Source organism: Bos javanicus, chromosome 14 (assembly GCF_032452875.1).
Source record: "Bos javanicus breed banteng chromosome 14, ARS-OSU_banteng_1.0, whole genome shotgun sequence".
Lineage (NCBI taxonomy): Eukaryota > Metazoa > Chordata > Mammalia > Artiodactyla > Bovidae > Bos > Bos javanicus.
Window position 1 is genome coordinate 42,364,488 of NC_083881.1, and position 72,089 is coordinate 42,436,576.

The window sequence follows — 72,089 nt, forward strand, 5'->3', positions numbered from 1 at the left end:
TTCAACTATGTGCAGTGGTGAAAATCCAACTCTATATGCTATTATGCTACTTGAGAGTCCCTTGGACTGCAAGGAGATCCAACCAGTCCATCCTCAAGGAAATCAGTCCTGAATATTCATTGGAAGGACTGATGCTAAAGCTGAAACTCCAATACTACCTGATGAGAAGAACTGACTCATTGGGAAAGACCCTGATGCTGGGAAAGACTGAAGGCAGGAGAAGGGGACAACAGAGGGTGAGATGGTTGGATGGCATCATCGACTTGATGGACATGAGTCTGAATAAGCTCTGGGAGTTGGTGATGGCCAGGGAAGCCTGGTGTGCTACAGTCCATGGGGTCACAAAGAGTTGGACATGACTGAGCGACTGAACTGATATTGATACTGATATGCTATTATGCTACAGTTGTATATTTAGCTATAGCCATTCTCCACTCTCAAATGGAGCTTTGCTTGAAGTACATTCCCGGGGATTGTGGTTTGTAAATTTTTTCTCAAGACCGGAGTCTACCATGGAATATCCTTGCCTCCTAATCTGGTCAAGATTCTTTGATATGCTACAAACTATAAAGCAAATGGAAATTTAACACTCTCAATACTCCACAATAAAATATTATAGTGTAAGTATGGAGTGGAGACAAAACTAGTTATACTACAGAGCAAGCTAAGAAACATAGGTAAAGGTTACAGTTTTCATTTCTCCCAGTAGTTATTTCTCCCACTAGATATGCTGGTTTATTTATGACTTCCTTCATTACGATACTCATTCATTTTCCCTTAGCTTTAGGCTACTATCTTGATTGATTAAGGTTCTTTGTCCTATGTGGGGATTCAATTTTTCATTTTGGACAAATCTATACCCTTAGTGCTGCTTCTTGAATAAAATTACGCCTTTGGTAAGACTCCTTCACTAATCAAAGCAATGAAAGTGGTGTCCAGGGGACCCAAGTTTCCCTCTTATGCTTTCCTGCTCCATCCTTGAAGGTCAGGTTTAAGTGTCTCAGCCAGTACAATTTATGCCAGTCTCTTAGTCATACACTGGACATGGCTAGGTTTCCATTCAGTGAAACCAAAGCAAAATCAACCTCTTGTAGGAATGGTTCTTTCCTTGGATTTTTAAATCTCCATAATAAAAGAAATAGCCTCAGCATAATAAAGGCCATACATAAAAATTCTACAGCTAAGATACTTAATTGGTAAATAAGGAAAGCTTTTCACTAAGGTCAAGAGCATGACAAGGGTGCCCACTTTTACCGCTTCTTTGGGTAAGACTTCGACACTACTGGAAGTCCTACCCAAAACAATTGGGAAAGTAAAAAGTAAATCCATAAAGGCATTCCAAGCAGAAAAGAAGAAGTGATCTCTTATATGCTCACAGATGAGAACTCTTATATGTAGAAAATCCTAAAGCACACACACACCAAAAAAATTAGAACTATTAAATAAATCCAAGTTTCAGAATACAAAATCAATGTGAAAGAATCAATTGCACTTTTAAACACTAACAGTGAATGATCAGAAAAGGAAATTAAGAAAACAATTCCGTTTACAATATCATGAAAAAGATAAAAAATACTGAGGAATAAACTTAACCTAGGAGGCAAAAGATTTATATACTGAAAACTAGAAAATATTGCTGAAAGAAATTAAAGAAGACAGCAATAAATGGAAAGACACTTTGTGTTCATGGATTAAAAAAGTAATAATATTATTAAGATGGCAAAAATACTTGAAGAAATCTTCAGATTCAATGTCATCCCTATGAAAACACTGGTTTTACAGAAACAGAAATATCCATCCTAAAATTCTGTGGAAGTTTGAGGAAACCCAAATAGCCATGACAGTCTTAAAAAGGGGGGAGCAAATTTGGAGATTTCATATTCATTAATTTTGAAATTTACTACAAACTACAGTGATTAAAACAGTGTGGTGCCATCATAAAGGTAGAAATATAGATCAATGGAATAGAAGAATAAAGAGCCCAGATACAAACCGCACATATATGGTCAAATGACCTTTGACAAGGATACAGTCAGGGAAAGGACAGCTTCTTCAACAAATGTTGTTGGGAAAGCTGGCTATTCAAATGCAAAACAACAAAGATGGATTCTTTATACCATATTGAAAATTGACTGAAAATAGATCAAAAGATCATATAAGAACTATAAAATTTTATGAAGAAAACATAGGGCAAATGTTCATGATCTTGGACTTGGCAATGGTTCCCTGGAAAGATGCCATAAGCATGGGTAGCAAAAAAAAAAAAAAAAAGATAGACAAATTAGACTACATCAAAAATGACATTCTCAGCAGAGTGAGAAAGAAATCCATGGAATGAGACAAGATATTTGCAAGTCATATGTCTGATAAGGGGTTAATATCCAGAATATACAGAGAACTCTTAGGTCTCAACAATAAAGAAAAGCAACTTAAAAATGGGCAAATATTTGAATAAACATTTCTCCAAAGAGTGTATATAAATGGCCAATATGCACATGAACACACTTAATATCACTAATCATTAGGAAAATGTAAGTCACAGCCAAAATGAGATATAATTTTATACCCATTAAAATGACTATTTTTTTTTTAAACCCACCAAAACAGAAGTTGCAACTGTAGGAGAGGCTGTAGGTAAGAGAAAAATTGGACCTTTTACACTCATGGAGGGAATGCAAAATTGTTCAACTGCTGTGGAAAACAGTGTGGTTTTTCCTCAAAAATTTAAAAATAGAATTGCCAAATGATGTAGCAATTCCACTTCTGGGTATACACCCAAAGTAATTAAAATCAGATGCTCAAAGAGTTATTTGTACAGTCATGCTCACAGCAGCATTATTCAAGATAACCAAAAAGTATAAACAAAATGTAGTACATACATGGGCTTCCCTGGTAGCTCAGCTGGTAAAGACTCTGCTTGCAAAGCAGGAGACATGGGTTCAATTCCTGGGTTGGGAAGATTCCCTGAAGAAGGGATAGGCTAACCATTCCAGTATTCTTGGGCTTCCCTGGTGGCTCAGATGGTAAAGAATCCACCTGCAGTGCAGGAGACGTGGGTTTGACCCCTGGATTGGGAAGATCCCCTGGAGGAGGGCATGGCAACCCACTCCAGTCTTCTCGCCTGGAGAATCTCATGGACAGAGGAGCCTGGCGGGCTACGGTTCACAGGGTAGCAAAGAGTCTGACACGACTGAGTGACTAAGCTCAGCATAGTACATACATACTATTGATGTGAAATATTATTCAGTCCTAAAAAGAAAGCAAATTCTGACCCATGGTGCAATGTGGATGAACCTTGAAGACACGAACAAATCATATATGATTCTTTTATGTGGTACCTAGAATAGCCAAATTCATAGAAAGAGAAGGTAGAACAGTAGTTGCCAGAGACTGAGCGGAGGAGATAATGGAAAGTTATTGTTTAATGGGCACAGAGTTTCAATTTGGGGAAAAAAAAAATCCCTGAGGAAGGATAATGGTGACAGTTACAATGTAAATGTATTAATTCCATTGAACTATACACTTAAAAATGGTTAAAATGCTGAATTTTATGTTATGTATATTTACCACAATAAAAAATAAAAGATGAATTCTGTAAGTTATGGAGAGATATGAAGCCATTAAGAGTAACTATGAATATAGGAGAGATTTTTTTAATAGTGGATCCTATATCCTTCAAAACAGCACCCAGTTCTGAAGAATTTTGACTTTCAGTATGCTGCAGCTGGAGTTTCCCAGGTGGCTCCATGGTAAAGAATATGCCTGCAATGCAGGAGTTTCAGGAAATGTAGGTTTAATTCCTGGTTTGGGAAGATCTCCTGGAGGAGAGCATGGCAACCTCTCTAGTATTCTTGCCTAGAGAATCCCATGGACAGAGGAGCCTGGCAGGCTACAGTCCATAGGGTTGCAGAGAGTTGGACACAACTGAAGCAACTTAAGCACTCACGCATGCTGCGGCTGGGTCTTCAATTATTATTTTTCTTGTTAACCAAAGTTAGTGATTTCAGATAATGGGGGAATAAGATAAGATCAGGGAATCCAACTAACATCTTTTCATTGCTTTACTTTTTGCAATGTGAAAGTTGTGAGTGATAAGATGCATATAGCATAATATTAAGACATGATGGATCTGCTGCAGAATTACAAATGGAGAAGTCTACTTAAAATCAGATTGCTTGAAGGAAAAGACAAATTGTTGCCCAGTCCTCATCTAAAGACGCTTCAGTTAATCTGCTTTCCACTAACAGCTGACACATCTGCTGGGGGCAGATGCCACCTTGGGAACCTGGAATTGCTAGCTGCAGTTAACATTCAACTCCCAGCAGAGGCAGTAGCCATCATAGCTTATCTCTAAGCTTGGTGGAGTGTGTGTTAAAACCCCCTGAAAAAAACCAGAAAGACCCCTGGAGTCAGAGTCAACAGTATGACAAGTATTACAACTCTGCCACTAAAGGCTATTGGGACCATCAGGAAATCATTCACTTTCTCTCAGTTGAATTTCATCATTAACAAATGAAGGTTGTTTTTGCCCATCCCTTTCATTTCTAAAAGCTCATGACCTACTACTGATCCACCCATGTGTATTAGGAACCTCAAAGTTCTTCATGGAATAATAGTAGTGAGTCAGCCAAGCCAATCCACAGTCTTTGTGTGTGTATGTGTGGAAATAATGAATCCATCCAAAATATTTTAAACTCTTTAAGAGAAAGATATACCTGAAACATTTTACTAAAAAAGTGAGTGCTGGGGATGACTCTGTTTTGACTGAGGAACTTGAATACATGTACAAAAGTAACTGTTATTAACATTATGCTCTGTACTTGATTTTCTTATTACCTGTAAACAATGCTTTCTTCCTTTTTGGGGCAGTGATTGAACAGATCTCATGGAGGAGAGTGAGAATTTATTCTCTTTTTTTGTCCAAATGGGTTGAAGAGTAGCAACACATTTCTTTCCATCTAATGCTGTTTTTGACTCTTGCTCTTGTTTAGTCCAACTCTTTTGTGACTCTGTGGACCATAGCCAACTCTTTTGTGACCCCATGGACTGTAGGCAACCAGGTTCCTCTGTCCATGGGACTTCCCAGGGAAGAATACTAGAGTGGGTTTCCATTTCCTCTCCAGGGGATCTTCCCTACCCAGGGATCGAACCCATGTCTCCTATATTGGCAGGCCAATGATTTACCACTGAGACACAAGAGAAAAACCTCTTTGACTTCTTCTTTTCCATAAAAGACTTCCCATTGCCTACTCATCTTCAGGGTCTCCTAATCCTTCTAGTTTGGCTTTTCACTCTATGCCCTGAATGCACTTTTCATTTTGACACCTGTCCATATTTGCGGTCAAATCCAACCTACACCCACATCCAAATAATACTTTTAGGAAAACCAAACTGGCTTATAGTTCACTCTACCTTCACATGCCACAGTGGAGAGGGAGGAAGACTGTCTATGCATTTTGATTTCTGGAATTTTCTTCTCTTTTTGGGGATGGCTACAGAACAAAGGCATCTCCCTTTGTTCTTTCTCTTTGCTTTGGGCCTTTGCTTTCTATAATACCAATGATGTTTGTATCAACAGTAGAGATAGTAGCATAGTGAAAACTTTTCTTTCTGTCCATATAATTCTAAATAATGGGGAATGCCATCAGTGATATCATATCCAGCAAAATTTGCAATCATGAGACCTGATTTTACATGCATTGAGTTTGCTATTTATTAATTTCAAGCCCTTAGGAAGTATTTAACCTCAATTAGCTTCCATTTGTTCATCTTTTAATGGGGAATTAACTGCCTATGACTAGAAAGAATCTATCAAGTTTCTAGCATGATGTCTGGAGCTGGATAAATATCGAAAAATATCAGTTCTTATTATCCCATAGGTAATAGAAATCATCCTCCTTTGAGTTTGTAGTTTACTAGTTGTTCATCTTTTCCTTATAATGTTTTATTAGATAGGCTGCTTCAAAACCTGGTATTTATTATAGCTGCTACGTAGGTGGGTAAATGGTTCTTTGCAAAGACTTAAAGTCTCACTTCCCATCATCAGTTCAGTTCAGTTCAGTTGCTCATTCATGTCTGACTCTTTGTTACCCTTTAGACTGCAGCACACCAGGCCTCCCTGTCCATCACCAAATCCCAGAGTTAGTAAAACTCATGTCCATTAAGTCGGTGACGCCATCCAACCATCTCATCCTCTGTCGTCCCCTTCTCCTCCTGTCTTCAGTCTTTCCCAGCATCAGGGTCTTTTCCAATGAGTCAGTTCTTTGCATCAGGTGGCCAAAATATTGCAATTTCAGCTTCAGCATCAGTACTTCCAATGAATATTCAGGACTGAGCTCCTTTAGGATTGATTGATTGGATCTCCTTGCAGTCCAAGGAACTCTCAAGAGCCTTCTCCAACACCACAGTTCAAAAGCATCAATTCTTTGGCTCTCAGTTTTCTTTATAGTCCAACTCTCACATCTGTGCATGACTACTGGAAAAACCATAGCCTTGACTAGATGGACCTTTGTTGGCAAAGTAATGTCTCTGCTTTTTAATATGCTTTTTAATATTCTGTCTAGGTTGGTCATAACTTTTATTCCGATCATAGTCATTGCTATTTTGTACAGTTAGTATGGAAAATTTCTGACAAATGGCAATGAAGAGTCGTAGACTGCTCTTTGGGGATATTAACATTTTTATTGTTAAAAATTTCTTGATTCTGTTCTCTCCTTTTTTTTTTTTAATCCATTGCAGATTATATCTGGAAGCTGAGTTTCATTAAATCAGTGTTTCCATCCTTGGATCACCCAACACAATCCATATACCAGAGACACACCCTGAGAAATTCTGATTTAGTGGCCCTGGGTGGGGATTGGTAATACATAATTTGGAAATACTCCAGAAGCTATTATGATGCACATTCTGATAAATAAGAGTTAATTAAATCAGTGCAGCAGAGTATGGACTGTTACAAAGCTCAGCAGGTTTCTCAGTATCATTCTTGATTTTTGGATTCTTCTGCACAGTTTCATAAAGATGAGAATAGAATTTTAATTGAGGTTATATCTCCATGGGAACAAGAAACCCAATGCTCCTTCAGGTTCCCGGTTATATCCGTGAAAAGGCATTGTATTGTTCACTGCAAACTGCTGCAATGCAGTGAACATTACTGAAGTGAATTTTCTGCTTTATGTTACCCATAATAGAATACAGCTTGCAGGTTTGTAATTGTAGATAATGATGTATTTGTAAAAGGTTTTCCATCTCCTTGGATTATCCTCACAGAAAAGAATTTTAGAGCTGATGTCCACCACTCTGATTTGCAAATAAAGTGATTGAAACCTGTAATGAATAATGATTTTGCCTAAGGTCACATAGCTGGGTGAAGCTTTTATCTGTTTTTGGAATACTACATGTAATTAGCTCCTATTTTTCTTACAGGGTGGAAAAACAAATACATTTATAAAAAAGAGCACAAAGAAAATTGTCAAAGCACAAGAGAACTGTCAGCAAACTTCAAAGGCTCCAAGATATTTTTTATACTCCACAGTTCATAATACTTTTCTGATTCTTTTCTTTTTCTACAAATCCTCTAATTAAAATAAAACCTATTGGCACTGTGTAAACTATAAAGCAAAATATAATACTGTTCTCTCTTCCTCCACTCATAAAGAAGACAACATCTTGTCAATCACCCTTTAATCACAACAGAGAAGACAGAGAAACTTAGATTTTTAGTATTTTGCTTCTAACCACTATGTTAAATCTGTAAAACATAAAGTAATGAATGAGATACTTGGCTTTAGAATCCAATTTGTTCTTATATAGTTTTTCATAAACATTCTTGCAAGATGCTTGCTGGAGAGTGAGTTGTGTACAGAATAGATAAAAGATATAAATACCTTGTTTTCGTTTCATTTTTCCCCTCTTTACTTGACATTGAGTATACTCAAGAAAGTTTATACCTACTTTGTGTAGGTATAAAAGATAGTGACAAACATCTATGAAACCACCACCAGCTTAAAAAGCAGAAATTTATGATTATCTTTGAACTTTCGTATTTGTCCTCAGTTCAGTTCAGTTCAGTCGCTCAGTCGTGTCCGACTCTTTGCGACCCCATGAATCGCAGCATGCCAGGCCTCCCTGTCCATCACCAACTCCCGGAGTTCACTCAGATTCATGTCCATCCATCCCCTTCTCCTCCTGCCCCCAATCCCTCCCAGCATCAGAGTCTTTTCCAATCAGTAAACTCTTCGCATGAGGTGGCCAAAGTACTGGAGTTTCAGCTTCAGCATCATTCCTTCCAAAGAAATCCCAGGGCTGATCTCCTTCAGAATGGACTGGTTGGATCTCCTTGCAGTCCAAGGGACTCTCAAGAGTCTTCTCCAACACCACAGTTCAAAAGCATCAATTCTTCGGCACTCAGCTTTCTTCACAGTCCAACTCTCACATCCATACATGACCACAGGAAAAACCATAGCCTTGACTAGATGGACCTTTGTTGGCAAAGTAATGTCTCTGCTTATTGTCCTAAACTTCTTCTATTCTCACTCCTTCATTGGGAATAATGAGTAATACTGAATTTGGGGTTTATCATTTCCTTGTTTTTTTAATAGTTTTGCTATATACAGACACACCTTGAGATATTGTGGGTTCAGTTCCAGACCATCCACAGTAAAATGACTATTACAATAAAGTGAGTCCCATGAATTTTTTGTTTTCACAGTGCATGTAAAAGTTAAGTTTTGATCATACTGTAGTCTATTAAAGTATGCAGAGCTCCCCTGGTGGCACAGCAGTAAACAGTCCACCTGAAATGTTTGATCCCTGAGTCGGAAAAATTCTGGAGAAGGCAATGGCAAGCCACTCCAGTGCTGTTGTCTGGGAAATCTCATGGACAGGGGAGACTGGCTGGCTATGGTCCAGGGGTTGCAGTACTTGGACACGGCTGAGCACACATCAATTTAATTTTAAAATACTTTATTACTAGGAAATTTTAACCATTATTTGAGCCTTTAGTGAATCATAATCTTTTTGCTGGTAGAGAGTCTTGCCTGGATGATGATGGTTGCTGACTGATCAGGGGTGGTATTGTTGAAGGTTGGGATAGTTGTGACAATTTCTTAAAATAAGACAGAATGAGGATTTACAGGGATACTTGTTAATATTGACAATTTGACTTTTCATAAATCATGAATGTTCTTAATGGCATCTAGAATGGCAGTCCTTTCCAGAAAGTTTCCAATAGGCTTTGCCAGATCTATCAGAGGAATTGCTATCAATGGCAGCTCTAGCTTTACAAAATGTATTTCTTAAATAATAAGACTTGAAAGTCAAAATTACTCCTTGATCCACGGGCTGCAGAATGGAGACTGTGTTAGCAGGCATGAAAACAATGTTAATCTCATTGTCCATCGCCATCAAAATTCTTGGGTTACCAAGTGCATTGTCAAGGAGCAATAATATTTTGAAAGGAATCATTTTTTGCTTGATCATCAATTTTGGAAGTATATCAGTGAATAAAAATTCTCAATTTTATTATAGAAGTGTTTATCAATCTTGATCCATTTTGCTACTTACCATAAAAATATTCTTTTAAGTTTTCTTCTAAAATTGTTATAACTGTCTTTCACATATGATTCAAATTCATATGGATTTGCTTTTTTCCATATATTTCTCTTTATTTTTTGCCCTATACAATTACCCTTCTAACATTTATTGAAAATTTCATCATTCCTTCACTGAATTCTCATAACAGTCCTACTAATCAATAAATATTCATTTATGTGTGAATTTGCACTGGGCAACAGAATTTAAAGCCAAAGGCAGGGTTCAGGGGATGGAAAAATAAGAGAAAACATCAGGGATTATTATTAGATTCTGGCTAAACTGACCTAACAGAATTCTTACTAAAAACAAACTGGAGTAATAAGGCATTATCTGGGAGAGGATGAGGAATCTGATCACCAGGGTAACCAGATATTGAAATGGGAAGATCTTGCTAAACTCACATGCAGAATTTTTATTAAAACTGGATTTTATAAGAAAATGCCCAGGTGAACCTAAGAGATGTTCAAGAATCTGACTAAAGTTTGATCTAGCAAAGAATCTTTAAGTCTATGCTTTCTGACTGCTGTTCATGTTTCTTCTTCATCGTATCCCTAGGATTTGGGGGTTTTGATATATTTTATGTGTGGGTACAATTTTATCAGTTTTGTGTGTTTGGAATCTCCATATTGTTTGAGAACCCTATAGCCAATCTGATGCTCATGGTTGTTCAAGTTGAGCTTTTGCATGAACTCAAGGGGTGCCTCTCCCGTAGTGATTATCAGTTCAGTTCAGCCGCTCAGTCGTGTCCAACTCTTTGCGACCCCATGAATTGCAGCATGCCAGGCCTCCCTGTCCATTACCAACTCCCGGGGTTTACCCAAACTCATGTCCATCGAGTCGGTGTAGTGATTATAGAGCTACCGTAAAATAGGATTTTCTTAAGATGGTGGAAAAGTTTTTGAAAAAAGAGAAACTTTTGCTAATTTGTTCCAAATCACCTTTGGATTCACTGTGTAGCCAGAAAGTTATGTGTTTATTTCTGCAACATGCCTGGGAGCAACAGTATGCCAGATCACTTTCAACTAATTTTATCTTTTTTCATTTTCTTTGTCAAAAACTAGGTAACATGAACCTATGCTGCAAACTCCTGGAAAGGGACTTGTGGTTTCAGCATCTCCAAAGGAATCTCGCCCCCCGCCCCCCCCACCCAGGCTTGGAGATACACAAATTTCTTTTTAAGAATTGAGGTTGGTGGGGGGTGGGTTTATTTCTATATCATTTTTATACTGATTTGTCCAGTCATTTCAGTGAGATTTCTAGTTAGACTTCCCCACTTGGGCTGACCCTGTGTTTGTTTTCCATTTGATTATCTCAGTACTCTGAAAAAATTAAGCAGAATTCACAGGGATACACTGCCTGCTATGACTAAAGACTACTGTCTCCATGATTCCTACTTCCTAATCAGCCTATGCATGCATTTACATTTTTCTAATTAAATTTTTTCTAATTGGAGCCATCATTTGTAGTGGTTTTAGGGGGAAATGTTTCTGGGAAATGGAAATCAAGAGTTTATGTATAGAAAATAAGATATCTGATATTTTCAGTGAAATAAATAGAAAGACGTGCTTCTGAAAAGACATTTTGTTAATAGGATTTAGGCTTCAACTAGCTGACATGAAGTTTTTAGGATTAGACTGTTGCTTTTTTAAAAAGGACAATTTTGGAAGACAAAAATGGTCAAAAGCATTTATAAGAATTTATGCTAACACAGAGCTGAATATTCATTGATTGACTTTTTTCAGCAAGATTGTTCCACATCCCAAATGACTATCATATACTGAAGTGAAATACAATATTATAAAGTGAATACATAAGAAAAGACTAAATATGTCCTTGACTATAATAGATGTTTCTTAAATATATATCAATTGACTGATTTAGGACGGAAAAATCATAAACTTTGGAGATCTAGAAAGAACCTTAGAGAATGACTCCACTTTTTGATTGTTCAGGAGAGCAAAACAGGACCAGAGAAGTTAAACAAATTGGCCACAGTAGTACAACTTAGTGACAGAACTGAAGCCTAAGCCCAGGTTTTCTGCTTCTAAATGTGTTAAGTGGAAGAATTTCTCTACAGCCCTATCATCATGAGTTGCCAAGCCCTACCATCATGAGGTGTCTAAATGTTCATTAAGAAATTTTTCTACCAGTATTTTCTCTGGAACTTTGGAATATGTGTCAATCCCAGACACTATTCTCAAGTATAAATTGGCACTTGCTATGGGTGCTTGCCATCTAACTGTATAAGAAATATACCACGTGTTGCTGCAGCTGCTGACCTTCAACAGACCTGAAAGGAATTTAGGGTGGAGAGAAGAAATGAGGCACTCTGTGGTTGGGGAAAAACTGGCACGACAGGTCTTCAGATGGATATTTTTAGGAGCTAATTGTATGAGCCCAGTTCTTGCATCTCTTCATATCTGCTGCTGCTGCTGCTAAGTCACTTCAGTTATGTCCGACTCTGTGCGACCCCATAGACGGCAGCCCACCAGGCTCCCCCATCCCTGGGATTTCTCCAGGCAAGAACACCGGAGTGGGTTGCCATTTCCTTCTCCAGTGCATGAAAGTGAAAAGTGAAAGTGAAGTCGCTCAGTCGTGTCCAACTCTTCGCGACCCCATGGACTGCAGCCTACCAGGCTCCTCCATCCATGGGATTCTCCAGGCAAGAGTACTAGAGTGGGATGCCATTGCCTTCTCCGCTTCATATCTAGAAAAGTACTAAAATCCTTCATGGTGACATATGTTTCTTGTGACTAGCAGAAAGCTTCTGGAAAAAATATGTACTTGATTGCATTTATTCCAAAATTGTGTATATACTGACCTTCCCCCTACCTATCAAAGCAGTTTCTCAGAACTATCTGAGGTGATATTTCCCAGGCTGCAGTCCTCATTTTGCCCCAAATAAAACTTAACTTGCCACTGTCACACTGTGCTTTTTTTTTTTTTTTAAGCCAGCATTGTGTAGAGAAGAAAGCATAATTTTTTTTTTTAAGTTTTCTTTAAGATCCCAGATAGTATGTAGTGGTTATGCATTTAACTAAATACAACTTTAGTTCTATCTTCAAATATGACTGTATTTCTCCAAAATTCACAAAAAAAGTTATGAATTAGAACACGAAAAGAATCAATAGGGTGGGTCTTTTGGGGAGTAAACATGAAGAGATTTTGGAACCAGGTTATTTGTTTACCACAAATGCATTAACTAAAATCCAGATCTGGAGGCAATATGATGACTAAGCTCATGGTGACTTAAGAGGAAAAAACTTGATATTCTCCTTGTACTACAGATCTGATGCCAGGAGAAGACTCAGGAGACAGAAGAGTCACTGAGGCAGTTCAAAGCTTCCAGAAGTCAGTGTCTTAATGCAGTCATTTATTTCAGACAGATTGTGGGTCTGCTTCCATTTCCTCTGAGTTTCTTTTTTATTTTTTTTAAGATTAATGACGTTAATAGTTTTTAAATGGTACGGACACAGATTAGAGGTATAAGGTGTAAACACAGGTGCTAGTCCAGTGAGAAATGGATTATTTCCTGCAGATTCAGTAAACGAACATGTCACAATCATTAGTGACTGCAGCCACCACGGATGGTGAGCGGGTGAGCCCTGAGGGAACTCAGAAAGGAAAGAATACCTGCCATCCAGCAGCCATCAAACTGCAGTCACCTCTTACGGTGAGCTCTGAGGAAACTCAGGATGTGAAAACACAGGATACTGGCCCCAGATAAGCGAGGTGCATATCAAAGGAATGATTTCATAGAGCCCCGATTCTTGCATCTTCCCATACACTGAAGCACCAAATTCCTTAACTTGGGGTATGTGATTTTCTTTAATTTATAATAATCTTTTCACCTTCAGACTACCTGCCCTTTGTTGCAAAACTTCTATATAACCTGGGTTATATAGAAGATTGTTGCAAAATTTCTGTATAACCTTAACCTCCTCTGAACAGTTTTCTCAGGATTACTTGAGATGCTGTCTCCCAAGCTTGAAGTCCTATGAATTCCCACCAAATGACACATAACTCTTAACTTTTAAGTTGTGCATATTTTTCAGTGGACACCAAACAGGCCTTAAATTTCCTCTTCTGATTGGGAATGAGCTTGCCTATCATACAGTCTTCTGGCCCCAGCAGAGTGGCAGTCAATATGGGGCTGCTTTCTCTGCAAGGCTTTTATTGATTGGTTCATAGAAAACTGATGATATTTCAAGAGTCTGAACATGCTGTGTCACATTTAGAGCCAACTAATTGTTACTGATTGGGGCTTCCCTGGTGGTACAGTGGTAAAGAATATGCCTGCCAATGCAGGAGGCCCAAGAGACTCAGGTTTGATCTCTGAGTCAGGAAGATCCCTTGGAGAATGAAATGACAACCCGTTCCAATATTCTTGCCTGGAGAATCTCATGTACAGAGGAGTCTGATGGGCTATAGTCCATGGGGTCACAAAAGAATTGGACGTGACTTAGCTGCTGAGCACACACACACACAGTTTTTACTGATTACACTTACTTTACTGAGGACTTTCATATATTCTAATTTTATTTAATTCTAAAACCTTTTGGCACTGCTGAATTTAAAAATAAGGGAAACATAGAAATGCTACATTTTCTCAAAGTCAAAGAGCTATAAAGGGCAGAAATGGGATTTGAATTTGGAGCCCTGTGTTCCAAATCGTGTCTCTATTAATATGCCAAGCTACCCCTGAAAAACTGGGATGCCAGTGAGACCTGCCATTGGTTTGTGTGACATTGTCATCTCATCCTTTTGTACATTTTGAAAACAAATTCTTGTCATAATTATAGCTGACAGACAAGTTCATGTGGCAATGCTGATGCCAAATACCAACAAATCTGACTGAAGGGTAAGAAGGAAATATTTGTGGAATGAACCAACACATTTATGTAATTTTTCACATGCTTCATAATGTTGTTTCTCTGTCCTATTTTCTAACAAAAATATTATACAATTTATGTTTCACACCAAAATAGAGTTTTCCCCAGCAGTCTTTTATCGAAACTTGGATACTTTTGTGTGTGTGAAAGGGAATGGGGAATGCCTAAATCCAGACATGGATATAAACCAGGCTTAGTCTAGAGAAACCAGGAAGTGTAACTCTTTTCCCTCATCTGGGTTAGGACTTCTAGTCTGTACCTCTCTGCCTGGTATTCTTAGTTGACTTCATGCTTCCATCTTCTCCACTGTAAATGAAAACTCCTTAAAGGCAGATATTGTCTTACAAGTTTTAGTGTTTATATATTTTTTTATAGTTCATGGCACTTGTAAGTATGTAAATACATATTAGTTACCTATAAATGAGAGTTTGCTGTATACTGTGTATAAGTTAAATCTGTGGGGTAGAATTTGGCCAGATAATCAAGTAAAAAAATCAAGGTTACAGTGTATCTATCAGTGTAGAAGGGAATAAACCATGAAGTTGCAAATAACCTAGTGCAAAAAGTAACACATTCCTTCAAGCTAAATCTACTTGAATCAAGGTCATTTTCAAATCATGGGAGAACAAAAACAAATTTCCAAAAATGAGACACTTATGCTCTGATGTGATAAATGATAAAATGTGAGTGCTGGAGCCAAGTCACATTTACCCAAATGTGTAAATCACACTGCAACAGTCCACTTAATAGTATTCAGAATATTAAACTGAGGCATAAAAAACAATGTTGCTTATCCAAGGCTATGGAGCATGATGATTGCAATGTCAAAGAAAGTTGTCTCCTGCTAGTCAGTACAGAATTAATTCTGAGAACACATTCCTTTTCTCCTATGAGGTTTGACAAATAAATCATTAGGTGAAACCAGAGAAAAAAAAAGAAGAAGCAAATGGAGAAAGTTTCCTGCTTTTTTGTTTGTTTGTTTTGATTTGTTTTTAACCAGTAGGGGTTCTGGAGTCTCAGGGCAAAATCACATTTTCTCTATTTATCACAATCACTGATAATTTCGTATATATGGATGATTTTTTTTTTCAATATGTTCCATAACTGCTGTGTTTACTTCAGCTGTGTCTTCTGAAAGTGAAAATATTTAAATGAAGTAGGACTTTGAAAAGCGTATTTCATTCAATTCATTTTAAAGTAGTCTTTTCATTTCACAGTTGAGTGTTGCTATTTGAAAGGAGAGAAAAACATTAGAACCTTAAAGGATATTTATTCAAGAGCAGACATTATCTCCCAAATGATGTAACTGTTTCCACATGACACCAAATAACCCTTTGAAAAAGGGAGAAAAATCAGTCAATTACTTTTCGTAAATGCGATAAACCAAACAGTGCGTTTTTGTTTCCTGAAAGATTTATTTTTAGTTGAGTTGTGTGATCAGTTAGAGTGTAGCATAAGTTTTAAATTCTCATTCATGAGTTTTGCTTCTCTGAAATTATGAAGGTCTTCTTTTATGGAAGTTTTCCATGGATGACAATTTAATCTGGGACAAACCTGTGGCACAGCAATCTGAAAATAATACTTATTAAAATGGTGCTTGCACTTTAGAGTTTAAAAGGGATATAAAGTAAGTATTTTAAAATGTATTATACTATGGATCTCCATAGATCCATCTCACTTGTTTCTTTCTTTAGAGCACAGCTCACTATTTGACACGTGGTAGGTGCTTAATCTGCTTTTATTGAAAGTAGAGACCCTTTAAAAATATTCAATTTTGTATCATAAATATTAGACCTTAAGAAAATAGCTTCCAGAATACTGTATTGTGAGACAGTTTACCAACTGAAGACATAAGTAGGATTTTAGTTTAAAAAGTTACACTTCCAAGGATTCTTATTAGCATAAAAATTATATATAAATGAATCCAACATCTTCCACTGAGGACACTGATAGGAAAATTAATGTGAGTATTAAATAAAATCTTTTTTTCTAATTTAAATTAAAAAATCTTTGATAGAGGCAGAAATGAGATAGAGATGGGAAGAGTATGCTATGTATTCTAAATAAAAATTATGTATACTTAAGTATTTTTTTCTGATATATATATATGTATATATATATATATATATATATATATGTGCTTTCCTTGGCTTAACATGCAAATTAGTTTGTATACACTAAATGTTGACAGCAAAATGATAATTTGCTGAAAGATTCTGTGTTCACTAAAATTTGGGACCTTTAATAAAAATGTTTAAAATTATTTATAAAGCTGTAATTTGTTCATATGTGCTTATTTTCTAGAGAATTTTCCCCCTAAAATAATTATCTATGTTAGTCACTAAAATTGTCTTGTTTTGTAGGTGAAAATTAAGTAATTGATACTTAATCTAAATAAGGAAAATGTTCCAGTAGATTTAACTTAAATATACAATTTTCCATTCTTCTCTCCATTTTTGAATTATTAGTGCCTGATTACTTAAATTATATTTTTAAGTTCTAAAGGATGACTAAACCTCTCTTATTTCAGTTTTGTGCCAATACCATGCTGTTTTGATGATTAAAGGAAAAGAAATGCAAAAAAGCAAAATGGCTGTCTGGGGAGGCCTTACAAATAGCTGTGAAAAGATGAGAAGCGAAAAGCAAAGGAGAAAAGGAAAGATAAACATCTGAATGCAGACTTCCAAAGAATAGCAAGAAGAGATAAGAAAGCATTCTTCAGCGATCAATGCAAAGAAATAGAGGAAAACAACAGAATGGGAAAGACTAGAGATCTCTTCAAGAAAATCAGAGATACCAAGGAACATTTCATGCAAAGATGGGCTCGATAAAGGACAGAAATGGTATGCACCTAACAGAAGCAGAAGATATTAAGAAGAGATGGTAAGAATACACAGAAGAACTGTACAAAAAAGATCTTTATGACCCAGATAATCACGATGGTGTGACCACTGACCTAGAGCCAGACATCCTGGAATGTGAAGTCAAGTGGGCCTTAGAAAGCATCACTACGAACAAAGCTAGTGGAGGTGATGGAATTCCAGTTATGCTATTCCAAATCCTAAAAGATGATGCTGTGAAAGTGCTGCACTCAATATGCCAGCAAATTTGGAAAACTCAGCAGTGGCCACAGAACTGGAAAAGGTCAGTTTTCATTCCAATCCCAAAGAAAGGCAATGCCAAAGAATGCTCAAACTACCGCACAATTGCACTCATCTCACACGCTAGTAAAGTAATGCTCAAAATTTTCCAAGCCCGGCTTCAGCAATATGTGAACTGTGAACTTCCTGATATTCAAGCTGGTTTTAGAAAAGGCAGAGGAACCAGAGATCAAATTGCCAACATCCGCTGGATCATGGAAAAAGCAAGAGAGTTCCAGAAAACCATCTATTTCTGCTTTATTGACTATGCCAAAGCCTTTGACTGTGTGGATCACAATAAACTGTGGAAAATTCTGAAAGAGATGGGAATACCAGACCACCTGATCTGCCTCTTGAGAAACTGTATGCAGGTCAGGAAGCAACAGTTAGAACTGGACATGGAACAACAGACTGGTTCCAAATAGGAAAAGGAGTACATCAAGGCTGTATATTGTCACCCTGTTTATTTAACTTATATGCAGAGAACATCATGAGAAACGCTGGACTGGAAGAAACACAAGCTGGAATCAAGATTGCCAGGAGAAATATCAATAACCTCAGATATGCAGATGACACCACCCTTATGGCAGAAAGTGAAGAGGAACTCAAAAGCCTCTTGATGAAAGTGAAAGTGGAGAGTGAAAAAGTTGGCTTAAAGCTCAACATTCAGAAAACGAAGATCATGGCATCTGGTCCCATCACTTCATGGGAAATAGACAGGGAAACAGTGGAAACAGTGTCAGACTTTATCTTTATGGGCTCCAAAATCACTGCAGATGGTGACTGCAGCCATGAAATTAAAAGACGCTTACTCCTTGGAAGGAAAGTTATGACCAACCTAGACAGCATATTGAAAAGCAGAGACATTACTTTGCCAACAAAGGTTCGTCTAGTCAAGGCTATGGTTTTTCCTGTGGTCATGTATGGATGTGAGAGTTGGACTGTGAAGAAGGCTGAGCACCGAAGAAGTGATGATTTTGAACTGCAGTGTTGGAGAAGACTCTTGAGAGTCCCTTGGACTGCAAGGAGATCCAACCAGTCCATTCTGAAGGAGATCAGCCCTGGGATTTCTTTGGAGGGAATGATGCTAAAGCTGAAACTCCAATACTTTGGCCACCTCATGTGAAGAGTTAACTCATTGGAAAAGACTCTGATGCTGGGAGGGATTGGGGACAAGAGGAGAAGGGGACGACAGAGGATGACATGGCTGGATGGCATCACTGACTCGATGGATGTGAGTCTGGGTGAACTGTGGGAGTTGGTGATGGACAGGGAGGCCTGGCATGCTGTGATTCATGGGGTCGCAAAGAGTCGGACACGACTGAGCAACTGATCTGATCTAATCTGAGTATAGTGTAATTTGAAGTCAGGGAGCCTGATTCTTCTAGCTCTGTTTTTTCTTTCTTTTGGCTATTCGGGGTCTTTTGTGTTTCCATACAAATTGTACATATTTGTTCTAAATCTGTGAAAAGTGAATAACAGGGGATTTTTAAGACCAAATTTTGGCAACAGCTAAGTCATCCAGATTAAAAAGACATAAATACAAAAAAAATTGGCTTAAGCTACATATTAAACTAGATAGACCAAAAAGACGTATACAGAATACTAACAGTAGGATGCACATTCTTCTCAAACACACATGGAAAATTCTCTTGGATATATCATATGTTAGACTGCAAAGCGAGACTTAAACTTAGAAAAGCTTTAGATCATATCAAGCATTTTTTATGATCCTGGTGATATGAAACCTAAAAATTAATTATAAAAAGTAAACTGGAAAATCAACAAATGAAAGTTAAACAACATGCTACTGAACTCATTGGAAAAGATCCTGATGCTAGGAAAGATTGAAGGCAGGAGGAGAAGGGGATGACAGAGTATGAGGTGGTTGGATGACATCTCCGATTTGATGGACATGAGTTTGAGTAAGCTCTGGGAGTTGGTGACGGACAGAGAAGCCTAGCGTGCTGCAGTCCATGGGGTCACAAATAGTCAGACAAGACTGAGCGGCTGAACTGAACTGAACTACCGAAAAATTTATGGATCAAATAAGAAATCAAAAGAGAAATTTTTAAAATGTATATCAAGACAAATGAAAATAAAAATACATATACCAAAACTTATGAGATGCAGCAAAAGCAGCTTTAAGAGGGAATTTTACAATGATAAACACCTATATTAAGAAAACAGAAAGATCTCAAGCAAACAAAATAACTTTATATTACAAAGAGTCAGACATGACTTAGCGACTGAACAACAACAACAACAACTTTATATCCGAAGGAACAGGAAAAAGGACAAACTAAGCCTGAAGAAATAGAGACTACAAATTTAATAGAATGATTGCTAATAAGGAGATTAAATCAGTAACCAAAAACCTCCCAACAAATTCAAGTCCAGGACCAGATGGCTTTACTGATTGATTCTATCTAACATTTAAAGAATGATTACTAGTCATTTTCAAATTCCTAGAATTATCAGAAGAGGAAACACTTCCAAACTTACCTTATGAGCTCTTTATTTAAAAACAAGAGAAAACATTGACAACATAGCTCAAATGATTATGAGTCTCCCAATCAATTTATCAACTACATTCTGAAGAGTAGCATTTATTTTATATTCTGGTAAGTTGGATATCTTATTCCAGTTTTTATTTATAAAAAATAAAAAGCTGAAAAAAATTGTACAACACATTAATTACATTTTATATTTTATCCTCTCTTTCATACTGCTTCCCTGTTTATATATCTATTTATATGGTAAATATAAATACCACTTCAGTTTTCTTGCCTTGAGAACCCCATGAACAGTATGAAAAGGCAAAAAGATAGGACACTGAAAGATTAACTCCCCAGGTCAGTAGCTGCCCAATATGCTACTGGAGATGAGTGAAGAAAACTCCAGAAAGAATTAAGAGATGGAGCCAAAGCAAAAACAACACCCAGTTGTGGATGTGACTGGTGATGGAAGCAAGGTCCAATGCTGTAAAGAGCACCATTGCATAGGAATGTGGAATGTTAGGTCCATGAACCAAGGCATATTGCAGGTGGTCAAATAGGAGATGGCAAGAGTGAACATCGACATTTTAGGAATCAGCAAACTAAAATGGACTGGAATGGGTGAATTTAACTCAGCTGACCATTATATCTACTACTGTGGGCAAGAATCCCTTAGAAGAAATGGAGTAGCTATCATAGTCAACAAAAGAGTCAGATATGCAGCAATGGGATGCAATCTCAAAAAACAACAGAATGATCTCTGTTCATTTCCAAGGCAAACCATTCAGTATCATGGTAATTCAAGTGTATGGCCTGACCAGTAATGCTGAAGAAGCTGAATTTAAACAGTTCTATGAAGACCTACAGGACCTTTTAGAACTAGCGCTGAAAAAAGATGTCCTTTTCATTATAGGGGACTGGAATGCAAAAGTAGGTAGTTAAGAAACACCTGGACTAACAGGCAAATTTGACCGTGGAATATGGAATGAAGCAGGGCAAAGCCTAATAGAGTTTTTCCAAGAGAACTCACTGGTCATAGCAAACACCCTCTTCCAACAACACAAGAGAAGACTCTATACATGGACATCACCAGACAGTCAATACCGAAATCAGACTAATTATATTCTTTGTAGCCAAAGATGGAGAAGCTCTATACAGTCAGCAAAAACAAGACCGGAAGCTAACTGTGGCTCAGATCATGAACTCCTTATTGTCAAATTCAGACTTAAATTGAAGAAAGTAGGGAAAGCCACTAGACTATTCAGCTATGACCTAAATCAGTTCCCTTATGATTACACAGTGGAAGTGACAAATAGATTCAAGAGATTAGATCTGATAGACAGAGTTCCTGAAGAACTATGGACTGAGGTTTGTGACATTGTACAGGAGGCAGTGATCAAGACCATCCCCAAGAAAAGGAAATGCAAAAAGGTAAAGCTATTTTGAGGTTGAGGAAGCCTTACAAATAGCTGTGAAAAGGAGAGAAATGAAAAGCAAAGGAGAAAAGGAAAGATATACCTATCTGAATACAGAGTTACAAAGAATAGCAAGGAGAGATAAGAAAGCCTTCCTCACTGATCAGTGCAAAGAAATAGAGGAAAACAATAGAATGGGAAATACTAGAGATCTCTTCAAGAAAATTAGATATAAAAAGGGAACATTTCATGCAAAGATGGGCACAATGAAGGACAGAAATGGAATGGACCTAATAGAAGGAGAAAATATTAAGAAGAGGTGGCAAGAATATACAGAAGAACTATAAAAAAAGATCTTCATGACCCAGATAATCACGACGGTATGATCACTCACCTAGAGCCAGACATTCTTGAATCTGAAGTCAAGTGGGTCTTAGGAAGCATCCCTACAAACAAAGCTAGTAGAGGTGATGGAATTCCAGTTGAGCTATTTCAAATTCTGGAAGATGATGCTGTGAAAGTGCTGCACTCAATATGCCAGCAAATTTGGAAAACACAGCAGTGGCCACAAGACCGGAAAAGGTCAGTTTTCATTCCAATCCCAAAGAAAGGCAATGCCAAAGAATGCTCAAACTACCACATAATTACACTCATCTCACACGCTAGTAAAGTAATGCTCAAAATTCTCCAAGCCAGGCTTCAGCAGTACATAAACAAAGAACTTCCAGATATTCAAGTTGGTTTTAGAAAAGTCAGAGGAATCAGAGATCAAATTGCCAACATCTGCTGGATCATCAGAAAAGCAAGAGAGTTCCAGAAAAACATCTATTTCTGCTTTATTGACTATGCCAAAGCCTTTGACTGTGTGGATCACACTAAACTGTGGAAAATTCTGAAAGAGATGGGAATACTAAACCGCCTGACCTGCCTCTTGAGAAATTTGTATGCAGGTCAGGAAGCAACATTTAGAACTGGACATGAAACAACAGACTGGTTCCAAATAGGGAAAGGAGTTGTCAAGGCTGTATATTGTCACCCTGCTTATTTAACTTATATGCAGAGTACATCATGAGAAACACTGGGCTTGATGAAGCATAAGCTGGGATTGCTGGGAGAAATATCAATAACCTCAGATATGCAGATGACACCACCCTTATGGCAGAAAGCGAAGAAGAACTAAAGAGCCTCTTGATGAAAGTGAAAGTGGAGAGTGAAAAAGTTGGCTTAAAGCTCAACATTCAGAAAACGAAGATCCTGGCATACGGTCCCATCAGTTCATGGCACATAGATGGGGAAACAGTGGAAATAGTGGCAGACTTTATTTTTCGGGGCTCCAAAATCACTGCAGATGGTTACTGCAGCCATGAAATTAAAAGACGCTTACTCCTTGGCTACAGACCATTGGGTCGCAGAGAGTCTGACATGACTGAGCAATTTCACTTTCACTTTCACTTGGAAGTGAAAGTTATGACCAACCTAGACAGCATATTAAAAAACAGAAATATCACTTTGCCAACAAAGGTCCATCTAGTCGAGGCTTTGAATTTTCCAGTAGTCATGTATGGATGTGATATTTGGACTATAGAGAAAGCTGAGCCCCGAGGAATTGATACTTTTGAACTGTGGTGTTGGAGAAGACTCTTGAGAGTCCCTTGGACTGCAAGGAGATCCAACTAGTCCCTCCTAAAGGAAGTCAGTCCTGAGTGTTCATTGGAAGGACTGATGCTGAAGCTGAAACTCCAATACTTTGGCCATCCGATGCGAAGAACTTACTCATTGGAAAAGACCCTGATGCTGGGAAAGATTAAAGGCGGGAGAAGGGGACAACAGAGGATGAGATGGTTGGATAGCATCGAGTCAATGGACAGGAGTTTGGGTAAAATCTGGGAGTTGGTGATGGACAGGGAAGCCTGGCGTATTGCAGTCCATGGGTCACTTAGAGTCAGACACAACTGAACGACTGAACTGAACTGATATGCTAAATAATATGTATAAATATATTTATATATTCATGTAATATGTATATTAAAATTGTATACATATGATTTTAAAGAATTTTCTTGAGATATGGTATGCCATACAAAAATCTTTGCATGTTTGATGTATATAATTTTATGCATTTGGATATATGCATACATCTATGAAACCATTTCCATATTATATGCCACAACATAAACATTACCCTCAAAATTCCCTCCTAACTTCCATATTTATTATTATTATTACTTTTTGTGATAAAAATATTTAATGTAAGATCTGTCCTCTCAGCAAAATTTTCAGTGTAAAATGCAGTGTTGCTAATTATAGGCACTATACTATATATTAGGGGGCTTCTAGGGTGGTTCAATGGTAAAGTATCCACTTCAGTGGAAAAGATGTAGATGATGCCATGGGTCTGATCCCTGGGTCGGGAAGACCCCTGGGGGAGGGCAGGGCAACCCACTTTAGTATTCTTGCCTGGAGAATCCCCATGGACAGAGGAGTTTGGCAGGCTACAGTCCATAGGGTTGCACAGAGTTGGACATGACTGAAGTGACTGAACACCCACGCACATTGTATATTATGTGTCTAAGACTAGTCATCTTGTATAACTGAGATTTTGTACACTTTTCCTTATATATCTCCATTTTCACTTTCTTGCAGCCTCCGGTAACCACCATTCTACTCCCTGCTTCTGTGAATTTGAACATTTTAAATTTCTCATGTTAGCGGTATTGTGTAGCTAACCATTGCAGTCACACAAAGTTTCATTTTAAAAAATGGAAGACGTCTGAATCCCACCCCTAGAGACTACGATGTATTTGATCTAGGGAACAAGGTAGGCATCAAGTCTAACACTGGATGAAATTAAAATGAAAATTTTATAAAAATATTCAGAGATGCACTTCTTGGACTAAGAGATTACAAATTTGGAAGCCAAATAAGTTGCTTGACACTTGTTTTCACTTGTTTGTGTCTGCCCAGGGTACGATAATTATGCATATGAGTAGTACTTACCAATGCTTATATTTTTTCATATAACACAAAATACATGAAAATTATACTTTTGCATTAAACAAGGAGAATATGAGCATATAAAAAATGAGAACAAAAGCCTAAATGTGGAGTTGAATTAAAAAGGATGGATTAATCTCTTCAGGTACACTGAGAAACTCATCCTCTGGTATGTTTAAAATTACTCATGAAGTGATAGAGTATAGAAAAGAAATGCTCACTTATGACTGGTTCAGTTATTGGTTTGTACATGGATTCTTAACTTTTATTTCAAGGTCTACCAAGATCAACTATTTATATATACATTTTTGTTAGTGAGTTCTTTAGAAAATGTAGAAGCAGTAATCAAAAAGATTTCATCATGATTTGTCAATATTAGAGACTTTCAATATTTTTAAATTCTCATATGGAAAACATCTGAGTCAAAGAGAGAAGGAAAAAATTCTCCTTATGTGATTCTAAATTTCACATAGAAATTCAAAGGACTGAAATCCAATCCTGGAAAAGAATAGATTTGGAAGTCTGACACTATTTCAAGGCTTATTATAAAGTTACTACTATAGTCAACAGACTGGTTTCAAATAGGAAAAGGAGTACATCAAGGCTGTATATTGTCACCCTGTTTATTTAACTTATATGCAGAGTGCATCATGAGAAACGCTGGACTGGAAGAAACACAAGCTGGAATCAAGATTGCCGGGAGAAATATCAATAACCTCAGATATGCAGATGACACCACCCTTATGGCAGAAAGTGAAGAGGAACTCAAAAGCCTCTTGATGAAAGTGAAAGTGGAGAGTGAAAAAGTTGGCTTAAAGCTCAACATTCAGAAAATGAAGATCATGGCATCCGGTCCCACCATTTCATGGGAAATAGATGGGGAAACAGTGGAAATAGTGTCAGACTTTATTTTTCTGGGCTCCAAAATCACTGCAGATGATTACTGCAGCCATGAAATTAAAAGACGCTTACTCCTTAGAAGGAAAGTTATGACCAACCTAGATAGCATATTCAAAAGCAGAGACATTACCTTGCCAACAAAGGTCCGTCTAGTCAAGGCTATGGTTTTTCCTGTGGTCATGTATGGATGTGAGAGTTGGACTGTGAAGAAGGCTGAGCACCGAAGAATTGATGCTTTTGAATTGTGGTGTTGGAGAAGACTCTTGAGAGTCCCTTGGACTGCAAGAAGATCCAACCAGTCCATTCTAAAGATCAGCCCTGGGATTTCTTTGGAAGGAATGATGCTAAAGCTGAAACTCCAGTACTTTGGCCACCTCATGCAAAGAGCTGACTCATTGGAAAAGACTCTGATGCTGGGAGGGATTGGGGGCAGGAGGAGAAGGGGACGACAGAGGATGAGATGGCTGGATGGCCTCACTGACTCGATGGACATGAGTCTGAGTGATCTCTAGGAGTTGGTGATGGACAGGGAGGCCTGGCGTGCTGCGATTCATGGGGTCGCAAAGAGTGGACACGACTGAGCGACTGATCTGATCTGATCTGATAGTCAAGGGTAGAATTAACATAAAAGATAGATAAATAGATGTATTGAATAGAACTGAGAGTAATAGATGTGTGTGTGTGTGTGTGTTTAGTTGATTGTTGTCAAAGTTACAAGGAGAATTTTATCGAAAAAGAATTGTCTTTTCAACAAATAGTGTTGGCAATTGGATATCCATATGCGAGAAAATTAATGAACTTGATCTATACCAACTTTTCCTTACAAAAATTTACTAAAATAAATTATATACTTAAATATAAAATCTAAGAACATAACATTTTTAAGCAAAGTATATTGTAAAGTAATTAGCCTCTAATTAAAACTAAAAAAAATTTCTAAAGCAAAGCATAAGCCAAACCAGTAAAGTAATTACCCTCTAATTAAAATTTAAAAAAAATTCTAAAGCAAAGGATAAGCCAAAAACCTTTTTGACTTTGGGTTAGGCAGAGCTTTCTTAACTATGACATAAAAATTATTAATCATAAAAGAAAAAATTATAAATGCATTTCATAAAAATTAAGAAATTCTATTTTTCAAAGAGCAGTATTAAGAAAATGAAAGGCAAAGCATAAAGTAGGGAAACAGATCTGAAAATCACACACCTAAGAAGAAATTGTATAATATATTAAAAACTCTCAAAACTCAAAAAGACACAAAAACTTAATACAAAATGGATAAAAGATTTAAACAGATACTTCAGAGAGGATATCCAAATATCAAATAAATGCATGAAAAAATGCTCAATATCATTAGTCATAGGGAAATGAAAAATAAAATCACAAGGAAGTATCAGTACATACCTATTAAGAAGTTCAAAATTAAAAAGACTGACCATAATGAGTGCATGGTAGGAGGTAGAGCAACTGGAACTCATACACTACAGGTGGGGATGTAAAATGATATAGCTACTTTAGAAAAACTTTGCTAGACTCATAATTTTAATTATACTTTTACCATAAGATTCAGCTTCTCACCCCTAGGTAATTATACAAGTAAAAAGAAAAAAAAAAATTCTGTGTTCCCACAAAAATTTACACACAAATATTTGTAGTGGTTTTATTCATAGTTGCTCCAACTGGAAACCACCCAAATGGCCTTCAGCTGGAGAATGAATAAACAAATCTGGAACATCTGCACAAAGGAATAAAAGCATCAATTCTTCGGCCCTCAGCCTTCTTCACAGTCCAACTCTCACATGCATACATGACCACAGGAAAAACCATAGCCTTGACTAGACGGACCTTTGTTGGCAAAGTAATGTCTCTGCTTTTGAATATGCTATCTAGGCTGGTCATAACTTTCCTTCTAAGGAGTAAGCGTCTTTTAATTTCATGGCTGCAGTCACCATCTGCAGTGATTTTGGAGCCCCCCAAAATAAAGTCTGACACTGTTTCCACTGTTTCCCCATCTACTTCCCATGAAGTGATGGGACCAGATGCCATGATCTTCGTTTTCTGAATGTTGAGCTTTAAGCCAACTTTTTCACTCTGGAAGGAATGATGCTAAAGCTGAAACTCCAGTACTTTGGCCACCTCATGCAAAGAGTTGACTCACTGGAAAAGACTCTGATGCTGGGACGGATTGGGGGCAGGAGGAGAAGGGGACGACAGAGGATGAGATGGCTGGATGGCATCACTGACTCAATGGACGTGAGTCTGAGTGAACTTCCGGAGTTGGTGGTGGACAGGGAGGCCTGGCATGCTGCGATTCATGAGGTTGCCAAGAGTCGGACACGACTGAGTGACAACTGAACTGAACTGAATGTGTGAACTATTGATACATATGACAACACAGAAGATTATTAATTGCTTTATACTAAGAGAATCCAGAGGCAAAAGGCTACACACTGTGATTCCATTCTTATGATATTCTTGAAAAGGCAAAACTATAGGGAGATAAAACAGATCAGTGGTTGCAAAGACCCAGGTTCCCTGATAGCTCAGAGGGTCAAGAGTCCACCTGCAATGCAGGAGACGCAGGAGACGCAGGTTCCATCCCTGGGTCAGGAAGATCCCCTGGAGTAGGACGTGGCAACCCACTCTAGTATTCTTGCCTAGAGAATCCCATGGACAGAGGAGCTCAGTGGGCTACAGTCCAAAGGGTAGCAGAGTTAGACACAACTGAAGTGACGTAGCACATACATGCACACGTGGGAACTATTAGAGGGCTGCCTAAGTCATAAGGTAATCTTTTGGCATGAAGGAACTGTTTTATATTTTGATTGTGATGGTGGGTACATGATGGTGTGTTTATCAAAACCTGAAGAATTATATTACTACAAAGGATAAATTTTACTGTATGTAAGTTATACACTTAATTTTTTAAGGGTGAAAATAAAGAACAAACAAAAAACAGCTGCATATAATGGCCAGTAGCTTCTCTAATATATAATATATAAATAATTCTGAATATATATGAAATTATCCTGTGTTTATTCTGTTTGGTTGAATTTCAATTCAGCTCTCAGCAATAACCTGGATAACAGCTCTGTCTAGTGCTGGCTGACTTGTATTTGAGCATGTAAGTCTTCCATCCTGTGCTTGACTTGAGATATCTTGAGGATAAACTGAAGAGTGTGTGGTATTTAACCTGGAGAAGTCCAGAGGTGAAAGCAAGGACTATGTTCCACCCCTGTGGGAGTGATTTAGGTCCTACACAAGGACCCCACAGGACAGTACTGCATGCTTAGTTGCTCAGCCACATCCACCTCCTTGCGACCCCATGGACTATAGCCTGCCAGACTCCACTGTCCATGGATTTATCCAGGCAAGAATCCTGGAATGGGTTGCCATTCCCTTCTCCAGAGGATCTTCCCCACCCAGGGACTGAACCCAGGTCTCCTGCATTTCAGGTGGATTCTTTACCATCTGAGCCACAAGAGAAGCCTATGGGTAAGTTTAGAAGATACAAAAATGCTTGCAAAGGAAATGATAAGCACCTTTTCAGAAGCCAGATGAAAGAATATGGGCATCTGACTCATGAATTTTTTCATACATTGAATACCTCCTTAACGGAAGGCTGGGGCAGGGCCTCAGGCACACTAAGTACAAAAGCTGAGTGAAGTTCTGTTTCAATAAAAAGAGGAAACTAGGGTATACAGTTGTGAAAATACATCCAGATGCAGAGTGCTCAAATTATGGCTTTGAAAGTACCAGGCTGACACAGTTATCATTCACAGAGATTCATCTCTACCAAGTAGTAGTAAGTACTTTTAATTAATCATACATTCAGGGAATAAAAATGTAACACAAACCCAAACATTAGTGACTAAAGTCTGTGGGATGAGAAGTGTTCTAAGAGTCAGGCTAACAATCCAATGAAATGTGGAAATATTAATATGTATTCAGTTCTTTTCATAAGAGTGCCTATTTCTTTTAACTGTCTTTCTAACTAGGGAATTAATACAATCAAGCTGACAGCTGTGTTCCACTGTCTACTTTTCTATAAATTATGTATAAAAAAATTCACATACTGACTTAAAAACACAAGATTTTGAAATTAAAATGTTCTGTGATATGCTTGTGATGTTTCATGCAAAGTTAGTTTATATAATACGTTCTCTTAGAACTTTGATGTCCTGTTGAAATTACACTTTACATAAACATAAATCATTTGGTTAAGTCAATTAGTGTAGAGCATAAAGCAAGCAAGAGTCCTAAACTACTGTTTATGTGCATGCTTTTCTGTGTTTATGACTGTAATTCTCAAAGCACAGGCTTGTAGAGCCATCATTTCAGGAATCTAGAAATGTTTTGGCATCTGCTGCAAGGACTGTGGTATCCATGTTTACAGCAGAGGTGTGAGCTGAATTCTAACAGACCCAAGGTAACCCAGACCATCTAGTGACATTTAACACATAACTCTTGGCCATCAGTGGGAACATCATAGCTATTCTCATCTCAATTTTCTCAGGCTTATGTGGATGGAGACACAGAGTGATTTATTGAACAGTGTTAATGTCATGAATTTATAGTTAACACGTAGCTATAGAACTCTGGGTTCATGGAAGGTTAAGGTGGACAAGATAGGGAAAAGAGGAAGGGAATTGTCATGGGCCAGGCATGATTCTAGGTTGATCATAACTTTCCTTCCAAGGAGTAAGCGTCTTTTAATTTCATGGCTGCAGTCACCATCTGCAGTGATTATGGACCCCCCAAAATAAGTCTGACACTGTTTCCACTGTTTCCCCAAATACTTCCCACCAGATGCCATGATCATAGTTTTCTGAATGTTGAGCTTTAAGCCAACTTTTTCACTTTCCTCTTTCACTTTCCTCAAGAGGCTTTTTAGTTCCTCTTCACTTTGTGCCATAAGGTGGTGTCATCTGCATATCTGAGGTTATTGATATTTCTCCCGGCAATCTTGATTCCAGCTTGTGCTTCTTCCAGCCCAGCATTTCTCACGATGTAATCCGCATATAAGTTAAATAAGCAGGGTGACAATATACAGCCTTGACGTACTCCTTTTCCTATTTGGAACCAGTCTGTTGTTCCATGTCCAGTACTAACTGTTGCTTCCTGACCTGCATACAAATTTCTCAAAAGGCAGGTCAAGTGGTCTGGTATTCCCATTTCTTTCAGAATTTTCCACAGTTTATTGTGATCCACACAGTCAAAGGCTTTGGCATAGTCAATAAAGCAGAAATAGATATTTTTCTGGAACTCTCTTGCTTTTTCCATGATCCAGCGGATGTTGGCAATTTGATCTCTGATTCCTCTGCCTTTTCTAAAACCAGCTTGAACATCTGGAAGTTCATGGTTCACGTATTGCTGAAGCCTGGCTTGAAGAATTTTGAGCATTACTTTACTAGTATGTGAGATGAGTGCAATTGTGTGGTAGTTTGAGCATTTTTTGGCATTGCCTTTCTTTGGGATTGGAATGAAAACTGACCTTTTCCAGTCCTGTGGCCACTGCTGAGTTTTCCAAATTTGCTGGCATTTGAGTGCAGCACTTTCACAGCATCATCTTTCAGTATTTGAAATAGCTGAACTGGAATTCCATCACCTGCACTAGCTTTGTTCATAGTGATGCTTTCTAAGGCCCACGTGACTTCACCTTCTTGGATGTCTGGCTCTAGGTGAGTGATAACACCATCGTGATCATCTGGGTCATGAAGATCTTTTTTGTATAGTTCTGTGTATTCTTGCCACCTCTTCTTAGTATCTTCTGCTTCTGTTAGGTCTGTACACTTTCTGTCCTTCTTTGCATGAAATGTTCCCTTGATATCTTTAATTTTCTTGAAGAGATCTCTAGTCTTTCCCATTCTGTTGTTTTCCTCTATTTCTTTGCTTTTATCACTGAGCAAGGCTTTCTTATCTCTCCTAGCTCTTCTTCGGAACTCTGCATTCAAATGGGTATATGTTTCCTTTTCTCCTTTGCTTTTCACTTCTCTTCTTTTCACAGATATTTGTAAGGCCTCCTCAGACAGCCATTTTGCTTTTTTGCATTTCTTTTCCATGGGGATGGTCTTGATCCCTGTCTCTTGTACAATGTCACAAACCTCCATCCATAGTTCATCAGGCACTCTATCAGATCTAGTCCCTTAAATCTATTTCTCACTTCCACTGTATAATCATAAGGGATTTGATTTAGGTCATACCTGAATGGTCTAGTGGTTTTCCCCACTTTCTTTAATTTAAGTCTGAATTTGGCAATAAGGAGTTCATGATCTGAGCCACAGTAAGCTCCCGGTCTTATTTTTGCAAGAAAAGTTATGACCAACCTAGACAGCATATTAAAAAGCAGAGACATTACTTTGCCAACAAAGGTCTGTCTAGTCAAGGCTGTGGTTTTTCCAGTGGTCATGTATGGATGTGAGAGTTGGACTGTGAAGAAAGCTGAGCACCGAAGAATTGATGCTTTTGAACTGTGGTGTTGGAGAAGACTCTTGAGAGTCCCTTGGACTTCAGGGAGATCCAACCAGTCCCTTCTAAAGGATATCAGTCCTGAGTGTTCATTGGAAGGACTGATGCTAAAGCTGAAAGTCCAATACTTTGGCCACTTTATGTGACGAGTTGACTCATTGGAAAAGACTTTGATGCTGGGAGGGATTGGGGGCAGGAGGAGAAGGGGACGACAGAGGATGAGATGGTTGGATGGCATCACCAATTCGATGGACATGAGTTTGAGTAAACTCTGGGAGTTGGTGTTGGACAGGGAGCCCTGGTGTGCTGCAATTCATGGGGTCGCAAGGAGTCAGACACGACTGAGCTACTGAACTGAACTGAATTGAGGCATGATTCTAGTAAGGTGCTTTGATGTGTTGCTTACATTAATTATCACAAGAAACCAAATAGCTATCATACCATGATAGACATATGTCATATATGAGTAATCTGATTTAGCTGCAGTATCTGTTGTAATTTGAAGAATAGTTACAAGAACCAGAAAGGCCTTCGCTCAGTGTCCCTCTTGGAGAAGGCAATGGAACCCCACTCCGATACTCTTGACTGGAAAATACCATGGATGGAGGAGACTGGTAGGCTGCAGTCCATGGGGTCGCTAAGAGTCGGACACGACTGAGCGACTTCACTTTCACTCTTCACTTTCATGCATTGGAGAAGGAAATGGCAACCCAATCCAGTATTCTTGGCTGGAAAATTCCATGGACAGAGGAGCCTGGCAGGCTATGGTGGTCCACAGGGTTGCAGAGTCAGACTCGACTGAGCAACTGAGCACAGCACTCCTCTAAAGTTCCTGAGACTCAGAGTTTAGCTCCAGTGGGTTCTGGCAGTGTTCTGCTGTGTTGTCCACTCAGGACATACACATTAACCTAGGATGCTTGTAAAAGATGCAGATTCTTGTGTTCCACTTGTGTTTGCAGATTGCTAGGAATTGATATTGAAAAATTAGGTTTCCCATAATCATAAAACATTCTGTATTTTTCATAACATTTTATTCATGTATTTTTAAATAATAATGCATGACCAAAATAATATATAATGAATCATTTTTATGTGATATAATTGTCTTAGAAATTTCAGTGGTTTTCTGTGAAAAAAATATAACAATAACTGCAAGGATATTTATTTTTATAAAACAACATATTGTGTTACAATTGTATATTTTAATAACAAGCAAAAAATGTTCTATACTTGTTATAGGCTTTGGGAATAGGAAATATTAAAATGTGGGAACACTGACATGGGATAAATATCATATAAATGTCATTAAAAATGAAAAGATATCACCACAAATACCAAATGTTTAAAACTATCACTTAATATGAAGTGTTAAAACATTCAAAGCATTAACTGCCTTGTCTGATAGTCTTTATGTTTGTTTCCTAGTAGATATTCTGGGTGTAAAGAAATTTCAAAGTTTCTTTCATTTTTGGTTGAATTGTTAAGAAAGCATCCAAAATCTTCTACAAGTTTGGAAAGAGGGTACATATGCCTTGTAAGTTATTTTTCTCTTTTACCTGGAAAATGCTTTGTCTGCTTGCCCTGATTTTATTTCTTTCTGAATGAAATCGGTATTGCTTTCATTAATCTATATTCACCTATGACAAGTATTCAAAGACTGGAAAATGCCAGGGATGATGATTGATTAGTATTTAAATGACAAAATATCTGGATCTTCTATTAAGATTAATAGCAGTACAGTGAATCACACATCATAAATAACTAATTTTGCATCCCAAACTTGCTATTTTGAGACACCAAAGAATTTGTTCAAGACATCTTATGTTAAATATATTAGTATTTATTTTAGTTGTAAGAATGACTCACTCTTAGAAGCAGACAAGGCCATGAATAGACACTCAAAATACGGCAACAGCTCTTAGCAAGACTGGCTGATGGGATCCTGACCAGTGAGCTGGTTCTCTCTCACCTGTTCCTGTATTGGTTCCCAGAACAGGTGACCTTGACTTTGCACTCTAAATGTCCATGCTCTTGCTTGACTTGAGTCAGTGAATATCTTCGAATCAGGATAGATTCTAAGTCCATTGTTGAATACTTGCAGGGGAATTAAAATAACTTTTGCTGTGTTCTTGATTTTTGAAAGACTATGCTCTATATTGGGGGAAAAACAGTGCACAGTGCCTGAGAAACATCAAGAAGAAAGTCCCACATGGAAACACTGTGCCTCAGTTCTGAGATTTCAATAAACTGCAGACCTGATAGTAGTCTGCATTTTTAAACAAACATCTCAAGTGATTCCTAGGATCACAAAGCTTAAGAACTGCTGGTCTGCCTTTTCATTAAAATATTTCTAAGTAGGATAGTATAATAAATTATTATCGGTTGTTATCACCTTAGAAAGAATATTACAGTTGACCCTTGCACAATGTCATTTATAGGAGTGCCAAATATCCTACCCAGTTGAAAATCTGTTTATGACTTTACAGTTAGCCCTTCATATCCAAAGTTCTACATCCAAGGATTCAAACAACTGTGGATTTACCCAAACATGGATTCAATCATTTGTAGATTATGTAGTACTGTTCAGTTCAGTTCAGTCGCTCAGTCGTGTCTGACTCTTTGAGACCCCATGAACCGCAGCACGCCAGGCCTCCCTGTCCATCACCAATTCCCGGAGTCCATGCAAACTCATGTTCTTTGAGTCGGTGATGCCATCCAAATATCTCATCCTCTGTCGTCCCCTTATCCTCCTGCCCTCAATCTTTCCCAGCATCAGGGTCTTTTCAAATGAGTGAGCTCTTCACATCAGATGGCCAAAGTATTGGAATTTCAGCTTCAATATCAGTCCAATGAACACCCAGGACTGATCTGCTTTAGGAGGGACTGGTTGGATCACCTTGCAGTCCAAGGGACTCTAAAGAGTCTTCTCCAACACCACAGTTCAAAAGCATCAATTCTTTGTAATGCAGATTTCTTTATATTCCAACTCTCTCATCCATACTTGACCACTGGAAAAACCATAGCCTTGACTAGACAGACCTTTGTTGACAAAGTAATGTCTCTGCTTTTCAATATGCTGTCTAGGTTGGTCATAACTTTCCTTCCAAGGAGTAAGCGTCTTTTAATTTCATGGCTGCAATCACCATCTGCAGTGATTTTGGAGCCCCCCAAAATAAATTCAGCCACTGTTTCCCCATCTATTTCCCATGAAGTGATGGGACAGGATGCCATGATCTTCGTTTTCTGAATGTTGAGCTTTAAGCCAATTTTTTCACTCTCCTCTTTCACTTTCATCAAGAGGCTCTTTAGTTCTTCTTCACTTTCTGTCATAAAGGTGGTGTCATCTGCATATCTGAGGTGATTGATATTTCTCCCAGCAATCTTGATTCCAGCTTGTGCTTCCTCCAGTCCAGCATTTCTCATAATGTACTCTGCATATAAGTTAAATAAGCAGGGTGACAATATACAGCCTTGATGTACTCCTTTTCCTATTTGGAACCAGTCTGTTGTTCCATGTCCAGTTCTAACTGTTGCTTCCTGACCTGCATACACGTTTCTCAAGAGCCAGGTCAGGCCTGGTATTCTCATCTCTTTCAGAATTTTCCACAGTTTGTTGTGATCCACAGGTCAAAGGCTTTGGCATAGTCAATAAAGCAGAAATAGATGTTTTTCTGGAACTCTCTTGCTTTTTCGATGATCCAGTGGATGTTGACAACCTGATCTCTGGTTCCTTTGCCTTTTCTAAAACCAGCTTGAACATCGGGAAGTTCACGGTTCACATACTGTTGAAGCCTGGCCTGGAGAATTTTGAGCGTTACTTTGCTAACGTGTGACATGAGTGCGATTGTGCAGTAGTTTGAACATTCTTTTGCATTGCCTTTCTTTGGGATTGAAATGAAAACTGACCTTTTCCAGTCCTATGGCCACTGCTGAGTTTTCCAAATTTGCTGGCATATTGAGTGCAGCACTTTCACAACATCGTCTTTTAGGATTTGAAATAGTTCAACTGGAATTCCATCACCTCCACTATCTCTGTTCATAGGGATGCTTCCTAAGGCCCACTTGACTTCGCATTCCAGGATGTCTGGCTCTAGGTGAGTGATCACACCATCGTGGTTATCTGGGTCGTGAAGATCTTTTTTGTACAGTTCTTCTGTGTATTCTTGCCACCTTTTCTTAATATCTTCTGCTTCTGTTAGGTCTCTACCATTTCTGTCCTTTATTGTGTTCAGATTTGCATGAAAAGTTCCCTTGGTATCTCTAATTTTCTTGAAGAGATCTCTAGTCTTCTCCATTCTATTGTTTTCCTCTATTTCTTTGCATTGATCACTGAGGAAGGCTTTCTTATCTCTCCTTGCTATTCTTTGGAACTCTGCATTCAGATGCTTATATCCTTCTTTTCTCCTTGCCTTTTGCTTCCCTTCTTTTCACAGCTATTGTAAGGCCTCCCCAGATAGCCATTTTGCTTTTTTGCACTTCTTTTTCTTGGGGATGGTCTTGATTCCTGTCTCCTGTACAATATAATGAACCTCCATCCATAGTTTTTCAGGCACTCAGTCTATCAGATCTAGTCCCTTAAATCTATTTCTCACTTCCACTGTATAATCATAAGGGATTTGATTTAGGTCATACCTGAATGGCCTAGTGGTTTTCTCCACTTTCTTCAATTTCAGTCTGAATTTGGCAGTAAGGATTTCATGATCTGAGCCACAGTCAGCTCCCGGTCTTCTTTTTGCCGACTATATAGAGCTTCTCCATCTTTGACTGCATATAATATAACCAATTTGATTTTGGTGTTGACCATCTGGTGATGTGCATGAGTAGAGTCTTCTCTTGTGTTGTTGGAAGAGGGTGTTTGCTATGACCAGTGTGTTCTCTTGGCAAAACTCTATTAGCCTTTGCCCTTACTCCAAGGCCAAATTTGCCTGTTACTCCAGGTGTTTCTTGACTTTGTACTTGTTCATTCCTGTCCCCTATAATGAAAAGGATATCTTTTTGGGGTATTTGTTCTAGAAGGTCTTGTAGGTCTTCATAGAACTATTCAACTTCAGCTTCTTCAGTGTTACTGGTTGGGGCATAGACTTGGATTACCGTGATATTGAATGGTTTGCCTTGTAAACAAACAGAGATCATTGTGTTGTTTTTGAGATTGCATCCAAGTACTGCATTTTGGACTCTTTTGTGGACCATGATGGCTACTCCATTTATTCTAAGGGATTGTTGCCCACAGTAGTAGATATAATAGTCATCTGAGTTAAATTCACCCATTCCAGTCCATTTTAGTTCGCTGATTCCTAGAATGTCGACATTCACTCTTGCCATCTCCTGTTTGACCACTTCCAATTTGCCTTGATTCATGGACATAAACATTCCAGGTTCTTATGCAATATTGCTCTTTGCAACATCAAATATTGCGCCTACCACCAGTCCCATCCACAACTGGGTGTTGTTTTTGCTTTGGCTGCATCCCTTCATGTTTTCTGGAGTTATTTCTCCACTGATCTCCAGTAGCATACTGGGCACCTACTGACCTTGGGAGTTCATCTTTCAGTGTCCTATCTTTTTGCCTTTTCATACTGTTCATGGGGTTCTCAAGGCAAGAATACTGAAGTGGTTTGCCATTCCCTTCTCCAGTTGACCACATTCTGTCAGACCTCTCCACCATGACCCGAATGTCTTGGGTGACCCCACATAGCATGGCTTAGTTTCACTGAGTTAGACAAGGCTGTGGTCCATGTGATCAGATTGGCTAGTTGTCTGTGATTGTGCTTTCAGCCTGTCTTCCCTCTAATGCCCTCTGTCAGCGCCTACCGTCTTACTTGGTTTTCTCTTTCCGTGGATGTGGGGTATCTCTTCATGGCTACTCCAGCAAAGCGCAGCTGCTGCTCCTTACCTCGGACGTGTGGTAGCTCCTCTGGGTTGCCGCCCCTGACCTCAGATGTGGGATAGCTCCTCTCGGCCACGCTTCTGCGCTGTTGCAGTGACCACGCTTCTGTAGTATTGTAGCTCTAATTTTTTTTTTAATTTGCAGTTCAGACTTGTTGTTCACTGATCAACTGTACCACAAAATAGCTCTAGTTTACTGATAAAGCTGAAGGATTTTGAAGGAGTTGGATTTCTAAAAAAGGTCTTAGAGGAGAAAGGGTTAATTATGAGACCAAGTCTAGGTGAGCATTTCTTTGGGCACTCTGGTCACCTACAGAGAGAACAAAGCACAGTCAATAAATGGAAGAAGTAGAGAAGTTCATGTGAGGGAGAAGGAAATAATGAATTGCAGATTAGTTTAAGCTACCTCATTATTTGCCTAGGCTTTTTTGACTAAAACTGAGAGAGGGAGTTGAGGGTCTGGGATTGTAATTGACTGCTGGCATGTGGAGAGAGCTTTATCAGTCTGGGTAAGCAGATGCCTGGTCCATGAGGAAGCACACCAAACAAGATGTGGTCATAATTCTGGAAATTAGGGTTCAGAGTTAGGGAGTTCCACTGAAGAGGTGGTTACTTCAAGGTAAGCAAGGCAAGCTTTTTAGTGAAACAGTACTGGAGAACCTGGAGAAAATTGTTGGATTGCCCAAATTCAGTCAGAATAGCGTGATGGATTCAATCTCAAAGCTCCTTTTAGAAAGTGTTTCAAATCCTCTTTTTCTGCTGTTTATGCATCTGTGTACAGATGTTACCACTAACACCAGGAAATTACTTATTTTGAATAAAGACTAAAAATGACAAAATTGATTCTGTTCTGAAAGAGCTGGAAATGTATCCTTGATGTTCAAACTGTGGCCCATGGACCAGCAGCCTTAGCATCACCTGGCAGCTTGTCATACAGGCAGAATCCTGGGTCTCATCCTAGACCTGCTGAATCAGAATCTGCATTTTAATGCAAGACACCCAGATGATCATATGCTCATTACATTTTGGGAAATGTAGGGCAAGTGTTCTCAACTACAGTATGCTTCAAAATCAGTTGAAAGGCGAATTAAAGCACAGATTGCTGGGCCCCACTTCTAGAGTTCCTGATCCAGTTAGTCTAGAGTAGGGATGCTGATGCTGCTGCTCCAGACGCCAACTTTTAGGAACCACTAGTCTAAGCAGGGGACTTCCCTGGTGGCTCAGATGGTAAAGAATCCACCTGCAGTGCGAGAGATCTGGGTTCAATCCCCGGGTTGGGAAGATCCCTTGGAGGATGGCATGGCAACCCACTCCAGTATTCTTGCCTGGAGAATCCTCATGGACAGAGAAGCCTGGTGGACTACAGTCCATGGGGTTACAAAGAGAAGAGTCTGACAAGACTGAGTGACTAAGCACAGCTCAGCACAGTCTAAGCAATGCCAACACTGTTATAGCCCTCTAGTCTCCATGTTTCTTCATCTTTAAAATTTTTTTTTATTAAAAAATATCCTCTGAGTTTCTGTTGCTTGCTTCTCATATTTTATTTCACAACCCTTAGTGATATTTCTTTCTATCACTTTTTAACTGAGATTTAATTAGAACATTAGAGCAAGACTTAGGATAGATGCCCTGCCAACAAACTCTTACAAGGAGATCTCACTTGTCCTAAGTGAATCTTTAACCACAGAATTCTACCTAGGTTTCAGATGGCTTTCTTAGCTATAGCTGATTGGATCAGGGCAGGTCATGAGGCTCATGGACAACCAGACTATATATTGGAGAATAGTTAATAGAAAAATATTGTAAGAAAACCTTTATCCAATAATTAAAATGGTGACTAATTTGACTTATTAAAATCTTTAACTCGGAAATTTAAATTGGTTGGATAAGGAGAGTTGTTGTTGTTGTTTTTTAGATTACTATAAGACAAGTTAAAAGGCATACCTTGCAAAAGCAGTCAAACAGAATCAAAAGGCAGCTGGGGTTATAAGCTGAATTTATGAGTAAAGGGCTAATAATAGGGCTTTGAAGACTTGGTTCATCTTTACAAACTTCAAACACTATACAGATGATTGTCAGTGATACTTCCCTTAAAAACTATACAAATACAAGCTGTATTCACTGTTAATGGATTGAATTTGAGAATTGTTCTGTTTGCTCTGATTCTACTGTTGCACATGGTTTGACAAATCTCACTTTGACAGCAATAGATTCTTAAAGTGATAGAGTCACCCTGGATATAACCAGAACTTTGATGAAGAGAACATTCTAGTGGCTATTGGTGAAAGTGAAAGTTGCTCAGTCATGTCCAACTCTTTGAGACCCCATGGACTATACAGTCTGTGGAATTCTCTAGGCCAGAATACTGAAGTGGGTAGCCTTTCCCTTTTCTAGGTGATCTTCCCAACCCAGGGATCAAATCCATGTCTCCCACATTACAGGCAGATTCTTTACCAGCTGAGCCACAAGGGAAGCATGGATATTAGCACTTTTGGCCAACTATTTATAGCTTTCTACCTTCTAGGAAGTACATTAGATTTCATTTCCTGGCTCTTTCTTAGTTGAGTGGTAATTAGGATCCTGGAAGAAAAAAAAAAAGTGAGCATAGGAAAATAGCATAGTTGGGAAGTTTTTAAAAAAAAAAAAATTATAGGTTGTGGCAGAGTTTACAGAAGCCAATACATGGCAATGCAGAACCCTAATATGAGCAACAGGAGAGAATCGTTACTCCTAGGCATGAAGGGAGGGATGGGTTTTGCTACTGAACTCAGGTTCGGCTGCTCATTGCTCAAATCTACAATATTGACAGACAAGTGTTGGGTAAAGGAAAGATAACTTTACTGAGGAAGCTGGCGACCTTGGGAAGAAGGTGGACTCATAGCCAAAGTCATCTCCCCACCAAACTTTTAAAGGAAATTTTTAAGGGTGACATGCAGAATAGCACATTTGGCTCCGATAACCATCTTGAAATTGCTTATGCGGTAGTCTGATCAGCGCCATCTTGGCTGTTTTAAGTATAGTTAATTTCTGTCCCAGGGTCAGTTCGTTCCCGTTGCCTTAAGGCCAGTTCTTGGAACTGAATAAGAAGGAGCATCTTATGTCCTGACCACAGTCTAGTCATTATGTAGTTAGCTTCTTTCACCTGGTGGGAATTTCACTATCTGTAAAACAGCTCACAGAATATGGATATTATCAAAGTCCTTCAGGAGGAACTAAAGACCCTGGACTTTGTTTAATGGCTAAACTATTATTATTTCATCTTAATTGACTCTTTCCTTTGCTTCTGCATTTTCTCTCTTCTCATTAAATCTATTTTTGGCTAAAGCTTTCCTATGGACAAGAGGCAGGCCGAGGACATGGAGAGTGTCTGTCTTGTTCTGTTACTTGCTCAGAACCCACAGAGAGGACTACCTGACTGGAAATGGGGCCTTCAGTAGCAGAGCACAGTCTACCCACAGTCACCTTTAATGGAGGGACTTGGGGGAAGAAACAATTCAGCACATTGTCCTGCAATTCAATCAACTGCTGGTACTTCCCAGTGGCTAAACCCAGCTGGAAGACCTAGGAAAACAAAGCAGCTTTTCAGGTGCAGAGCAGTATAAACAGTACCTCTGGAGAAGTAAATGAAGATATTTAGCACAAGCGTAGCAGAGTGGCTGGTTTTCCACGATGACAAAAGTACAGATATATCACTTTCTTGGCAGTATATTTAATTGTTGGTGCAAGATCACTCAGAGTTCAAAAATATTCCAGATTGTTGCTCCTCTGTCAGTCTGGGTGGTAGAGTAAAGAAAATCAGAACAGAGCTTCTAGTAACTCTTCATAGGCATTTAATATGAGTAAGAAATAAATCATTGTGGTCTGAAGCCACTAAACTGTTTTTTTATGATTGTTTTTATGACAACATAACCTTTATTACTAATACAGATGTTATTACTTATGAATTGGCATATTGTTGTAACCAAATAACTAAACTAACTGAGACATATATCTAAGACATATAGTGGAAAGAATAAGAACTGGTATTTGAAGTTGAAAGAATGGTTGCCATTATTTGGTGATGAAATATATGGTAAAGCTGTATGGACATTCACCTGATAAGCAGATAATGTGCCAAATGAAATTGTAACTGTAGGGAAAGAAGTTGTAAATAGGAAAGTGGAAACTTATGATGTTACTATTGATGTTTGACAGGGAGGGATGGAGAGAGAGAGCACTGGGAGAGGAGAAAGAGAGCATAATAAGAGGAGAGGGAGAGAGACAAAGAGGAAAGGAAAATCTTAAAAAAAGAATTCCACTGGCTATCAGCCATCTTGCAAGCAGGAATTAATAAGAATAGTTTAGATTTTAGCTAGAGAGCCTTATAAGATGCATCTGATTCTCATTCAAAATTGGCAAAAGGTAAAACAGAGAAAATTTTTGACCAAAAACGACCAATTAGAATTTATTCTTGTGGCGTGTTTCAAATTTAAGGTATGGTTGTTGCCCCAGTTGTAAAATCTCTGAATGGATTAAAGAATCTCAGAGCAAAGTTCCATAGTATTCAGAAAGACTATTTATTTGAACAAAATGGCTGAGAGGAAAGAGACGAAACCTATGACTCTGCAACCAAAATCAGAAAAGATCAAATGTCTATAAAAAGGTAGAAGGGAAAAGATAGAGGGTGGGAGGTGATAAAATAACAGAAAAATAATAAATCTAAAAAAGCATGACTAGAAAATAGCTGTGCACATGAAGCTGATTTAAATAGGCTGAAACTACAAAGTACAAAGTGTTTTTTTGAGGTAATATTTAAATTTTTCCTTGTTTATGTAATTTTATTTATTTTAAATCATACTATGATTATTTGATTTATGAATATATTAGTACGAAAATGATTAGGTTACTAAGCAGACTTTATTCATTTCTGTTTTTTATTTTATAGAAGATTGTTTTGGGGTTTTGTTTTGTTCATTTTTTTAAAAATTTATTTTTAATTGAGGTGTAATTGCTTTACAATATTGCATTGGTTTCTGCCATATATTAACATGAATCAGCCATAGGTATACATATGTCCCCTCCCTCTTGAACCTCTCTCCCAACTCCCACCCCCCACCCCATGCCACCCCTCTTGGTTGTCACAGAGCTCCAGATTTGAGCCCCCTCAAATCTAAATTTCCATTGGCCATCAGATTTTACATACGGTAATGTATATGTTTCAGTGCTACTCTCTCCATTCGTCCCACCCTCTTCTTCCTCTCACAGTATCCACAGGTCTGTTGTCTATGCCTGCATCTCCACTGCTGCCGTGCAGAAAGGTTAATCAGTACCATCTTTCTAGATTCCATATATATGCATTAATATATGATATTTGTTTTTCTCTTTCTGACTTACTTCACTCTGTATAATAGGCTAATAGTTCCTCATTTGAACTGACTCAAATGCATTCCTTTTTATGGCTAATTCAACATATAAAGAGAGTGAAAGTCACTCAGTCGAGTCCGACTCTTGATGACCCCATGGACTGTATAGTCTATGGAATTCTCTAAGCCAGAATACTGGAGTGGGTAGCCTTTCCCTTCTCCAGGGGATCTTCTCAACCCAGGGATCAAACCCAGGTCTCTCACATTGCAGGTAGATTCTCTACCAGCTGAGCCACAAGGGAATCCCAAGAGTACTGGAGTGGGTAGCCTATTCTTTCTCCAGCAGATCTTCCTGACCCAGGAGATGAACCAGGGTCTCCTGCATTGCAGGTGGATTCTTTACCAACTGAGCTATTAGGGAAGCCCCTCAACATATAAGGGATACCATATGATATTTCTTTTTCTGTCTGACTTTCTTCACTCAGTATGACACTCTCCAGGTCCATCCATGTTGCTGCAAGTGACATTATTTCATTCTTTTTAATGGCTGAATAATATTTTATTGTGTATATGTACCACAGCTTCTTTGTCCATTCATCTGTCTATGGACATCTGAGTTGCTTCCATGTCCTGGATATTGCAAATAGTGCTGTGATGAACATTGGGGTACACATGTATTTTTCAGTTATGTTTTCCTCAGGGTATATGCCAGTAGTGGAATTGTTGGGTCATATGGCAGTTTTATTTTTAATTGTTTAAGGAATCTCTATACTATTCTCCATAGTGGCTATATCAATTTACATTCTCACCAGCAGTGCAGGAGGGTTCCTTTTTCTCCAAATCCTCTCCAGCATTTATTGTTTGTAGATTTTTTGATGATGACCATTCTGACCAGTGTGAGGTGATACTTCATTATAGTTTTCATTTGCATTTCTCTAATAATGGCAGTGTTGAGCATCTTTTATGTGTTTATTAGACATCTGTATGTATTTTTTGGAGGAATGTCTGTTTAGATCTTCTGCCCATTCTTTGATTATTTGTTTTTTTGGTCTTGAGCAGAATGAGCTGTTTGTATATTTTGGAGATTAATCCTTTACCAGTTGTCTCATTTGCTATTGTTTTCTCCCACTCTGAGGGCTGTCTTTTCACCTTGTTTATGGTTTCCTTTGCAGTGCAAAAGCTTTTGAGTTTAATTAGGTTTTAAACAGAGTTGTATTGCCAAGTAAACCATAAGCTTTGACTAAAAATTCTGTGACTTAAGAATGTGATTGCAATTATTCACTTCCTGTCCTACCACTGAATATTGGCTGTGATGTTTGCAGATAACCTTTTAGACCACTGATCTTCAGATCAAGAGGAAATAGACACACACTTAGCATAGTAAGCTCTACACATAATCCTCTAGCAAAGAGGCTCATAAACCACACTCTGAGATGTTGGGTTTGAGCTTGATGCCAAGCCTGGATGGGGTCTTGGCTTCAATTCCCTGGGGAAGAAAGTATCTCTTTTCTGAAGGAGGGAGAAGAGATACTTGACAGAGTGCATCGTGTGTATATACTCATTTGCTCAGTCCTGTCTGACTCTTTATGACCCCATGGACTGTAGCCCATCAGGCTCTTCTGTCCATAAGATTCTCCAGGCAAGAATACTGGAGTGGGTTGTCTTTCCCTTTTCCAAGGGACCTTCATGACCCAGGGATCAAACCTGCATCTCCTGTGCCTTCTTGCTTTGGGAGGTGGACTTTTACCACTGAGCCACCTGGGAAGCCCTGGAGGAATGCATATTGGACTATAATATTCATAGTGTTATTCAGAAAACTTATCTCTTTATCATCCTTTTAGGCACTCAATAACTTCTCAGCACTGGAAATCCTGACTCTGTCTTTGGGTGGATCCTTATGGCTAATTCTGACTAGTGAGTTGTGGGAGAGAAATGAGGCATGAACATTCCTGGCTGGCACATTTAAATACAGACACAAGATCCTCCACAGCTCTTCACCTATGGCACTGGGACAAGCAATATTCCAGAATGGGGCCCTTCAGCCTAGATCCAGAAAAAGGACAATCCAGAATAAAGAACCATGCTGATTCACAAAAGAGATATAAATAAGTGAGAAATTATCCTGTATTTCATTTCTCTGAGATTTGAGAAATGGCCTCTCCCTGGAGCATAACTTAGTTTTTTCTGAGTGATTAAAAAAAAAAAAGGTACTGATTATTATGGAGAAGTAGGATTGTAGTGGAATATCCTTGCTGAAAAACTTGTTTTTCATTACCATATATTTAAGGTTGAACAAGACATTTACAGATTATGACTCTTTATTGGGCTTTCCTAGTGGCTCAGATGGTAAAGAATCTACTTGCAATGCGGGAGACCCAGGTTCAATCCCTGTGTGGGGAAGATCCCCTGGAGAAGGGAATGGCTATCTACTCCAGTATTCTTTCCTGGAGAATTTCGTGGAGAGGAGCCTGGTGGGCTACGGTCCATGAATTTGTAAAGAGTCGAACACGACGGAGAGACTAACACATGCCATGACTCTTAATAGATTATGTAAATTTCTTTTCAGACTATGACTCAATAGTGTTTTAAACCCTAGTGAGTGTGTGGTCTAGAAGGTTATATAATTATGTAAATAAAATTGTTGGACAGAGGAGCTTGGCAGGCTACGGTCTATGGGGTCAAAAAAGAGTTGGATGTGATTTACTGACTTAACAGCAACGACATGGATTTGTCAGTTTCTGTTATGTGAGTACTATAAGAAGCTAAATAATTAAAAAGCATTTTTGTGACAAAAGAATAAATAGAATTGACACTATAAAATGTTTACAGATGAAAGTGATTTTTACCTTTTACTTTGATGTTTTGAATGAATATACCACGACATGAAAAATAGTTGATTTGGATCTGAAGTTTCTTTTAAAGATTCTCCCCATTTCAAGATATACTGCAATCAACCTAGATATCTGAATAGACGCCAATACTGAATGAATATGACTTGGGCTATTTGCTGATTTTTTTCTTGTAGTATCTCTATCCAAGGTATGTTGTTACACACAGAGACAAAATAAAAGGATGTCTCAAGGGTAAAGCATTCATCCTTCAGCTAGAGTACTGATGAAGTAAATTTCTGTCTGAAATAAATGCTTTTTGAAAGCTTTACCGTTGCTTCATCTCTATTCATGAGAACTTGAAGAGACAAATTCTGGGAAGAAGATAACTTTCTTTATGTTGGCTTCTTCAAGGCTCAAGGACTTGTTGAAATGCAGGACAGAATAAACACCATTTCAACTATACTGTCTGCAGGTGGAAGCTGGGGAGGAAAAAGGGTTTTATTCCCCCCATGAATTGTCACAGAATGAAATGAAGCTTGCTAAAAACATACTGGCTATGAGTACTATACAGAAAAATACAGAAAAGAAGAAAGAATATTTCCAGTTTTTTCAGACTTGATCATTGTAATTCTTCTATAAAAGCTATTATACTAAGATTCCTGCAGAAATAGTATAATTGGCCAATATACCTGAGGTGTAGGTGGCATAATTTATAGCAATGATTGTTCTTAGTGCTGTGGAATAATTTAGTTGTTGCTTTTCTTTTCTTCTTTCAATATGTCTTGGCTGATAACAATCTCTTTTTAAGCTGTGCAACCGGAGGAAATGAGTATATGACTGGCAATTTGGAAATAAAATTTGCAGGAGACAGACGTTGATATGTTTACACATTTGTTTCTATCAGTGTTTCCTGGGATAACAATTAAAGGTAATAGAAGTTTTAATATTGTTTGATAGACAATGGCCTGTTTGGAATAGTTAACTATAGTTAAAACATTGCAAATAATTACTTAGGATCATTAAATATTTATGAGATATTATTATTTTGGATTTCTAATAGATTCCATAAAGCAAAAGGACTTTTATGCCAACAACACTTATAATTTCATAATTTCACTGAGTAAAGTAATATTAACTTGAAATAGGGGGCTTTCCTGTGATCCAGTGGCTAAGACTCCACACTCCTAATGCAGGGGGCCCAGGTTCAAGCCTTGGTCAGGGAACTTGATCCCACATGCCACAACTAAGACTTCGCATGTCACAACTAAAGATCCTGTGTGCCGCAAACAAGACCTGTCACATATAAATAAATAATTAAAACAAATAAACAAAATCAAATGAAGTAGATCTAAAAAGTTAAATATATCTATATACTGTACTGGAAAATACCCATAATGTAAAATAAATTTTTTTTTTAAAGTTCAGATTAATATATTATGGTGTGATCCAATTATTGTAAAATGATGTCACATATATTTATATGTGTGGGCTTCCTAGGTTTTTTATGTGTGTGGGGGGGCTTCCTAGATGGCACCTAGATGGCGCAGTGGTAAAAAATCCATGTGCCAATGCAGCAGACACAAAAGATGCAGGCTTCATCCCTGGGTTGGGAAGATCCCCTGAAGAAGGGAACGGCTACTCACACTAATATACTTGCCTGGAAAATTACATGGACAGAAAAGCCTGGTTAGCTATAGTCCTTGGGGTTGCAAAGAGTTGGACCCAGCTAAGCACACATGCACACATATATATTAACATATATATGTATAACTATACTTATCTATATAACTATATATAACACATGTTTACACATACAGGGATCAAAGTAGTGGTTATTCAGTTATCTATGAACAGATTCTTAACCATTTTTAAATTTCTCCCTATGGCTTTATTTGTTACTAAAAGTATGTATCATCTTTGTGATTTAAAAAAAATGAGGAAAATATAAACTATAAAGGAGAGAATTAGTGGAAATATCAAGTATCCCCTACAATGCTTGTGTTTAATAAGATGTGCCTCCTTCCTTTTTGTTCTTACTAGGTATAATTAAAATCACTACCTATAATATCAACCCAAGTATAATTTTGTGAATTACAGTTTTTAATTCATTCTTATTATTAAAACTGAATTTACTAAACCTCATGCATGATTTTTTTACAGTTTAAATCATTTAATATTTAAAATAAGTTTAAACATGTCCAGTTGTACAGAGAATATATTATCTTTGGCCCCTTAAGCTTTGCTAAATTTTTAAAATTTAACTTAGCCTCTCTGTAAAGCCTGAACAGTTTTCATTTTTGCCCTTTAGAAGAGCAATTTGTGTTATGAATATTTTGAAAGTGGTTCAGCTGTTTAAATAACAATAATTGATTTTCCTCAGCAATGTTGCTTTTTGGAATTTAATCATGCTCTCAGGCACACTTAATTTGTGGATTAGAGCTTTTTGAACAACACAATCACCGACACAATTACAAAGTGTTGTAGAAATTATTTGCAAGGCAAAGAACAAGAAGGGCAGCACAAATGGTCCAGGCAGTAACAGTGAAACAGATGTGCAGGATATGTGATCAGTAGCCAGCAGATTCTTTATAAATGTGTTTATGTATTTTTGAATTCATTTATTTGAAAACTGTTTGTTGAATACCTACTATGTTTCACATATTGTACTAGATTTTGGCTATATATGGATGAGGCAATGCATATATGACCTCGCCTCATGGACCTTTCAAGAATGAATCAAATATAGTAGCTTTCCCACTTGATCTCTCTTTCACTGACACCTCTCACTCCCTGATGCTCTCCATTGCTCTATAAATCCTACTGACTGAGGCACCAGCCATGCTGAACCCTGGCAAGGAATAGTCTGCACACTAATATGCTCACTTCTTTTTTGTTCTCACCCATTCAGCTGTGCTGTTATTAACATCAGTTGAGTTTGTTCTTAAATTTGATTATGTCAGTTGTACTTATGATTTTAATTAGGAAATTCAATTAACTATAGCTTGAATAAACATAATATGAATTCAAATAGAAAACTGTCTCTTCATTCTAATTTCTGCTATCATGCCACCCAAGCTTCTGCCAATACATTTCTACAGTTCCAAGTTTAGAGACTGTGTTTGTCTTCTAAAACCCATCGTCTTTTCCTTGGGCAACATCTCTGCTAACAGTAGTGTTTCTTATCGCTCCAGCTCCTGCTGGAGTCAGTGATTCCAACTTACAAAATGTGACCCTGGTCTCTGGGCTCAGGCTAAATTATATCCTCTAGCCCATGAATGATAATACTTCCTGCTATGGCTTATTTCTGGGCTAATGATCCCATAGGTCCTTACATCAACTACACATCTAATTTTCTGTATTAAAATCTTTATGTTCTAAATACTTTAAAATATTAAAAATAATATTTTTCATAATAGACCCTGACAAGTAAAAAGATTAACCACAAATGTTATCAAATTTATGCCTGTTCACTGACTTCATCTTCTGCAGCCTAGGTTGCTCTACTTTCAGATTATAACTCACTGATGGCAATAGGGGTCGAGCAATAAGTACATTAGTACTGAAAAATAAGGATTAAACTCAATTTAGAGATTCCACATTAATGGGAATACTCCCCAGAGGGAGGGCCATGGATCCTTAGGTTAGTATTCCCAGCAGTCCGCATTGATCTATTGAATCACCAAGCACATTTGTTTATGGAACTGTGGAAATTGAAAGAGAAGTGACTGTATATTGATAGATGTTGTCTGGGTCTCTTGATTATATGAAATTTGAGTAAGGTATTTAATGTATTATATTTGTCTTCAATAGGTATGTCCTATTTTGTTCATTTCATGAACAGTATGATAGGCAAAAAGATATGACACTGAAAGATGAAGTCCCCAGGTTGGTAAGTGCCCAATATGCTACTGAAGAAGAGTGGAGAAATAACACAAGAAAGAATGAAGAGACAGAGCCAAAGCAAAAACTATGTCCAGCTGTGATTCTGACTGGTGACGGAAGTAAAGTTTGATGCTGTAAAAATAATATCTCATAGGAACATGGAATGTTAGGTCCATGAATCAAGGCAAATTGGAAATGGACAAACAGGAGATGGCAAGGGTGACATAAACACTTGAGGAATCAGTGGACTAAAATGGCCTAGAATGGGTGAATTTAATGCAGGTGACCATTATATTTACTACTGTGGGCAATAATCCCTTAGAAGAAATGGAGTAGCCCCTTTAGTCAACAAAATAGTCCAAAATGCAGTACTTGGATGCAGTCTCAAAAATGACAGAATGATCTCTGTTCATTTCCAGGGCAAAGAATTCAATATCACAGTAATCCAAGTCTATGCCCCAACCAGTAATGCTAAAGAAGCTGAAGTAGAATGGTTCTATGAAGACATACAAGACCTTCTAGAACTAACACCCAAAAAAGATGTCCTTTTCATTATAGGGGACTGGAATGCAAAAGTAGGAAGTCAAGAAACACTTGGAGTAACAGGCAAACTTGGCTTTAGAGTACAAAGGCTTACAGAGTTTTGCCAAGAGAATGCACTCGTCATAGCAAACACCATCCTCAGACTCTACACATGGACATCACCAGATGGTCAATACTGAAATCAGATTGATTTTATTCTTTGCAGCCAAAGATGGAAAAACTCTATACAGTCAGCAAAAATAAGACCACGAGCTGACTGTGGCTCAGATCATGAACTCCTTATTGCCAAATTCAGATATAAATTGAAGAAAGTAGGGAAAACCACTAGACCATTTAGGTATGACCTAAATCAGATTCCTTAGATTATACAGTGGAAGTGAGAAATAGATTCAAAGGATTAAATCTAATAGACAGACTGCCTGAAGAGATATGTATGGAGGTCCGTGACATTGCACAGGAGGCAGTGATCAAGACCATCTTTAAGAAAAAGCAATGCAAAATGGTTGTCTGAGGAGGCCTTGCAAATAACTGAGAAAAAAAGAGAAGTGAAAGCCAAAGAAGAAAAGGAAAAGTTATACCTATTTCAATGCAGAGTTCCTAAGAATACCAAGGAGAGAAAAGAAAGCCTTCCTTGGTGATCAATGCCAAGAAATAGAGGAAAACAATAGAATGGGAAAGACTAGAGATCTCTTTAAGAAAATTAGAGATACTAAGGGAACATTTCATGCAAAGATGGGCACAATAAAGGACAGAAATGGTATGGACCTAACAGAAGCAGAAAATTTTAAGAAGTGGCAAAATACATAGAAGAGCTATACAAAAAAGATTTTCATGACCCAGATAACCACGGTAGTGTGATCACTCATCCTAGAGCCAGACATCCTGAAATGTGAAGTCAAGTTGGCCTCAGGAAGCATCCCTACGAACAAAGCTAGTGGAGGTGATAGAATTCCAGTTGAGCTATTTCAAATCTTAAAAGATGATGCTGTGAAAGTGCTGCACTCAGTACGCCAGCAAATTTGGAAAACTCAGTAGTGGCCACAGGACTGGAAAAGGTCAGTTTTTATTCCAATCCCAAAGAAAGGCATTACCAAAGAATGCTCAAACTACTGCACAATTGCACTCATCTCACTCATACTATAGTAGCTCCTGCTATAGTTTGTATGGATTTTATTTCAAGCAAAGATGCAAGCTGTTTCATGATGTCAGAATTATAAACTAAAAGCTCATTCAAGCAATGCATTTGGTACAAAATAAAAATGAATTGTGTAGACTATAAGGTGATAAGAATATAGAGTTTTCATTCCAATCCCAAAGAAAGGCAATGCCAAAGAATGTTCAAACTATCACACAATTGCACTCAACTCACAAGCTAGCAAAATAATGCCCCAAATTCTCCAAGAGAGGCTTGAACAGTATGTGAACTGTGAACATCCAGATGTTCAAGCTGAATTTAGAAAAGGCAGAGAAACCAGCTATGAAATTGCCAACATCTGTTCGATCATTGAAAAAGCAAGAGAGCTCCAGAAAAACATCTATTTCTGCTTTACTGACTATGCCAAAGCCTTTGACTGTATGGATCACAACAAACTGTAGAAAATTCTGAAAGAGAATGGGAATATCAGACCACCTGACCTACTTCCTGAGAAATCTGTATGCAGGTCAAGAAACAACAGTTAGAACTGGACATGGAAAAACAGATTGGCTCCAAATCAGGAAAGGAGTAAATCAAGGCTGTATATTGTTACCCTGCTTATTTAACTTATTTGCAGAGTACATCATGTGAAATGCCAGTCTGGATGAAGCACAAGCTGGAATCAAGATTGCCGGGAGAAATATCAATAATCTCAGATAAGCAGATATTACCACCCTTATGGCAGAAAGTGAAGAACTAAAGAGCCTCTTGATGAAAGTAAAAGAGGAGAGTGAAAAAGTTGGCTTAAAACTCAACATTCAGAAAACAAAGATCATGGCATCTGGTCCCATCACTCCATGGCAGAAAGATGGGGAAACAATGGAAACAGTGAGAAACTTTATTTTGGGGCACTCCAAAATCAGTGCAGCCATGAAATTAAAAGATGCTTGCTCCTTGGAAGAAAAGCTATGACCAACCTAGACAGCATATTAAAAAGCAGAGACATTGCTTTGCCAACAAAGGTCCATCTAGTCAAAGCTATAGTTTTTCCAGTAGTCATGTATGGATGTGAGAGTTGGACTATAAAGAAAGCTGAGCACCAAAGAATTGATGCTTTTTGAACTATGGTGTTGGCGAAGACTCTTGAGAGTACCTTGGACAGCAGGGAGATCCAACTAGTCCATCCTAAAGGAAAGGCAGTCCTGAATACTCATTGGAAGGAATGATACTGAAGCTGAAACTCCAATACTTTGGCCGCCTGATGCAAAGAACTAACTCATTTGAAAAGACCCTGATGCTGGGAAAGATTGAAAGCAGGAGGAGAAGGGGACCAGAGGATGAGATGTTGGATGGCATCACCGACTCAATGGACCTGAGTTTGAGCAAACCTGGGAGATGATGAAGGACAGGGAATCTGGTGTTCTGCAGTCCATGGGTCACAAAGAGTCAGACACGACTGGGCAACTGAACAACTACAAGGATAAATATGCTTAATCTGTTGGAAGTAGGGAGAAGGATGTTAAAAACATGTAGTCAAGGAATCTTGACTTCATCTACCACAATACAATGGGCTGTTGAACACAGCTGTGACTTGGGGCACGGAGAACAGCGGAAGGTCTGTGATAGCATCACAATTGGCTCTCCCTCTCTGAGGTTTCACATGTGCAGATTCAACCATATAGATCATGTAGTACTGTAGTGTGCACTTATCGGGGAAAAAAATCCGTCTATAAGTGAACCCATGCATTCAAACTCATGCTGATCAAGGGTTGACTTTATCATAATAAATGAGAAAGAGGAAACAGACAGGCAATATTTGATTGGTACTAATACCATCCTCATGGCTCTGAATATTAGAGGCATGTAGAGGTATTAAAAACTATTATATTGCTGGTCTTTGCAAATCTCTTTTATTGTGTTCTTACCACTAAAAAATGATAAATGGATTTAATTTAACATTATGGAAAAGCAGCTTTAGCTTAAAATATTTTTCATTTTGAAGCTATATTTGACCATTAAATGTATACAAATAGAAAGAAGAAAAATCATCTGTAACACCATACCTAAACACAACCATTGTTAATAATTTAAAGTTTTATCTATAAATAGTTCTAATCTTTTAAGTATGTAATGCAGATATCCTTGAGTTTGTAACCACAGAGGAGGTTACAACTTTTTTCTTTCTTTAAACTTTTCATTGATATATGGAGAGGAAAAGTGAAAGTTAGTGTCCAAGTCAAAGAACTTTCACAATTTAAATACAGCCATAACCATTATCCTATCAAAGAATAGCATATCACTAGGACCCCAGAAGCCCCTCTTGTTTCAGTGCCTGAACCCCCTTTTCCTGTAAGGGGAAACACTACTGTAATTTCTACAGCCGAGGTTGTTGTTGCCTATCATTATTTATGCACGTGGAATCACACGGAATGTATTCTTGTATTTGACCACTTTCAATCAGCGTTGTATTTGCTTGGTTTATTCATATTTTGCAAGTAATTGTATATTGTTCATTCTCATTGCTGCATTCAGTTGTGTGAATAGACACTGTTTATCTATTCTACTGTTAATGGAGATTTGCAGATTTGGGCTATTTGTTTCACATATGCTTTTATGGAAATTTCAGTACAACTCTGTTAGTGAATAGATGCACACATTTAAATACCGCCAAACATTTCCCCAAAGTTGTATACCAATTTACACCTACAACAGCAGCAAAGGAACATTTTGGTTTTGACATTCTGTCAAATTTGTTTTTTTCCTCTTTTGTTTCATTTTGTTTTGTTCCATTTTAGCCATTTGGGTGGGTGTATACTGGTATCATGGGAAATAGATGGGGAAACACTGGAAACAGTGGCAGACTTTATTTTGGGGGCTCCAAAATCACTGCAGATGATGATTGCAGCCATGAAATTAAAAGATGCTTACTCCTTAGAAGGAAAGCTATGACCAACCTAGATAGCATATTCAAAAGCAGAGACATTATTTTGCCAACAAAGATCCGTCTAGTCAAGGCTATGGTTTTTTCTGTGGTCATGTATGGATGTGAGAGTTGGACTGTGAAGAAAGCTGAGCACCGAAGAACTGATGCTTTTGAACTGTGGTGTTGGAGAAGACTCTTGAGAGTCCCTTGGACTGCAAGGAGATCCAACCAGTCCATTCTAAAGGAGATCAGCCCTGGGTGTTCTTTGGAAGGAATGATGCTAAAGCTGAAACTCCAGTACTTTGGCCACCTCATGCAAAGAGCTGACTCATTGGAAAAGACTCTGATGCTGGGAGGGATTGGGGGCAGGAGGAGAAGGGGACGACAGAGGATGAGATGGCTGGATGGCATCACTGACTCGATGGACGTGAGTCTGAGTGAACTCCGGGAGTTGGTGATGGACAGGGAGGCCTGGCGTGCTGCAAAATTCATGGGGTCACAGAGTCGGACACAACTTAGTGACTGAACTGAATACTGGTATCACATTGTGGTTTAAATTTGCACTTCTTTGATTGCTAAAAGAGGAAAACATACCACATTTTAATACTTTACATTGGTTGGCGATTTGGATATCTTTATTGTGAACAGCCAGGGCTCCCAGTGCCTCAGCAATAAAGAATCCACCTGCAGTAGAGGCGACCTCAGTTAGATCCCTGGGTCAGGGAAGATACCTTGGAGAAGGAAATGCAACCCATCCAGGATTCTTGCCTGGAGAATCCTATGAACAATGAACCTGGCTAGCTACAATCCATGGGTTGCAAGAGTTGGACATGACTTAGTGACTAAACCATCACCATTGTGATTGGCTATTCAAACCTCTTGCCCATTTTAATCAAACTTATCTTTCCTTTTCTTATTGATTCATAGAGCCCCTTACATATTTTTGAAACTAGTTATTTATTAGATTGATGTCTAATCCTAATGTGAATATTGCCTTTTTATTCTATTAGTAATGACTTTCAATGAACACATCTTAATTTTAATATATTTCAGTTATCAATATATTCTTAAGAGTAATTTTTGGATGCCATCTTTGTCTACCCCAAGGTCATAAAGATGTTTAAATTACATTTATGCTAAATACTTAAGGAATTTTCTTTTTACATCTATATCCATAGTCCATCTGAAACTGATTTTTGTGTAAGATGTGGTATTTTTTCAACTGTGATACAGGATTCAACAAACTCCATGTGAAAATCTAGCTGTACTTTTGAAAAATGAGAGGATTAGTGGAATAAACTGCTGTCTACATAGACTGAAGTTTGTCCCAAGAGCAAAATTAATGTTAATCATCTGCCTTTTCTCCCATCCATTCTATGTCTTTCACCTCTCCCAGCACTTCATATGTAGAGGTTGCCTTCATCATTTAGAGTTCTGAGCTCTGGTTATCTTGCTTTTGTCAGGTCACAGGTGACACCTGGTCCTTTTCCTATTATCAGTGGACATGAGGATGTTCAAACAAGTACAATATGCCTGACTGTTCCATATACAGGGTGGCTCAGCAGTAAAGAATTTGCCTGCCAAAGCAGGAAATGTGGGTTCAGTCCCTGGGTCAAGAAGATCCCCTGGAGAAGGAAATGACAACCCACTCCAGTATTCTTGCCTGGGAAATCTCATGGACAGAGGAACCTGGTGGGCTACAAAAGAATAGCAACCATTAGATCACAAAAGAGTTGGACACAACTGAGCAACAAAACAACAACAGATACTGCTGCTGCTGCTGGTGCTAAGTCACTTGTCCTGTCCGACTCTGTGCGACCCCATAGACGGCAGCCCACCAGGCTCTGCCCTCCCTGGGATTCTGCAGGCAAGAACACTGGAGTGGGTGGCCATTGCCTTCTCCAATGCACAAAAGTGAAAAGTGAAAGTGAAGTCGTTTCCAACTCTTTGCGACTCCGTGGACTGCAGCCTATGCTATTATTAAGCAAATTTCAGTTCTTTCAGAAAATCAGAACCAATTACTTCCTTTAGTTTAGTAGCTCTTTTCTTTGGCTGCTCGAGGAGCTAAGATGACCAAGTGGAAGTCATAGCATTAAGTCAGCAGAAAATTTTCTGTATCCATAATGAAAGCATCAGCCACCTTTCCCATATCCTGCCTACTTCTAGTGTTTCAGAACTTCTATTCCTGCAAAGGCTAAAGTTGTGGGAATAGAAAGTACAAATTCCTCAGCTGAATTCTTGAGAGCAATGGTGAGAGAAGAAACCTGATAGAGTCATACATTGATTCTCCCAGTGAATCTACTACCATTGGCAGCTACTTATTGAATACATAATATGTACTAGATATGGTTCTGGGAATCAGAGGTGAACAGTGATTAAATAACTTACTTCAGTTATTATGCTTATTTCATTGTTCACACAATCCTTCCTCATATCCTGCTTTCTGTATCTTCCAGAATGGACATAATTAACCATCGGATAACCATCCTATCCCACCTTAAAATGTAGTTGCAGGACTTCCCTCACAAGTGGTAAGTCCATTGGTTAAGACTTCACCTTCCAATGCCTGAAGTGTTCGAACCCTGTTAGGGAGTTGATTCCACATGCCTCTTGGTTATGAGTTTTATATATGTATACAACAGAAGCAGTATTGTAACAAATTCAATAAAGACTTTAAAAATGATCCAAATTAAAAAAAAAATCTATTTTTAAAAATGCGGTTGCTCTGAAAACATTAGAGCAAGTGACAGAGCCATGATTTGAACCTTGACAAGTTTGCTTCTACTACACTATGGGCTATTTATCACAATCTGCCCTCTGGAAGGGTTTTGAGAGGAGTCATTCACAGAATCCCCATGACTGATAACTTCCTGATAATATCTTTTTGGAACATACCTTTAGGTCAATAGAGTCACAAAAGGAGGCTTATTTTAACTGAAGAACCAGGACAAGTTTTTTTCCTTATCAATGTCGGTTCAAAACAGCTATTCTTATTACAAGGTGTTATCTCTTTTGTTTTTAATGAATTCAAAGTTAGTTTGAAGCTGAGCTAGAAATTCAATTCCCTGGGATTTCACCTCCAAATCGTGGTAACCCCCACAGCTTTGTATACAGAGCCTTGTGGCCTTTCCCCTAGGCGCTTAAATGCATAACAGTAGGGTGGTTTCAGTCCTCTTTTATCAGGGAAAAGAAGTAGAAAGATGAAAGACTTAATTAAAAGATTACAAAGAGATTTTCTTAAAAGAGGTTTTACCATAGGACCTGGCACTGGGATAAGAATAAAGCAGCGTGTGGCTACGGCCTCAACAAAGAAAAATCCATTTAACCTCATGTTCAACAAAAAGATACCTTTTTAGAGGATGTGGTTAAAAGTGGTATAAACACAATGTATATACTTGTTCAATTATCTGGGAACAACTTCAAGGACTCAAGCTGTCCAATCACTTTTTGGAATAAAGGGTAAGTATAAATAAATGGATCAAATATAGCATGAGGATTAAACAAGAGTTCCTTGGCAAGTTTAGTGAAAATATTCAGGTGCCATTTTAATCTCTTCCCCTCTTCAATTTAAAAACAGCACAGAATTTCACATGTTAATATGTGTTCTTATATTGGCATTGAGTCTTTCGATACCTTCTGAAAACAAAAATCCCAGAACTCTGCTGTTCCCATGGCAACTGCATTTTAAGAAGGCGAAGTTTCCAGCTTGATAGAGCTGAAAGGCTATTAACCTCAGTTCTCAATGATACTGAAACCTCGGTGTCAGGAGGAGTCAATACAACACAGGAAGCTTAGCTTGACCCCACCCAGCATTCATGTTACTGCTGGAACAAGGTTTTAAAAGACAATAATATAAATCATTAAAATGGTAATTATTATTCTGCAATCCAATATCATATAACCTAACACTGAAAATATGTAGATAGAAATTTGAATCCAATATCAACCTTGAGGAAATATTAGAACCAAAATCCTTTACCTAAGGAATTTAATTGCACTGGACCTCAGAGTGCTTTCATAAAAGGCATAATATGCATGATGAGTGCCACCTTCTCTGTTATGTTCCAAGATCCACAAAAACTTTAGAATAAAGCTTGACTATGGAAAGAAAAGGAACCAGAAATATTCTCTAAATAAGAAGTCATTCTCTGGTCCAGGAAAAAAGAGACATTCTCACTGAGCACAGTGTGTTAGTTGGCTAGGGCTTCTGGGGAAAAAAGGCCAACAAACTGGCTGGCTTAAACACCATATATTTATTGTCTCAGTTTGGGCAGCTAGGAAGTTCAAGTTCAAGGTGTTCACAGGGTTCGTGCTGTCTAAGGGCTGTGATAGGTGGCAATCTTTGGCGTTCTTTGGCTTACAGACATATCACCCTGATCTCTACCTTATTTTCACATGACTCTGTGTATGTGTGTGTGTATGTCCGTGTCCCCAAATTTCTTCCTTTTACAAGGGCACCAGTCATTTTGGATCAGGGACCCATACTACCCTAGTATGACCTTCTTTTAATTAATCTGAAATGATATTTCCAAAGGAGGTCACATTCTAAGGTGCCAGAGGCTAGAACTTCAACTTTTGTCATTGTCAAACAAATAGCATTTGTTGCCTATCACCTAGGGTAAAAGTCAGAATACTTCTAACCTCTGCATCTTGGCATCAGAATTGACAAGGAAAATACAACACAGTTAAGCACCAGATGCTACAAGGCTTTGCCCTTCACAAAGAAGAGACAAAGCAAGATCAGCTTCAGTGTTGGCCATTGATCCCCTGGGGTCAGCAGGTCCCTCCTAGCAGCCAGCACAGCGTGACTGTGTGCTGCCGCTGAAGGACCCCATCCCCTCCTTGTAAGGATAGAATTAGTACTGAGGTTGGCCAGATCCCACATGACATACTTGCTTGAGGAAAACAAAGAAACAGAGTTTAGAACAGGGGAAGTTAACTCCCCACAAGGTGATAAACTCAGCACAGTCTGTGTATGCCTTGGTCTCTTGGTAAGAACCTATCCAGCCCATGGCCCACTATTATGTGGCCCAGAGTGGGGTGGGGGATCAAAAGACTCCATGCATGAGACTGTCATTCCCAACAAGTTTAACACAGAACACACTGATTATACTTTATCACAGAGCTACATATACTACATTTATTATCTCATGTAACCCTCAGAATTAAATAACACTGTAGTGGCTTAGCTGGTAAAGAATCTGCTGGCAATGCGGGAGACCTGGGTTCGATCCTGGGGTTGGGAAAATCTCCTGGAGAAGGGAAAGGCTACCCACACCAGTGTTCTGGCCTGGAGAATTCCATGGACTGCATAGTCCACAGGGTCACAGAGTCAGACACGATTGAGCAGTTTTCACTTTCTCAGAAACTTAAGTGATATAAGTAAAATTTTCTCAAGCTTTATTGTGCTAATGAGACAGTTGAGCATTTTGTTAAAACACTGAGCCCATTCAGGAGTTGCACGTCTGGCTCTGAGAGTCTGTATTTCAAAGTTTCTAGGTAAAGTTCACGATTGGTTTATACACTTCCAACAGCAAAATCTGAAGCATTTGAGACTTCAGTTCAGTCGCTCAGTCATGTCTGACTCTTTGCTACCCCATGGACTGCAGCATGCCCTGCCTCCCTGTCCATCACCAACTCCCAGACTCAAACTCATGTGCATTGAGTCGGTGATGCCATCCAACCATCTCATCCTCTGTCATCCCCTTCTCCTCCCACCTTCAATCTTTCCCAGCTTCAGGGTCTTTTCAGATGAGTCACGTCTTCAAATCAGGTGGCCAAAGCTGGAGTCTCCACTTCAACATCAGTCCTTCCAATGAACACCCAGGACTGATCTCCTTTAGGATAGACTGGCTGGATCTCCTTGCTGTCCAAGGGACTCTCAAGAGTCTTCTCCAACACCACAGTTCAAAAGCATCCATTTTCAAAAGCTCAGCTTTCTTTATAGTCCAAATTTCACATCCACGCATGACTACTAGAGAAACCATAGCCTTGACTAGATGGACTTTTGTTGGCAAAGTAATGTCACTGCTTTTTAATATGCTGTCTAGGTTGGTCATAACTTCTTTCCCAAGGAGCAAGTATCTTTTAATTTCATGGCTGCATGAAATTTTGGAGCCCCCTCAAAATAAATTCTGTCATTGTTTCCATAGTTTCTCCATCTAGTTGCCACAGAGTGATGGGACCAGGTGCTATGATTTTAGTTTTCTGAATGTTGAGCTTTAAACTACTTTTTCACTCTTCTCTTTCACTTTCATGAAGGGCTCTTTAGTTCTTCTTCACTTTCTGCCATAAGGGTGGTGTCATCTGTGTATCTGAGGTTATTGATATTTCTCCTGGCAATCTTGATTCCAGCTTGTGCTTCTTCCAGCCCAGTATTTTGCATGATGTGCTCTGCATATAAGCTAAATAAGCAGGGTGACAGTATATAGCCTTCACATATTCCTTTCCCAATTTGAAATCGGTCTGTTGTTCCATGTCCTGTTCTAACTGTTGTTTCTTGACCTGCATACCGGTTTCTCAAGAGGCAGTTCAGGTGGTCTGGTATTCCCATCTCTTTCAGAATTTTCACAGTTTGTTGTGATCCACACAGTCAAAGGATTTGGTGTAGTCAATAAAGCAGTAGATGTTTTTCTGAAGCTCTCTTGATTTTTCAATGATCAAACAGATGTTGGCAATTTGATCTCTGCTTCCTCTGCCTTTTCTAATTCCAGCTTGAACATCTGGAAGTTCACAGTTCACATACTATTGAAGCCTGACTTGGAGAATTTTGAGCATTATTTTACTAGCCTGTGAGATGAGTGCAATTGTGCAGTAGTTTGAGCATTCTTTGGCATTGCCTTTCTTTGGGATTGGAATGAAAACTGACTTTTTCCAGTCCTGTGGCCAATGCTGAGTTTTCCAAATTTGCTGGCATATTGAGTGCAGCACTTTCATAGCATCATCATCCAGGATTTGAAATAGCTCAACTGGAATTCCATCACTTCCACTAGCTTTGTTTGTAGGGATGCTTCCTAAGGCCCACTTTACTTCACATTCCAGGATGTCTGGCTCTAGGTCGGTGATCACACCATCGTGGTTATCTGGGTCGTGAAGATCTTTTTGTACAATTCTTCTGTGTATTCTTGCCACCTCTTCTTAATATCTTCTGCTTCTGTTAGGTCCATATCATTTCTGTCCTTTATTAGCCCATCTTTGCATGAAATGTTCCTTTGGTATCTCTAATTTTCTTCAAGAGATTTCTAGTCTTTCCCATTCTGTTGTTTTCCTCTATTTCTTTGCATTGATCACTGAGGAAGCCTTTCTTATCTCTCCTTGCTATTCTTTGGAACTCTGCATTGAAATGGGTATATCTTTCATTTTTTCCTTTGCCTTTCACCCTTTCTTTTCAGAGATACTTGTAAGGCCTCCTCAGACAACCATTTTGCTTTTTTGCATTTCTTTTTCTTGGGGATGGTCTTGATCACTGATTCCTGTACAATGTCACAAACCTCCATCCATAGTTCTTTAGGCACTCTGTCTATCAGATCTAATCCCTTGAATCTATTTCTCACTTTCACTGTATAATCATAAGGGATTTGATTTAGGTCATACCTGAATGGTCTAGTGGTTTTCCCTACTTTCTTCCATTTAAGACTGAATTTGGCAATAAGGAGTTCATGATCTGAGTCATAGTCCTCTCCCGGTCTTTTTGCTGACTGTTTGAAGCTGAAGTTAAACGGTTCTATGAAGACCTACAAGACCTTTTAGAACTAAAACCCAAAAAACATGTCATTTTCATTAAGGGGACTGGAATGCAACAGTAGGAAGTCAAGAAACACCTGGAGTAACAGGCAAATTTGGCCTTGGAATACGGAATGAAGCAGGGCAAAGACTAACAGAGTTTTGCCAAGAAAATGAACTGGTCATAGCAAACACTCTCTTCAAACAACACAAGAGAAGACTACACATGGACATCACCAGATGGTCAACACCAAAATCAGATTGATTATGTTCTTTGCAGCCAAAGATGGAGAAGCTCTATATAGTCAACAAAAACAAGACAGGGAGCTGACTGTGGCTCAGATCATGAACCCCTTATTGCCAAACTCAGAATTAAATTGAAGAAAGTAGGGAAAACCACTAGACCATTCAGGTATGAACTAAATCAAATCTCTTATGATTATACAGTGGAAGTGAGAAATACATTGAAGGGCCTAGATCTGATAGACTGCCTGATGAACTATGGAATGAGGTTCATGACATTGTACAGGAGAGAGGATCAAGACCATCCCCATGGAAAAGACATGCAAAAAAGTAAAATGGCTGTCTGGGGAGGCCTTACAAATAGCTGTGAAAAGAAGAGAAGTGAAAAGCAAAGGAGAAAAGGAAAGATATAAGCATCTGAATGCAGAGTTCCAAAGAATAGCAAGATGAGATAAGAAAGCCTTCCTCAGTGATCAATGCAAAGAAATAGAGGAAAACAACAGAATGGGAAAGACTAGAGATCTCTTCAAGAAAATCAGAGCTACCAAGGGAACATTTCATGCAAAGATGGGCTTGATAAAGGACAGAAATGGTATGGACCTAACAGAAGCACAAGATATTAAGAAGAGGTGGCAAGAATACACAGAAGAACTGTACAAAAAGATCTTCATGATCCAGATGATCATGATGGTGTGATCACTGACCTAGAGCCAGACATCCTGGAATGTGAAGTCAAGTGGGCCTTAGAAAGCATCACTACGAACAAAGCTAGTGGAGGTGATGGAATTCCAGTTGAGCTATTCCAAATCCTGGAAGATGATGCTGTGAAAGTGCTGCACTCCATATGCCAGCAAATTTGGAAAATTCAGCAGTGGCCACAGGACTGGAAAAGGTCAGTTTTCATTCCAATCGCAAAGAAAGGCAATGTCAAAAAATGCTCAAACTACCACACAATTGCCCTCATCTCACATGCTAGTAAAGTAATGCTGAAAATTCTCCAAGCCAGGTTTCAGCAATATGTGAACCGTGAATTTCCTGATGTTCAAGCTGATTTTAGAAAAGGCAGAGGAACCAGAGATCAAATTGCCAACATTCACTGGATCATAGAAAAAGCAAGAGAGCTCCAGAAAAACATCTATTTCTGCTTTATTCACTATGCCAAAGCCTTTGACTGTGTGGATCACAATAAACTATGGAAAATTCTGAAAGAGATGGGAATACCAGACCACCTGACCTGCCTCTTGAGAAATCTGTATGCAGGTCAGGAAGCAACAGTTAGAACAGGACATGGAACAACAGACTAGTTCCAAATAGGAAAAGGAGTACGTCAAGGCTGTATATTGTCACCTTGCTTATTTAGCTTATATGCAGAGTACATCATGAGAAAGGCTGGAAGAAGCACAAGCTGGAATCAAGATTGCTGGGAGAAATATCAATAACCTCAGATATGCAGATGACACCATCCTTATGGCAGCAAGTGAAGAGGAACTCAAAATCCTCTTGATGGAGATGTGGAGAGTGAAAAAGTTGGCTTAAAACTCAACACTCAGAAAACGAAGATCATGGCATCTAGTCCCATCACTTCATGGGAAATAGATGGGGAAACAGTGGAAACAGTGTCAGACTTTAATTTTTGGGCTCCAAAATCACTGCAGATGGTGACTGCAGCCATGAAATTAAAAGATGCTTACTCCTTGGAAGGAAAGTTATGACCAACCTAGATAGCATATTCAAAAGCAGAGACATTACCTTGCCAACAAAGATCCATCTAGTCAAGGCTATGGTTTTTCCTGTGGTAATGTATGGATGTGAGAGTTGGACTGTGAAGAAGGCTGAGAGCTGAAGAATTGATGCTTTTTAACTGTGGTGTTGGAGAAGACTCTTGAGAGTCCCTTGGACTGCAAGGAGATCCAACCAGTGCATTCTGATGGAGATCAGCCCTGGGATTTCTTTGAAAGAAATGATGCTAAAGCTGAAACTCCAGTACTTTGGCCACCTCATGCGAAGAGTTGACTCATTGGAAAAGACTCTGATGCTGGGAGGGATTGGGGGCAGGAGGAGAAGGGGATGACAGCGGATGAGATGGGTGGATGGCATCACTGACTTGATGGACGTGAGTCTGAGTGGACTCTGGGAGTTGGTGATGGACAGGGAGGCCTGGCGTGCCGCGATTCATAGAGTCACAAAGAATTGGACATGACTGAGCGATTGAAGTGAACTAAACTGATAGAGCTTCTCCATCTTTGACTGCAAAGAATAAAATCAATCTGATTTCGGTATTGACCCTCTGGTGATGTCCATGTGTAGTCTTCTCCTGTGTTTTTGGAAGAGGGTGTTTGCTATGACCAGTGTGTTCTCTTGGAAAAACTCTATTAGCCTTTGCCCTACTTCATTCTGTACTCCAAGGCCAAATTTGCCTGTTACTCCAGTTATATCTTGACTTCCTACTTTTACCTTCCAGTCCCCTATAATGAAAAGGACATCTTTTTTGGGTATTAGTTCTAAAAGGTCTTGTAGGTCTCATAGAACCGTTCAACTTCTTCAGCATTACTGGTTGGGGAACAGACTTGGATTACTGTGATATGAATTGTTTGCCTGAAATGAACAGAGATCATTGTGTTTGTTTGTTTGTTTGTTTTTTGAGATTGCATCCAAGTACTGCATTTCAGACTCTTGTAGACTATGATGGCTACTCCATTTCCTCTAAGGGATTCTTGCCCACAGTACTGGATATAATGGTCATCTGAGTTAAATTCACCTATTCCAGTCCATTTTAGTTCACTGATTCCTAGAATGTCAAATTTCACTCTTGCCATCTCCTGTTTTACCACTTCCAATTTGCCTTGATTCATGCACCTAACATTCCAGGTTCCTATGCAATATTGCTGTCTACAGCATTGGACTTTACTTCCATCACCAGTCACATCCACAACAGGGTGTTGTTTTTGCTTTGGCTTCACCTCTTCATTCTTTCCAGTGTTATTTCTCCAGTGATCTCTAGTAGCATGTTGGGCACCTACCGACCTGGGAGTTCATCTTTCAGTGTCCTATCTTTCTGCCTTTTCATACTGTTCATGGGGTTCTCAAGGCAAGAATAATGAAGTGGTTTGCAGCATTTGAAAATGAGGATCCTGATTCAGAATCCCATACCACTTCTGTTAGAACATTCAACCTCTTAGGAGAAAAAGAAAGAAGACAGAAAAAGAAGTAAAGGAAGAAAAATAGATGAAGAGGAATAGAATAGGACATAAGATTTTTGTGAGTGTGTTTCTGTCTAGAGCAATTTAAAAAAATACAGTGAAAACCATTAGCCAAAAAAAAAAAAAAGAGAAAAATGTCTACATCTTGTTCCAAACTAGTTTACATTCCACTTCTATAAATCAACAGTTTTTAATCCTTGTAGTGTTTGGGTGAGTAGTAGTGTAGGGAATTATGTGGTACTCAAGAATGAGAGTGAATACTTTCTTGGTGTGGTAACCCAGACATTATCTTTCCTATAATCTCTAGCAGAAGTCAGAACTTCTTAAGGGGTCATACGGTAAATATATATTTTAGGATTTGCAGGACAAAATGTTCAATCAAGGCTATTACGCAGGTACTTACGCAACTACTTAAAATATGACCAATTTAAAAATGTAAACCATTCTTAGTTCACAGACTGTTTAAGGGAAAAAAATGGCAAAAATAAAACAGCTGGTTTATGGACCTCTGATCTACAACGTAGCAGTTCACACATACAAAACCTAATATAATGTTCTGAGTAAAATTGGCCTATTACAATGGTTGTATGTATTAGTTGCTCAGTCATGTCTGACTCTTTGCAACCCATTGACTGTAGCCCACCAGACTCTTCTGTCCAAGGAATTTTCTAGGCAAGAATATTGGAATGGAGGTTGATTCAAGATTGTAGAGGAGAAGGATGTACATTCATCTTCTTCTGCAAGAGCACCAAAATTTCAAGTAGCTGTTGAACAATCATAGACAGTAGGGCACTGGAACCCACTGAGAAAAGATACCCAAGTCCAGGGACAAAGGAGAAGCCACAGTGAGATGGTAGGAAGGGAGCAATCATGATAAAACAAAATCCTTTACCCTCCAGGTGAGTGACCCACAGAGTGGAGAAAATAATACCAAAGAAGTTCTTGTACTTTTGTGAAGATTCTTGACCCCACATCAGGCTCCTGAGCCTGGGGATCTGGCAAAGGGACTGAGAATCCCCAGGGAATCTGACTTTGTAGGCCAGCGGGATTTGATTGTAGAACTTTCAAAGGACTGAGGGAAATGGAGACTCCACTCTTGTAGGGCACAAATAAAACCTGTGCACACCAGGACCCACGGGAAAGGAACAGTGACCCCACAGAACACTGAGCCAGACCTATCTGTGAGTGTGTGAGGGTCTCCTGCAGAGGTGTTGGTTGGCAGTGGCCTTCCTCAGGCACACGGGCACTGGCATCAGAAGTCTTGGGAAAATGCATTTTGGCATACCTCTTGGAGGTCTCCCTTAGCCTTACCACAGAACCTGTAGACGCCAAGACTGGGTCACCTCAGTCCAAACACCCATCAGCAGACAATTGGAGTAAAGTTTTGCTGAGCCCAGCCCTGCCCACCAGAGCAAGACCTAGTCTTCCCTACAGCCCAGTCCCTCCCATCAGAAAACTCGCACAAGCCTCTTATCCTCATCCACAAGAATCCTGGAGTGGGTTGCAATTTCCCCCTCCAGGAGATCCTCCCGACCCAGGGTTTGAACCCATGTCTTTCATGTCGCCTCACTGGCAGGCAGATTCTTTACCACTGTGCCATCTGGGAAGCTCCATATGCCAGCACCTTGATCTTGGACTGCCAACCTCCAGAACTCTGAGGAAATAAATGTTTATTGCTTCTGCCACCAGCCTCTGGTGATCTGTTATAGCAGCTTGGGCTGACTCAGACAACAGCTTACTGTCTGCCATCAAATAACTGTCATCCTTGAGCCATGCTGCAGCAAAGGCACTTTGTGGCTTTTAAAATGTATAGGTCGGAAAATGCTTTCCTGTGGCTGAATAACTACTCAGTGAACCGAGAATAGTTGAAGGTCGTATTTCAAAGACACTCCAAAGCCTCTGAAAAGAGTACCATGTCCCCACTTGATAACTCTGTTTGTGAAATGAGACATACAAACCTGGAGTAATAGAGATTTCAGTAATTATTTTTCTTTAGAATTTTTTGGTATAGGGTAATTTTTTGGTATTATATGTACCCAGGCGGTCAGCCTTGCCCAAACTGGTATCTAGCTGCATCCGGTAGCAGACATCTGTCCTTCCACATCCCTGATACCAGCACTGACATAGGGCAGTACACCCACCCACCCTTGCAGCTTTTCCTGGTGACTGCATGATGGGCTTTTCTGGGAGAAAGAGGCAAAGAAACAGCATTGGTTCCAGTGCTTTGTACACAATGCACTATTAATACATCTTTCTTTATGATGATAAAAATCAACAGCATCTGTAGCTCGTGGAATGGCAAAGTTTCAACTTAGTACAACTAGCACTAAAAATGTGTAATTTTGATATTAAAAACAAAACACTTTATAATACATTGGCAGCAAAAATGAAATAGATATAAATCTAATATGTACAAGATCAACGTGAGGAAAATTACAAAACTGATCAAAGAAATCAAGATCTAAATAGAGATAAACTCCATGTGCATGAGTGAGAAGACTCAGCATTATTAAGATGTCAGTTCTTTTCAAATTGATCTATAAATTCAATGTAATCCAAATCAAAATCCCAGTTTGTCAATCCCAATATTGACAAATTGAGTCTTAAAACCTTTATGTAAAAAGGCAAAAGAATGAAATTAGCCAGTGTAATATTGAAAGAGCCAATGGAATATTGAAAGAGAAGAACAAAGTCAGGGTATTGACACTATCTGATTTTAAGACTGACTGCTGCTGCTGCTGCTGCTGCTGCTAAGTCGCTTCAGTTGTGTCCGACTTTGTGCAACCCCATAGATGGCAGCCCACCAGGCTCCCCGTCCCTGGGATTCTCCAGGCAAGAACACTGGAGTGGGTTGCCATTTCCTTTTCCAATGCATGAAAGTGAAAAGTGAAGGTGAAGTCACTCAGTCGTGTCCTCTGTGCAACCCCATGGACTGCAGTCCACCAGGCTCCTGTGTCCATGGGATTTTCCAGGCAAGAGTACTGGAGTGGGGTGCCATCGCCTTCTCCTAAGACTGACTACAACAGGTAAAAGAAAAGACAAATAGAACAATGGAATAGAATAGAGAGCTCAGAAATAGACACTAATATAGTTATCTTTGACAAAGAAGCAAAAGCAATTCCATGGAAAGGAAACATAGTATTTTAAATAAACAATTCTGGAATAATTGGACATGCACAGGCAAAAATATGTGTAGACATAGACACTACACCTTACACAAAAATTAGGTCAAAATGCACCTAGATGTAAAGTGAAAATCTACAAAAATTCCAGAAGATAAAATAGGTGAAAAAATAGGTGACTTTCCTTTGGCAGTAACTTTTAAAATTCAATAGCAAAAACATGATCCATAAAATAAACATTAAGAAGTTGGACTTCATTAAAATTAAAAACGTGTGCTTTGCAAAAGATACTCTTAAGAGAATAAAAAGACAAGTCGAACCTGGGAGAAAATATTTGTGAAACATGTAGTTAGTAAAGGACTGTATGCAAAATATACAAAGAGCTCTTAAATCTCAACAATAAGAAAATAAGCCAGTTAAAAATGAAAAAAAAAAATGATCTGAACAGACACCTCACCAGAAAAGATATAAAGATGGAAGTTAAGCATATGAACACCGAAATTAGATTGATTATATTCTTGAGCCAAGATGGAGCCAAAGATGGAGAGGCTGTATACAGTCAACAAAAACAAGACCGGGACCTGAGTGTGGCTCAGGTCATGTACTCCTTATTGCCAAATTCAGACTTACATTGAAGAAGGTGGAGACAACCACTAGACCATTCAGGTATGACCTAAATCAAATCTCTTATGATTATACAGTGGAAGTGAGAAATAGATTTAAGGGACTAGATCTGATAGACAGAGTGCCTGATGAACTATGGATGGAGGTTCATGACATTATACAGGAGACAGGGATCAAAACCATGCCCAAGAAAAAGAAATGCAAAAAAAGAAAAATGGCTGTCTGAGGAGGCCTTACAAATAGCTGTGAAAAAAGAGAAGCAAAAAGCAAAGGAGAAAAGGGAAGATATACAATCTGAATGCAGAGTTCCAAAGAATAGCAAGGAGAGATAAGAAAGCCTTCCTCAGTGTTCAATGCAAAGAAAGGGGAAAACAATAGGATGCAAAAGACTAGAGATCTCTTCAAGAAAATTAGAGATACCAAGGGAATATTTCATGCAAAGCTCAGCATAATAAAGGACAGAAATGATAGGGACCTACCAGAAGCAGAAGATATTAAGAAGAGGTGGCAAGAATAAACAAAAGAACTATACAAAAAAGATCTTCATGACCCAGATAATCACGATGGTGTGATCACTCACCTAGAGCCAGACATCCTGGAATGAGAAGTCAAGTGGGCTTTAGGAAGCATCCCTATGAACAAAGCTAGAGGAGGTGATGGAATTACAGTTGAGTTGTTTCAAATCCTAAAAGATAATGCTGTGAAAGTGCTACACTCAATATGCCAACAAATTTGGAAAACTGAGCAGTGGCCATAGGACTGGAAAAGGTCAGTTTTCATTCCAATCCCAAAGAAAGGCAATGCCAAAGAATGCTCAAGCTACCACACAATTGCACTCATCTCACATGTTAGTAAAGTAATGCTCAAAATTCTCCAAGCCAGGCTTCAGCAATACGTGAACCATGAACTTCCAGATGTTCAAGCTGGTCTTAGAAAAGGCAGAGGAACCAGAGATCAAAATGCCAACATATTCTGGATCATAGAAAAAGCAAGAAAGTTCCAGAAAAACATCTATTTCTGCTTTATTGACTATGCCAAACCTTTGACTGTGTGGATCACAATAAAATGTGGAAAATTCTTCAAGAGATGGGAATACCAGACCACCTGACCTGCCTCTTCCTGTATGCAGGTCAGGAAGCAACAATTAGAACTGGAAATGGAACAGACTGGGTCCAAATGGGAAAAGGAGTACATCAAGGCTGTATATTGTCACCCTGCTTATTTAACTTTCATGCTGAGTACATCTTGAGAAACATTAAGCTGGAAGAAGCACAAGCTAGAATCAAGATTGCCGGGAGAAATATCAATAGCCTGAGATATGCAGATGACACCACCCTTTTGGCAGAAAGTGAAGAAGAACTAAAGAGCCTCTTGATGAAAGTGAAAGAGGAGAGTGAAAAAGTTGGCTTAAAGCTCAACATTCAGCAAACTAAGATCATGGCATCTGGTCCCATCACTTCATGGCAGATAGATGGGGAAACAGTGGAAACAGTAGCTGACTTTATTTTTTTGGGTTCCAAAATCACTGCAGATGGTGATTGCAGCCATGGAATTAAAAGACGCTTGGAAGGAGAGTTATGACCAACCTAGACAGCATATTAAGAAACAGAGACATTAGTTTGGCAACAAAGGTCCATCTAGTCAAGGCTATGGTTTTTCCAGTGGTCATGTATGGATGTGAGAGTTGGACTAAAAAGAAAGCTGAATGCCAAAGAATTGATGCTTTTGAAATGCAGTGTTGGAGAAGACTCTTGAGAGTCCCTTGGACTGCAAGGAGATCCAACCAGTCCATCCTAAAGGAGATCAGTCCTGAATATTCATTGGAAGGACTGATGCTGAAGCTGAAACTCCAATACTTTGGCCATCTGATGCAAAGAACTTACTCATTGGAGAAGACCCTGATGCTGGGAAAGATTGAGGGCAGGAGGAGAAGGGGATAACAGAGGATGAAATGGTTGGATGGCATCACCAACTCAATGGAGATGAGTTTAAATAAACTCCAGGAGCTGGTGATGGACAGGGAGGTCTGGCATGCTGCGGTTCATGTGGTTGCAAAAAGTCATACATGGCTGAGTGACTGAACCGAACTGAACTAAGCATGTGAAAAGATGCTCAACATCATATATCATTAGGATATTGCTAATTAAAACAATGAGATATACACATTTGTTAGAATGGACAAAATCTAAAACACTAACAACACCAAATGCTGATGACAATGTGGAGCAAAAAGAACTTTCATTCACTGCTGGTTTGAATGCAAAATGGTAATACAACTTTGAAAAATAGTTTGATCACCTCTTACAAAACAAAATGTATACTCACTGTATAATCCAGCAATCTTATTTGTTGATATTTATCCAAAGAAGTTTCAGCTTTCTGTCCATATAAAAATCTGCACATAGATATATATAACTTTATTCATTATTCCCAAAACATAGAAGAAACCAAATGTCTTTCAGCCAATGAGTGTATAAACAAACTGGTACATCCAGACATTGGGATATTATTTAACATTAAAAAGAAATAGACTATCAAGCTATGAAAAAGTGTGAAAGAATCTTACATGCATATTACTAAGTGAAAGAAGTCAATCTGAAAGGGCTATGCACTATGTAATTCTGACTATATGACATTCTGGAAATGGTAAAACTAGACACCAAAGAGATCAGTGGTTGCCAGAGATTGTTGTTAGGGATGGGGAGGGTGGAAGGAGGAATGAATGGAACAGAGGACAT